We start from the raw sequence: 72089 nt of genomic DNA, 5'->3' as shown, positions 1-72089 counted from the left end.
TGGGATAAGTTCAAGTGGGTTTTCAAAGATCATAACACTAGACGCTACTAAAGAGGCAGGAAAGTTTATTAGTCTGTTTCCCGTTGGAAATGGTACAATTTACTTATTTTTCAAAATAAAAAAGTTTTCATGATTGCATATTTTTCTAAAATTTTTTTAATTAAGTATCGACTTTTATTTTAAGTTCACAAAATTTATCAAAATATAATTATTATTTGTTTAATGACAAAATTATCACGAATTTTGAGTTAGTTCACTGCCATTACCTAAACGAGTGCTGCACTTTTAATTTTTAAGTTTTTTATTCATAGATTTATAATAAAAACTATTAAATGCTTAGGAAATTTTATAATTTTTTTTCGATTTCTAAAAGAATATTTTATTTTAAATATATAATTGTTAAAGATTAAATCAATACTGTCATTCATTTAAACAATTTCAATATTAATTAGTTATCAACAACATCTGGAGTAAACTTTATTTATTTGTTTTTCTATTTAAATTATTTTGACCATTTTTAATTAAAGTTAAGATTTAAGTAGATACTTATGTAAAATGTCTGAAAAATATGAACATACTATTTAAAAAATAAGACAATTCTCTTGCATTTCACTAATAACTATAAAGATTTTGTAAATTTCTTTTAACTGAGTTTCTAATAATAAGCAAATCCTTAGATCCTTAATTTTTTAATTCTTAAAATTGATATAATCTAATTATGGAAAGAAAATTGGTAGAGTATATAAACGTCGATATTTGGTAAACTATTATTTAATGCTATCTATTTGTTCTGGACTTATTATTAATTGCCCAACAGGCTGTCAAAATACAAATGTTTGTATTTTTGAATGAGTGTACTCTACAAAGACAATACTAAATCACACGTAAAATTAATTTAATAAATTTTGTGGCCATTAATAATCTAAAATCTGGTATTCCTTTAGGTGGATATATTTAATTGGGGATATCCGCCCTGCAACCTGCTGAATCCTCAAGTTAGACGCGATCTATATTGCTAATGAATTATCTCTTTGACATCGATTTTACGCCTTTTTCTGTATAAAACTACGCTTCGCATTTTTTAAATCATTTAACTATCAAACAAGCAGTTTTTGTGGATTATGTCAATTACAGTGACCACAAATGAAGACATATTTCAAACTCCCCAGATTTCTTTAAACACTGATTTTTTGATTGTCAAGGTTGGCTTAATAAACATATGTTCCCAATAATATATTTTATTAAAAATATAAAATTCTATATTTACTTAAAGACTAAAAACCGTTAACATTATTTGTAATAACATTTTCATTGTTAAATAAACATAATTATTTTTTACTTAAATTTAGTATGAAGGATCAATTTTACTGGAAAGTGAATGTTTGACAACCAAACTCACTAAAGCAGTCCATTATCTGCAGACCATGGAGGTTAATTACAGAATCTGTTAACCGATCAATTAACTAATCCAATAATTATGTTAACATTCATAATTGAAATGTTAAGTTACCCACATGTCGATTCTGAACCTACTTCATTTTTATTTCAACATATTTTTATTTATTTAAACTATTAATTTCTTTTTATAGATGAACAACATCTCTACAGAAACCGTAATGATCACAATTTCGAGTACTCAAATCAGAGTTTGCAGTCTAAACTCTAAAGTAATACACAAATAACATCTATCTAAGTGCTAATAAATTGATTAACAGCTTAACAGACACTGTATCGATCACTAATAATGCTGCGTGCTGCTTCTGCTTGTCTAAAAACTAGTTATCTAAATATTTTAGGATCTTGATATGTCTTACCCGATGAAAAGGATCTCTCACGCAATTTGTGATCCTTCAAGAAAAAGATTCGGGATCATAGCTCGGTCTTCAAGCCAAATTCCAAAGTCAAGTCATTATTTTTACTATTTCTCAACTTCGTTTAAATATGAAGTTGAGTGCGGTTATTTGATGACATGCTAGATTGAAACAATTAATGAAAAAATCAAAAAATCTTTTGGTGAAGCTGTTAAAATGAAATATTCGGCAAACCACAATCACAAAAGGAATAAACTAATTGATCCCTGGATGGTTTGTAATTTCAAACTAAAAAAAAGTTATTCTTTAAAAAGCATCATTTCTTGGGGAAAAGACGCCAAAATGAAAATGTAATTTAAATTAATTCATGCTATCGACCGCTAATTCTTCAAGTTATAAATTTGCATAAAAGACTAATTTATGCCCTTCGGGCTTTAGGATAATTGGAATTATTAGTTGAAAATAGCTTATTTAGAGAGTTCAGGGTACTTTCTAAAAATCATTATATTTAACATTGTTTTAAAATTCGCGGCGCCATTTTAGATTATTATAATTAACGAGCGTGATTATTATAATTTAGATGGCCGACATGCTGAAAGGTTCGTTTCAACAGAGCAATTCTTCTATCAAGTTTTAAGACTACAATAATCCTTTTAGATACAGCTTGCTTCCTGCCTACAAAGAGAAGCTAGAAAATCCCAAGATTTGTGAAAATAGACTTTCTTCTTTTGAAACCGAAAAGAAACCAAAAATAAAAGTTTCTAATTACGAAGGAAAAGTAATAAGAAAACACCGTAAAGATCTGGATTATTATCAACAACCTAACTTTTCTCCAACACATGTTCTCAGGCCGAGAAAAAATGACACTGAAAAAGAAAATATCGAAAATGAATCACTCGGAAAGTCAAAGACCTTTAGTCGTTCAAACAATTTGTTCTGTTCGACGGATTCTTTTATATATTTCCCCCCATCAATCAATGGAATTGAGGGACACTTTGTTATCGATTATGGTTTAGATTTCGAAAAAGGATTATGAAAAAATGGAAAAATTAAAATTATTGAAATTCTTTAATGCCAAAAAACATTCCAACAACGACAGTGGACATGGGTCATATTTCTTAACTTTGAATGATGATTCTTCGACTAAAAACACTCAAATTCAAGATTCAGCAAACGATTGGTACGCGAGAGTCTATAAATTGGAGAAAGACTGGTTTCAACCCAATATATCAAGGTGTTTTGTTTTCAAAAATTTTAGAACGGATGCAATCAAGTACTTGATAAAAAAGAACGTGGGAGATTTTCTGATTCGGAAATCATCTTCTATTGATGGAGCTTTTGCGCTATCCGTGAGGACTTCTGAGCAGATTGCTCACTACCTGATTGTTCGAAACCCAGATGGATATTTTTCTTTTCAAGTTTTAATGCTTTTTCTTATAAACTTAGGGGCACAATAAATCGTGGCCTACAATTTCAGACCTAGTTAAAAAGTTGAAGATTCTCACGAACATCACCGCGTATTGACAAAATTTAATTAGTCCTGTTAAAGAAAATGATATATTTTTTAATAAATGAATTATTTTACTCTATAGTCAGTCAATTTCAATATCATTGATATGTTACAAGACAAAACATTTTATCTTCACAAAAAAATAATAAAATACTCTCATTTCCATTCAACTTTAAAAGTCCTATTTTTGTCTTTCAAAGTTTGGTCGTAGTTTTTCGCTGCAATCTTGTATATTTTTAAAAAATTTTAGATAATTTATTCCCATTCATTAAAACTAAGAATATAGTAAAATTTTTATTTTTATAAATAGTAATTTAATTTAATAAAATTTTCGAATAAGAAATATGTATAATTTAATTGGTACATAATATATGAAATTCAAATCATCAAAAGGTTCAAATATCATTTTTAATTTAAAGAAAAATCACGAACTGTCAGCGTTAATTGCAATTTGAAAACAGCTTCATTTTGTGTATAAAACTATAAAAATTCTCATTCACAGAATAACTTTATAAAAACCTCTCTCTACACTTGGTATTCATTTTTACCATTGTTTTTATACAAACAACTAAAACTCCCGTCAAATCTTTATTTTCTTATTTTAGCCATTATCCAGGTTTTTATTTTCTAAAATAATTATTAATTCCATTTAATTAGTCGATTCCGGTAATCTCTTCCTTATCACCACTAACCACTCTTATTCCTCTCGTCGTTGTTTTACTCATTCCTGCAATAAGGGAGATCTATGACGACTATGTATTTTTAAGAATTTAATTTGACTAGTTGCGGCATAAAAATGACAAAGAAATTAACTTGAGGAAATGCAAAGTAATCAGAGATAACATACAAAAAGTTGAGAAATGGCAAAACTTGAGAGTCGGGGATATTGTGATGGTGAAGGAAAACGAATCCGTTCCAGTAATCTTTGTCATTTGAAATATAGGCTGACCTTTTACTTTTATCAACCACTGATGATGGATTTTGCTTCATCGAATCGAGCGAACTAGACGGGTTTAGGTTTTGAAATTAAAAATCAGGGAGACTAACTATAAGGCATTTTATGCCGCTGAACAAATAGTTGACAAGATCAGGGAATTAGAAAGCATGAATAATTTCAAATGCAAAGTGGTTTGTGACCTGCCAAACGCTGACCTGGAAAACTTTACAGGAACAGCATTTTTCGATGACCAACAAATTTCTCTTTTTAAACAAAATCTTGTTCTCCGTGGATTTGTTTTGAGAAACACGGAATATATTATTGGACTAGTGATCTACGCTGGATACGACACCAAACTGAGCAGAAATAACGGAAAACTGACGCAAAAACAAACAAACCTTATCAAAATCCTCAATTCACATCTTATCAAGGTTTTTAAGTAAAACCAAATTCTCAGACATTTTTGATAGCCGGAATCTTCATATTTATATTGCTTGTTTCTTATGCAATCTGGGAGAGGTTTTATGGGATTAACTTCCGTATTTATTCACCTGTGAAAAGATATTTTAACCAAAGCCTTGGCTTGGAAATTTTTGTGGATACTCTTTTAAACTTTTTCCCTATCTTGATAATCATAAACGCAATCATCCCCATTTCCCTCTTTATCAGCATTGATCTAATTCATTTTATCAATTCTATGTATATAAACTGGGATGTGGAAATGGTCGGCAATAACTCCAAATCTGCCAGGTCACGTTCGACGGAACTGATTGAGGAACTAGGGCAAATCACTCACATTTTCACTGACAAAACAGGCACTTTAACCAAGGTAAAATACTTTCTGACGCTCAGAATATCATGAAACTAAAAATGATTTCTATTCTTGAGAAAAGTTACGATTTTTCGGTTTGTCAGTTGATAATTATTTTGAAGAATAATAAAAAGCTGAAAGCTGCTTTGAACGTCGAAGACTCAAAGACTGATTTTTTCTTCAGAATGCTTGCAATATGCAATACCGTCTTTATTAAAACAGAGGCAGGTTTTTTCAAAATTAACCTTTTAGATTTAGGGAAAATAAAATTTCAGGCACAAAGTCCTGACGAAAAGGCCCTCGTGGAAGGAGCCTTTGAATACAATTACACAATTACATTTAGAAATTCCAAAAAAATCATTCTCAAGGCTGACAAAAGGCTGATTGAATACGAAATTTTGGCCATCTTGGAGTTTGACAGCGTCAGGAAACGAATGTCAATTATCGTCAAACAAGATTCCCAGTATATTTTACTGTGCAAGGGGGCGGATTCCAGTCTGTTCGGAATTAGTGACAAAAGCGACGTTGATTACTACAAGTTACTCGAACAACAAATAAATGTTTGAGAATTTAGGAGAAGTTTAGAATTACGCCGAGAAAGGACTCCGAACATTATGCTTTGGTTATAAAATAATTTCAAAAAATGAATGGAGCATTTGGGAAAACGAATACAATTCAACTTTAAATAAAATAAACGATCGAGACGGTCTAGTTCAGGCTTATGAAAAAATTGAAAAAAATCTTACTTTGTTGGGAGCATCTGGAATTGAAGATCAACTTCAAAAAAACGTCCCTGAAACAATTAATAAATTTTTTAATGCCAATATTAAATTGTGGATGCTCACAGGGGACAAAATTGGTGCTGAATAGAATTCTAATTTAACAGAAACCGCCATTAATGTCGGATATCTTTGCGGGCTAATTAAAGAGACAGATACCGTTATGCAAGTCACAGAAGATGAAGAAAATGTAGCCAAAATATTTGACGACTTTAAAAAATCGATCCTCGACGAACTGAGTTCTCAAAACATTACAGCAGAGCGTTTTTTGAAGGATAAAGATAAGTATGAAAAAGAATTTGATCATATTGGATTCTGTCTTGTCATTTCAGGACAGACCTTGGTCTTTTTAAAGATTTAGTTTAGGCAATTATAATGAAGGATATGAAACACAAACTGATTGAGCTAACGGATTTATGCAGCAGTGTCATTTGTTGTAGACTCACACCGGGACAAAAGTCCTCGGTCGTAGAACTAATCCGGACATCTAAAAAGGCCGTGACTTTGGCTGTCGGAGATGGTGCTAATGACGTAAGCATGATCAAAGGTTGCTTCTTCCTTAGACTTTAGCCGCGAACGTTGGAGTTGGAATTTACGGATTTGAAGGTCAGCAGGCAGTCCTGAACTCGGATTACTCGATTGCTGAATATTTCTACCTAGGAAGACTTATCTTTTTACACGGAAGACTTTCTTATATAAGATTGGGAAACTTTGCTAATTATTTTATTTACAAAAGTTATTGCTTCGCTTTAATGCAAGGATTTTATACATTTATCTCTGGATACAGTTCACAGGTATTTGTAAATTAAAAATTGCAGAACATTTACAATCAAATATTCATTGCATTGTACAACCTTATTTATACATCCGCTCCTGTTACTGTAATGGCATTTCTTGACAAAGTGAATTTGTTCTTTTTTAATTAATAGGACTTTAAAGCTGATCTAGATTATTTCGGCTTTTACTATGTTGGACAAAAGAACAAAATTTATAATAACAAAACCTTTCTAATTTCAGCAGCCGAAGGGATTCTGACTGCAATAACAATCTTATTTTTGACGCTCTTAACATTTAACAACACCGTCTCAACAGGAGGAATTCCCAATGATGACATTGAACAGATCCGCCAAATAATAATGACAATTATTATAGTAGTCGTAAACAGTCGAGTACCCTGCTATCAAACTTACATTTAAGTGTCTAGTTTCGTTTTTGTCATGGACTGCAGTTCATTTATTTGCTGTCACGATCTCTCTATTCCTTTACTTACTAGTGACCTTCATTTACAGTTATTTCTATATTGATTCGGACTCGGTTGGGACTCTCTACTCTGTTTGGACAAAACCAACCTATTGGTTCATGCTTTTTCTAATATTAAACATTACTCTGTGGCCACCGGTGATTGCAAAGTAAGTTTAATAAGTTTTTATTATTTAGAGGACTTTCTAAAAAAAACAATATTATTTTGAAAAAATCAAAATCAAAAAAATATGAAAGCAAACGGAAATTCCGAGGATATACTTTTTCTAATGATGTATTTTGTTTTGAAATCACTTAATACTAGGTAAGCTATAGATCTCATTCCGGGAAATTTTCAGGTTCGGGAGGAAAAATGTTGAACATATAATCAGATTCCTAATAATTTGATCATTTTAAATTTTTAACGGAATTTCCCTACTCACAAATATACGACTATCTTTCCAATAAACTAGCTTCTTTAAGCATTGATCCATTTACTAAAGATGAAATCTTCGATAACTTTGATTGATGTATTCTCTCCGGAAACGATCTTGCTAAAATAAGTTTCATGATAATTTCCGACTGTACTTATGAATCATTTCTTCATCAAAAATCAAAACTATCGTCTATCCTTGAGAATACGACGAACAGTTTTTACTAAGGACTGGGATTCAAAGAACGTCCACATTAGTGATTGAAAAACAAAAGAAAGTTATGTCTACAATTAGAATTCGTCAGTGACTACACCGCGGATAGCAAAATAATTGAAAAATTGGACTCTTTTACTATACGAATCTTATTTAAGATAAAATTATAAAGTCAAATCGATTTATTCAATAAGCACAAAGTAGATTGTTTGCAGTCAACAAAGCCAGACACGACGACAACACCATTGTCAGCTAGAAAGTCGAGACACTTCTCATACGAACTAATCCTCAACTTATCTCTGACAACCTCAACATTCAAATCTGGTCGATATCTACAAAAATATATTCCAAAAAACTCACGTTTTGCACAAAATACACATTACTTGTACACGAAAACGATCCAAGAACCAGTTAATAATGAACCTTCCCAAACCAGGGAAATTGGAATAAATTTTGAAAAACTGATGATAGTTGACGCTTTCGTAAGCCTTCTGCAACCCCAAAGCAGCAGAAATAAATTCATTTCTCACCTCCCTCTCATCCAACTCTCCAATTACCTCCATTAGCCCTGAATTTTTTTTATTGAAGTGAACCTGCTTGAAATTGTGTGAAAATGCAATTAAGAATATAATAACTCGTAAATTCATCCTTGGCCACAAAGTCCTCCCGTGATTCGGACAAGAGAGACCGCAACTGTGTCAAACACTGTCCAAACTCAGAGGAATCTCCCTATAATTATAATCAACGACAAAACGGCGACAAGAGATATCCTCGAATGGGTGTCGTACACTGAGAGGGCAAAGCGATTTCTTATTCCCTGAACCTGAAGAATAATTGAGGTACAAAACCGTTAAATCTTGTCTAATCGACTTTAACTGATCAGAGACGTAGGCATAGTCTCCCTCCTCCTCCCAAACCTCCTTTATCAACTCAAGTGATTTCTTCAAGACCCTTTCGGGCCTGACTTTAGAAGGGTCAATCTCAGAAGTGATTCGAAAGTAGTCCTTTTCGAGATCCCCACATGTCCCGACAATCAAATCTCGACTAAAGGGGGTCAACTGAATTTCTGACGACTCCGTGGCTTGATTGTTGTAACGCACAAGCCTTTTTTGGTGGGAAAGCGAGGATTCAACGGATTTTGTGGATATTAGACACGTTATATCATGATTTGGCAATGAATCAGATGTTGATTTCATTTTTTCGATTTCTTCTGACACTTTTATCTTGTTTTGACGAGACTTTGTTTTTTTTGGAAATTTAGCGGTTGCCGATGGTTGTTTTGGGGATGATTGGTCTTTTCTTTCCTCAGAAATAGCAGGAATGAACTCCTGAGGGCGCCATACATCTCGATATGACCGATTTGGTCTAAAAAACTTTTTCAATAAATACTTTTTTGCAATTTTTTTGAATTCAACCGGAGAGTCAAGAGTGGAAACGATGCTTAAATTAGGAAGAATTGTGTCTCTCTTTTTCAATTGAAATGGTTTGACAAAATTCGTCATGCCTTGAGTCATATTGGGTCTGAATACAGCAGTTATTAAAAAATCGATTACTCAGGATACTCTATTGAAGGAGAATATTCGTTTTGGGGGGTTTTTTGAATATAATAAAGGGGACTGTTCAGATCAGTCATCTGTACTTCCTCGGAAGTAGAGTTTTCATGATTTGCATTATTTAAATGATTTTGGTTGTTAAATAGCTGTTGATTGTCGTCCATATGTGCGTAGCGTTAAATGCCGTCTTAGGTAAGACGAGATCACAAGACGTTAAAATTAAATTTGATTACTTTAATATTTTTTTATATCAATTAAATTTTATCATAAATCTATCTTAATTCTTTTATTAGAATATAAGAAAAAGTTAGAATATCAGACATGATCACACCGAACCTCATACAGCCCATTACGACTCTGATATCTGACCCATCTTATCACATCTCTTTCGGAGTAGTTCAGCTGTGGCTCCAATATCCTCAAATAGCGGATCTTTATTCCAGAGAAAGCCTGTTCGATTTTGAATGAAACTGAGATATTTGCATTGGCTTGTTTCACTCGGCAAGATTCTTCCATGACTGCTACGCTGACGACCAACTGGTACTCCCTCTGTCCATTCATATTTTTGATATTCCAAAATATGGCGTCCTCCCCACGTTTGTATTTGGCTTTTCCCTTGACGTTTAAAATTGTCACTTTTGAGGTTTTTTTGGATAGAGGAATGCAAACGACTATTTTAGTCGCACTACTATTAGCAGAAAAGTTCGATTTGAGGATAATGGTTAATTCGCTGGTGTTCTTGTCCAGTTCACGGTGAATGGACGTCACTTTGAACGGAAGGTCAATTCCTGTATTAGTCCGATAACTAAAAGTGATATACACTCAATACTTCATTAATTCAAATGTTCCATCGGGAGGAATGAAGTTTATTGAATGCTCACTCTCATATTTGGACAGTTTGACACATTGGTGAAAAGTGGAGTGGTCAATTGGCAGCATTTTTGCATTTAGAGAATTGTTTTGGCTACATATTTGTTTTTTAACAATAGAAAACCGGATAATTTTGTCGTTGATACCAATAGAGCATTCGGGCATTCCACTAAGCGTAGATTTCATTTGAATACTCCCGATTATATGACTAGTCAACACGCTCCCTAAATTTATGAGTGAGCATTCTACCAGTTGATGACATGAGACAGTGCACTTGCTCCTTTACATCGAGGAAGAGTTCATGTTTTGGGTGAATAATGTTATTCTTCCTCCATCCAATTTGACCAGTCACTTGTACTGTAAGTTTGGACTGGACTGCTTTATTCTGCTAATTATTCATATCAAATAACTTTTATTTTTAGATTAGAGCAGTTCAGAATAGACAAAAGTGCAGGTGTGTCGGTCAGTTGTGGGACCCCGTTATCCCCTGCCTCCGACAATATCAAGTTAATTAGGTGTCTTTTTGATTCAAATTTGTTTTCAGTGAGTGTGCCCATGCACTGTTCCAGCATGGATACTATCTTGTGGAGAAATTGGAAAGTCATTGCAACATTGGCGTTCTCACTTGTGAAGGCCATGAACCAAAATCCACATTTTTTGATGTAACAGTAGGATCGACCAGAAATTGAAACAATCGGAGACTTAATTTCGTGTCTTGAATGAATCACATTTACACGAAAAAGGTCCGCATAATTGTTCCTTTGATATAATCTCAATATATTTATTACTTTATGTCATTTCGATACACATGACCGCTTATTATTTCTCCTTTGAAACTGAATATATAAATAGCTTCGAGCATTTATCAACTTATTTTAATATTTAATCTTTTAAGTAGGTAGTTTAATGATTAAAAATTTATTTTTGTGATAATATAATTTATTAAATAATGCAATTTTAATTTCATTTTTATAATTGTATATAAAAAACATATTCTGCAAAAAATTACTAAAAACAGAAATTAAAGTCCTAACCATCAAAAAACTAAACTTCATCTAAAAAGTCAAACAAATAAATTTGAACAATCTATTGGAGTTTTTTAAACATGTCGCCCACTCTGATCCATTTGAAAGAACCATTAAGCTCAGCAATTTTGCTGAAAAAAGAAGTCCCGGCCGACCGAGAACTCGATGGATATCAACGGTAAAAGACGTCATAGAATTGCCATTATCAAGGCTTCTTAAAAAAGCGAATGACAGAGTGAAGTGGAGAAAATTGGCTTATGAGATATTCAGATTAGATAATAAGAAATTTTTTTTGACTATCAGTCAATTTATTTCGAGAGAAAACAAATTAAGTTAAAAATGTACAAAAGGGAAACTCCGGGGGGGCTAAAGCACGCACCCACCTGCGGAAAGTACCGCATGCGTGTTGCCACGGAGAATGGCGATGGATATCCGCTGCAATAGCCACGAAACCTTGCGTGGCTCTTTCGTCCTGTGGGCCAATTTCCTCCCGATGTCGCTGATGAAGGCCGAGGTTAGAGGCCCTGCGACGCCCGATGTCTCCAAAGCGATTGGTACGAATATAAAACGGCGTCCAAGTTCTTGGTATTTTTAATTTTGGCCGTCTCAGCCTTTTCCGCAGCGGACCCGGGGGAAGTCACATCTAGACCCTCCCGTCAACCTCCGACCCCTTGAACGCCCAAGAGACACTTCAATTCTAACTCTGACGAACGAGGAAATCAAGCGCTCAATTCAATCTTTTGGAAAAAGCAGCTGTGGGGGCCTAGACAGACTACGCCCAGGGCATTTAAAAGACCTTATTTCTCAAACGACCGCCGAGGCAGGCAAAACTCTACTCACTGCCATCACCACACTTATAAACCGGTTGCTGAGCGGGAACATCCCGAATTTTGCTTCGAAGCTACTTTTCTCGTCTCATTTACTGGCATTCAGAAAAAAGGACGGCGGTATTCGTCCGATCGCTGTTGGCAACCTGTTCCGCCGGCTTGCCGCTAAAGCTGCCGCACGACACGTCAGTCTACGCCTCAGCGCCGAACTAGCTCCACTTCAACTGGGAGTCGGGATCCCAAACGGCTGTGAAGCTGCCGTACACGCGGCCCGAACTCTCTTTCTTTCAAAGGATGCCCTACTCCATCGTCACGTGGCTGTTAAACTCGATCTGCGGAATGCCGTCAACAGCGTCAGGAGGGACCGAATAATGGAGGTATGCGTCGAGAGGGCTCCGGAGATTTCCCAGCTTGTCTTCCTCTCGTACGGGAAAGACACCTCACTTATCTTTCCGTTCCCGAACAGGAGTCCAACAAGGCGACCCTCTTGGACCATTACTTTTCGCCTTAGCAATCGACGAGGCTGTACGATCAATCCTCTCACCATTCAATTTATGGTACCTGGACGACGCCACCATTGACGGCTCTGTGGAATGCATCACCGAGGACCTATCCCGCCTAATCCCTGCTTTGCGCAACCTTGGCATAGAAGTTAACGTGAATAAATCTGAACTCCTAAACCTCAACTACCCTGAGGCGGATTTTCCGAATGTCAATATGATAATCCAAGACTTCATCACTGGTGCACAAGTAACCCAGCCATCAGAAGCAACCTTTCTTGGATGCCCTCTAAGCCCATCTGGCCTAAAGGCCCATCTGGCGAAGAAGGACATGGAATTCTGTAACCTTACAAGCAGTCTCTTGGAGTTAGACTCGCACATCGCTTTCTTCCTCATGAAAAACAGTATACATATGCCGAAACTTCTGTACACGCTCCGCTACCGCATCCAGACATTCTGTCTTCCTTGGAAAAATCATTGAAATCCTGCACGAAAGCAGTTCTGAACATTTCCTTTAACGAAATCGGTTGGACTCAAGTAAAACTTCCCGTCAGGTTCGGAGGGATCGGTTTTCGCTCGCCTAAAGATCTGGCGCCACATGCACATTTCTCTTCAATTTCCAGAAGCCGTCAACTTGTCCGAGAGGTTCTACTCCCCTTCAAAGAACTCTCTCCGGAGTTGCCGACTACCGACCTCCTGGAATTCTGGACTGACGCTAACCTACCCCTCCCGTCCGACATGTCCGTGCAACGGGAATGGGATGAAATCTGGGCCGCCGACTCGTTTTCGAAGATGAAACCAGAGCTAGACCAACACCGGCTAGCGTGCCTACTCTCGGCCGCACATCCTCACAGCGGTGCATGGCTTGACGCCTACCCATCTACATCAACAGGAACCTTTTTGGATGACGACTGCCGGAGGATCGGGATCTCCCTTCGGCTTTGCCTCGACATATGCAGCATCCACCGATGCCGATGTGGAGCCAAAGTCGACACTAAAGGGCTCCACCCTCTTTCGTGTCGCAGGAGTGCCGGTCGATGTCCCCGCCACGCCTCGCTAAATGACGTCGTGTTTAGAGGCTGCAGGCTTTCCGTCACAACTTGAGCCTGTCGGATTGGACCGTGGTGACGGCAAACGCCCAGATGGAATGACAATCTTTCCTTTTCGGGATGGCAAGTGCCTCGTCTGGGATGCTACGTGCATCGACTCTTTCTCTCCATCGATAATAAAATTAATCAATAAAGATAGTATGCTATTTTCAAAAACGGACTCATATTTACCATTTTTTCATAAAACACAAAATTTTGTACATTTGATAAACAACGGCCTTTTTCCAACAATTAAACACGAAGAAAAATTCAAAGATCAGATTAGTCTTTTTTGAGTAAAACAGCCTCAATAAGTAGTAGTAAGTTTAGTTTTTTAATTAAATAACCATAACATCAACGAAGTAACAACAAGCAGGGTCATATTTCCTAAGTCGTTGACTATCAACGTCATAAAAGAAGCCCTCAAGTGCCAATCTCCCACTGATGTAGTCCTGTTTGAACGAACCATAATTGAGTATATTTTCAATACCAACCAAAGTGTTAATCTGTGGATAATTCAAATGACTATTACCATTCCCAACTGGTCAGTTCTACTTTCATCAGAATGTTTGGATATGTCTAAAGTGAAAAACAAATCAGTTTGCCCACAACAAAAATCAAAATTTTTTTTATTAAAACGTTTCAGAGTCTCGCCACAAACAGAGGAGACTAACTCTGAAAAATCACAACTTTGAGATGTCGTCAAACAGCCCATTGCCTATCTCAGATAATGGTAAACTAACTTTACAATCTGAATGCCCTACGACACATATTCTGTTAATTAGGTTAGATTTATAAAGATATTCGAATGAAAGCAACTCTTGGGGCCTTCCTATAGTAGAGGCGACAACGTGATTTCCAGGGTTTCTGATTTGGTAAGCTTCTCCATTTATAAATTTATCAAGCTTTAGTCGCTTGTCCATACATGACAGAATAACAGATGCCTAGAAGAGTAAAATGACGTGTTGCAAACTAACATATTTCATTACGAAACAAAAATTAATAAATATAACTATTGGATTTTCAAAAAAATTTCAACTAAATTATTTATTTTTAGTTTATGTTTTTGTAATTTGTTGTATTTTGTTACATCAACCTCCTCCCCTCAGAGCCTACGTTCACTGGCTGATAGGCAGATCGGACACGGGCTACATCCTCAACAGACATCGATAACCCGTATTCATGGTATCTAAGATCCTCCGCAATATGTCCAGCACTCAGAGTGCCTCCAGATGATTTTTTAGAAATTTTATAACGACAGGGACGATTTTCACTCTCGCCCGGTGGATTGCCCCAGTTAATTTCCTAGCAAATCGTATTTCTTGAACTTTTTCACTTCGAGTTGTTTAAAACAATTTTGTGAAGTGATCTTTACATTGATAAGTGTAATTGTGTGTAGAATTCCTGGTCTACTTAGGCAATAGTTTTCCTTACAAAATTGGAGAAGCATTCTCTTCGTTATATTACCAACTGACTCCAAGAACTAAACATAATACTAATAAAAAATCAATAAGTACTAGTTTCCCCCTTACATACATCCAACATGGCTTCAGGAGTAATTTCTTTACCTCGACACATCTTACCACATTAACCCAGTTTATAATGAAAGGTTTTTCAACTAGACCTCATCTCAAACCAACTGTATTCTCACTCTATCTTCAAAAGGCCTTTGATTCAGTCTGACTCAAAAAATATTTGGCCTATCCATCGACTCGAACATAAAAGTTTGGCTTTCGAATTTCCTCAGCGGAAGGAGAGGGCGTGTATGCCTGAATGGAATGAATCAATCTCAAGATTGCTTCCAAATGGAGTTCCCCAAGGCTCCTCTCTTTCCCCTGCTCTATTCAATTTATACCTATCCGACATTCCTAATCCTAATGATTGAAGAAAATTGGGAAAACTCTGTTCAAGAGTAAATAGAACAGTTCGAATTCATTTTGAATGAGGGCTACATACACGAGTGCCACATAAACAGTCAAGCAAACTTTGATCAGAAATATCACGTAACCAACTAGCCCAAAACTAGAAAATCGACAAAACACTGAAAGAGAGAAGACTGTGTTTTGTTTAAATTGAATATTTGTCTCACGAGATACAGGTCAATATTAAAAAATTCAAAATTAAAAATATTATTATTAAACGTTATTTTTGTGTTACCATATGGACATCTTGAAGAATATTCTGAGACTTTGGAGTATATAAACTACAGTCCGACCTCGATTTGGAACAGACCTCGGGGCTGGAACACCTCAGTTTTTGGAACAACCTCAGTTTTTGGAACACTTTGTAGGATCTCTGCCCAGAATAAATAATTTCTTTTAAATGAAAACCTCGATTTGGAACAAAATTTCAGTTTCAGGTCCTCTTATCAAAAAAATTGGTAATTTTACTTTTCTCACATTGTTTTAAGGTTTGAAAATTGCGGGTAAATTGAACATTACAAGCTTTAAAGCATCGAATGGTTGGTTAATGAATTTTAAAAAAGGACATGAACTCAAATTCAAAATCCTTAGCGGCGAAAAAAACTCATGTAATCGTGATGGAATTCAATCATTTTTAAAAGTTTTCCATGAAAAAATTAATCAATTTGGAAAAAATAATATCTTTGGCATTGATGAAACTTGTCTTTTTATAAAAAAGACACCAAAAAAATCATTCGTACAAAAAAATAAAAAAGCGTCTGGGTCTAAAATAAATAAGGAAAAAATTTATTTGCTCTTTTGCTGCAGTTATTCAGGCCAAAAATTTGATCCTTTAATAATCGGGAAATTTAAAAATCCCAGATGTTTCAGAAATTTTAACCCTGAGAATTATGGTGCTATGTACTCATCTTCCAAAAATGCCTGGATGACAAGAGATATTTGTATTCAATGGTTATTCTTAGTGAATGAACAAATGAAAATGGAAAAGAGAAAAATTTTAATAATTCTTGATAACGCTTCGTGTCATGAAAATAAATCGCTCTCAAATATCGAATTGCTGTTTTTACCCAAAAATACAACTCCAATTCTTCAACCATTGGATAATGGGATAATCAAAGCTTTTAAAGATAATTATTCGAAGGCGTTAATTGAATTTATTTGTTGTATAGATGAAGAAGATTTTTACTGCGACTTACTTAAAAAAATTAATTTACGCCAATCATTGATAATAGTATCGAAATCGTGGCAAAATGTATTCTCCGAAATAATTACAAATTGTTGGGATAGTACTTTCGGCAATGAAATATTTGTTGTTTCTGATAATCTGACGGATGATGTTATAGAACAAGTTGTAGACGAAGTGGAAAATACGGAAAGCAGCGATAATGAAGAAATTTTTTACAGTGGTATGCAAAATAAACAGACTACGGTCAAAGAAGTAGTAACAAAAGTGAATGAATTGGAAGAATCAGTTCTAGACATAGCTCCAATTTTGTTAAATGATTTTTACTGTTTCAGACAAAATTTGTCCAGTAGTTTGAAGAAAAATTTTGGTTATGGAAAAAGGATCGATGACTATTTTTCAATAAATATTTAAGACTTTTTTGCATTAATTAAATTATTAAATTTATATTGATATTAATTTTTTGACAAAACCTCAGTTTTTGGAAAAACCTCAGTTTTTGGAACACTTAGTGTTCCAATTCAAGGTCGGACTGTATTTGGATTTAAATCGAGATAACCAATTTTCAAAAATATTTTTTGTCATCCAGTCTTTGTACGAAGTATAATATTCAGTGCCAAAAAATTAAAAAATATTTTCAAAATTTAAAAAAAGCAACTCACGCTTTTTAAAAAAATCCAGAAACAAATAAATAAAATTCTGCTATAAGAATATAAAAATAGAACTTTCTATCCAAAAATAAGGTGAAATTCAATGAATAAAAATAAAGATTTCAAAATAAGTGGAATAAACAGATTGAAAGAATAAACTCGCAAATATTACAAAATGATGAAATTTCAGATAATTTATCCATTAAAAGAAACTACATCGCAAAATATTCCTTCCAATCCAATTAAATAAAAATGATTTCAATTTTTACCAGGTTAATTAGGTAACTAACTAAGTTACCAGGTTAAATAAATTTTAAAATTATTGATTACAATTTTTGAAAAGCAGATTACAATAAATAAATAATAATAAATCAAAAATTATACAAATATATTATAAAATTTTCCCCATTGGGGGGTTTATTTCATCGTATTTTATAGCAATCATCGTATTTTATAGGGATGGCGAAAATATTTCCCAAAAGCAAGGTTTTCCCCAAAAAGAGGGTTTCCCCGCTACTTGGTTTTCCCCAAATCGAGGTCGCACTGTAATGCTTCGTCAGTTGATTGGTGCTTTATTACAAAGATGTATATGGTATAACATATAAATTAACAGTCTAAATAGACACCTCAATTCTTGATACAATAAACACCACGTTGATCCAATATTTCAAATCGATCAATTAGACAAACAAACCCGCCAAAGAAAGTTTCATCCCGTCAAAAGCGCTTTATATTTCCACGTGCCTAACATTGAGTACAGCCACATAAAAGAGTTATTCAATCAAATATAAACTAGAGAACTTATAAATCACTACATCACGAATGATTGTCGACAAAGTTGGCATTTAAATTCAGTTAAAAGGCGTTTTCTTACCTAAAACACTGACAAATAAGAAAAATGAAGGACGAGGACATTTTATTGGAATGCAACCCACTGGTCATTTTGGGGGGGCAGTGGAGAACTGTCGGCCAGTCATGATTTTCAAAAACATATCCCGTGGATTTGTACAACACTGTTTGTTCAAATTATCGACTTAATAAACTTCTAACTTTATGTATCCATCGTTTGCAAACAATTGATTGGCTTTTCTTGAAGCTATAGTATTAGTTAGTTAATAGCACTTCCGCGTTGAGCACGTAAATGTCTCATGCCGTACTCTCAACTATCATCCAGGTCAGTCTTTTCTATTGTTTGGACAGTTGTTCTCTGGCCAATTTATACAGCACTGTCATCTTCTTAGCCAGTACTTAACAGTGGGAGAGAATGAGTACTTTAGCAGTCATAAACCCTCAGAAAAAAGCATTATTTCACAAATTTTCTGATTTCACAAAGAATTGATATCCTTTGACAGGTCAGAACCAGATTTGCTGCAGTCCTCTTCATCACAACATGAAATAGCGTCCAATATTGTGATTCACTTTAAAAAATCCATAAGTACTAGTTTCCCCCTTACATACATCCAACATGGCTTCAGGAGTAATTTCTAATTATTGAAAATTCTCTTTTCTGACAATACTATTTGTCGAAGAATTAGTACAATGTCGTTTGATATTGAAGAAAAAGTGGTATCTATAATGAAAAACAATTTATATTCATTGCAAATTGACGAATCAAATGACGTAGCAGGAATTGCACAGTTGCTTATTTATATGCGTACTGAAAAGTCAGAAACTATTATTGAACAATTTCTTTTCTGCAAGGCATTAGTTACTACTACTCGTGAAATTGATATGTACCATTTGATATTTGATTATTTTAATCAACATAATATTTCCTTTAAAAATTGTGTTGGTGTATGCACAGATGGGGCACCATCTATGTCTGGAAGACTTAATGGACTTGTATATTGTTTTATTATATGATTAAATTCAGGTTTCTTTACTAAAAGCACAGAATGATCAAATACTTTCAACACATTGTTTGGTTTCGAAAACTCTTCCGTCTGCTTTAAAATCAGTTATGGATGATGTCATAAAAATGATCAATTATATAAAAACTCGATCTAAAAATTCTAGAACTTTTAATTCTTTATGCGATGAACTGGGAGCAAGTTATAAAAATTTATTGTTACATACCGAAATACGATGGTTATCACGGGGAAGGGCACTGGCCAGAGTGTATGAATTAAGTGACACGATAGCTGAATTTTTCACGAGAGAACAATGCTATCAATTTCATGAATTGATCAGCAATTCGAATTGGAAATTAAAATTAGCATATCTAACGGACATATTTTCGATATTGAATGATGTGAATCTAAGCATGCAAGGAAATAATGAGACAATTTTGAGTTGCACGGACAAGTTAAATGCTTTAAAAATGAATATTACATATTGGAGAAGACTAGTATTAAGTGGGGATTTTAGCATGTTTCCTGAGACTAATGGTTTCGCATTCTAATTTATAAAGCTAATTTAGATTCTGACGGTACCATAATACAGGGGTCGGCAAAAGCAGGCTCGCGAGCCTTTGAAGGCTCTTTAACTCTTACGGTAGGCTCTTTCAATTTTTAACTATTTTTTTAATAAATGATTTCAATTTTTAACTATTTTTTTTGTTTTGTTAATAACAAAAAATCTTTGCACGGTTAACATTAATTTTTTGTGGTACATCGATATATGCTTAGCAATAAAAAAATTAATAAAAAAATCGATAATGCGCGACATTTTCAATCAAAATGGACTGAAACTTTTGCATTCACGTCTAATTCAGAACAACTACCGAAATGTCTCATTTGCCAGGAAACTTTGAATCAAAATAAAAAGTCAAATTTAGAGAGACACTTTAACACAAAACACTCAAATTTCGAAAAAAATATCCAATTGGTGATTCCCGAAAGAGAGCTGTAGAAGAACTTGCAAAGAATAATCAGATTGAGAATTCCGCTTTTAAATATTGGTATCACAATGCCAGGACTGCAAATATTGCCAGTTTTTTGATAAGCCACGAGATCGCAAAAAGGGGAAACCATTTACCGATGGCGAATTTATAAAGGCATGTTTCATTAAAACCTCTGAAGAACTTTTTCACGATTTTTCAAATAAGGCAGAAATCGGGAATAAGATAATGAATATACCTTTATCTGCGAAAATAGTAGCCGACAGGACTTTTAAGATGTCTTCGAATGTATCTGTTCAACAAGTTTCTGACATGAAATTGTCTAATTCAATAGCAATAGCAATAGATGAATCATGTGATATAAATGACATTTCACAAGTATCATTGTTCATGTCATACTTAGGTGTCTCTGTTTGTTCGTTATGTGTCTCGAGGTTTCCTGAGGCAAGAACTTTTGGCATTATTGCCTCTAAAGGGTCAAACCCGTGGTGAAGATCTTGTTGGCGCAGTCGTAGAATATTTTGAAACGAATTATATTCCTCTTAATAAAATCGTTTCAATTTCAACTGACGGTGCTGCATGCTGGGATCGAGAAAGGGATTTATAACTTTAATTAAAAGGAGAATTGATCATGAAGTGATTACTCTACATTGTATTGTCCACCAAGAAGCACTATCTGCGCAAAGTTTCCGAAAGAAATTTTAGAAGTGATGGAATTGGTTATAAAGATTACTAACTTCATTATATCAAGAGTAATATATTATTTATTATATATTTAAGGGACTTAATCATCGGCTATTTAAAGAGTTGTTAAACGAAACTTTTTCTGAATGAAGACTGGATAAGTTAAGACAACCCTTTCTTTGATATTCCCGCAGAAAATCAACATAATTTCAAAAATGTTGCCCTTTTTGGAAATAAAGTACGTGAATGACTAAATATATAATCAAAATTAAAATCGATATTTAATGCTTATCTTGTCGTTCATTATTAGTTTTATTAGTTCTTATTTGCATGTGAGTTATTATAAATTAGATTTTTAGTTAAAATGGAGTGAGTGGGACTTTACAGTCTGTCCCCGACTTTGCAATGAGTCCTCTGGACTAACTCATCACTTCAGAAATTGTAATTTATGTGATGGTGATAACTGTTCTATTAAAAATAAGTAAATATCATGAAAAACTATATTTAAAGGCTTTGTTTTGGGCCCCATTTTTCAGAAGAAACAATGCCCTGCTACACCGAAATGTGCTCTGGTGATGGCAATATTCGTGGAAAGTGGTCAGATTGGGTCCCTACAGGTCAATGCGAGGCCGACCGCATAGCTGAACGTCTGAGTCGGGACTGTGCTTTGGGGACCATAAAAATGACAAAATACTGCACGAACAATAGTTCCATGTCAAATATCACTGTACTTTGCCATGTCTAAAATATTCTTGCAGTGTCCTAATGACAATAAGCACATAAATAAAAAGTTTGTTTGCACAGTCGGAGAATGCAAGAATATACACGTGGAAGATTGGGGGGAGTGGAAGTGTAGACCCCAGTCATGTAATAGTGCTATTTACTACCATCTCAATGCGACTGAAAACATATTCAAGACAAGAAAGTGCACTTTTGGAAACAACACCTCCACAACTTGCAGTAATCACACAGAAACAGTAAAAAGAAAAATGTGCCATGATCTCAATCGTTACCCTCTCTGCATTGACACTCACCTTGTAAGCCAATAGTCCCTAATTCGAAGGGATGGACAGATTGGGGTCCATGGAGTGACTGTTTATCTGGGGACTGTAAAACTCCCACTGCTCGTTTCCGCTATCGAAATTGCATTATCAAAAAAGAGTTGTGCATTGGACGTTCCTACGACGTGTCGTTCTGTTTTGGAGGCAATTCATGTCCTTCCTCACAATTCCCCAAAATAAGCGGGGAGAGGTACGTTGGGATTCAACTCGGTCTCTGGACTGCTCGCAACCAACATGTACACAGACCAGGGGAGACGATTTCACTAAATTGCCATGTTTCTAATATCGTTCTTTATTTCAGAATGAAGGGGACAATGTTATGAATAATGACTATGTCTGGAAAAAGGACGGAGAAGTGATAAAATTTAAAATCGGTCTTTCAGTCGTTGAGGATAATTTACAAAAAAGGGAGGCAGATCACAGTGACGCTGGCATTTATACTTGTCATGTTGGAATGTTGAATAATTTGTAGTTAGTAACTGTCAAATCGTTTGTCACAAAGAAAGAATTATACGACGTCCATGTCGTGACTGTAATTGGGAATTCGACTCCAACGGTAATCGCGGAGAGGAATTCCAATGTCACTTTAGACTGTAATTTGACATACTTCCGGTCTTTATTTCCTCATTCCTACAACATTTGGATTCACGGTGACGCGGTGGCTTTGGTGGGTCAACGAATATTTATTTTTGTAGAATTCTCAAACCAATTCTGACGGGTCTCTAGAACTGTCAAACATTCTGCCAAGTGCTGCTGGGGATTGGTACTGTTATGCAGTGGAGGTCTCCACGTCTCGCAAGTGGCTGATGAGGAAACATACAGTCATCGTAGTGAAGGCTCGAAATGTGTTTATCCGAACCATCACCAAAAGAAACAATGTTTTTGCGATTATTTTTTCCGCCTTTTTTGTTATATTGGCACTGACAACGACATTTGTGATTGGGTTTAAATGTCACTAATTATTTTAGACAACTTAAACTCAACAAGAAAAAGGAAACAGTGATTGTGTCATACACAATGACCAGGAAAGCATTAAAGACACAATTCCAAATGAAAAGTAATTCTCATGGATATACTGGAACCATTCGGAATACTATTTTATAATAAAAATCAATTGTCTTTAAAAATTGAAATTTAAAAAATGTTGTTTTTTAGTTTTTTAAATTTGTTGGAGACTGAAATAAAGGACCAGACCTGTTTTGACTAATTGAAGTCCTGCAGTGGAACTTGTAGATAGGCAAGGAGCCCAGTTCGGACTCGCGTAACTTAGAACAGGAACATGGCGAATGTATTTTTTGAAGACTTGTTTTAGGAGCGGTTTCTAAGTACCAATGATGTAAACACTTCACAGTTTGATCGAAAGTAAGTCAAGGAAAATTGGATGTTTGGATATTGGAAGGTCAGCCATGCGATATGAGGATCATAAAAAGTCTTGGATGTGCTACAAATTCTCGAAATAGCTTGAAGGTAAGTCAGAATAAAAACAATTTACAACTGTTTCCGTAAGCCTGGTTTCCATGAGGAAGTGGGGAAAATATGTTTAGTGACATTTAGTGTGACGGAATAACGATACATATTGTTAACGGAAATGATAAATGTATCGGAATCATTTCCGATGAAGAAATATGTTTACAGCCAGTTCGGAAGCTATAGGTGCAGGCAGATTGATACGACAGTTTTTTACTAACATCTATTTAACAAGTGAAATGAATATGGACAACTTTTATTTATTAAACACCAAGACCACAGTTAAGACCGAACTAATTAGCGTGTGATCCCGACGCACTTCGACGGAGATCCTCCGGAAAGGTTCAATCCTATGCAAAGTGCATCGTCCTGCGACGACGATGTCCCAGGGGGTAGGAGAGCTATTGGTCCTTTTTCGGTGAGCATTAGGTGCCCCCTCGGCGTTTCCAAATCCAGTCGAAATCTCCAAGTGAATTTGGTGGACCACGTAACGCCTTTCTAAGGCCGGATAGGAAGGAGATCCCTTTTTGACATACTGTGTCGTGCCAGATGTACTCGTCACCTCACGGGCAAAGGAACTTCGACGAGATTAACCCCGACTCCAAAGTAGCCTCTTCTGGATTCGAACCCACGACGGCTGAATTCCAGTATCCAGAGCATACTCTTCAGCCAAGAGGGCCCTAAAAAAAGCGTCCTCCGCCTTTGCCAGGAGGCTAGACAGTCTAAAATTAATAAGTTTTTTAAATGTTTTTTCTTTTCTTGCCTGTTAACAAAAATTATTAATTATAATATCTGATAATTGCATATATCGTGGACAAATGCTGTGCAATTAACCAATGTTTACTGTACATTTGTTTGTTTCACAATTTTCATTAGTTGTGTTTTCTAAATTGTCATTTTCATCTTTAAGAAATTCACTAATGTTGTCATCTTTAGAGTAAATAAAGTCCGAGTTAATCGGGATCTCGCTTTGAACAACGAAGGGACGATTATGGTCGGTCAACATGTACATTCAACCTTCCGGTTCTTGTCCGAGGAGCTTTAGCCTCCCAACTTTCTCTAACCTGGCACGCATCCTGAATGCGAAACACCCCCTTTGGCTGTCAACCCAGTCGGCGAAAACGAGAGGAGAACTTTTACCTTCCCAATTGTACTCTTTAACAATTCTGAACGATCCATCGATGAACACAAGAATTCCACTCAGAGTGACTGATAAGCCTTCGTAACCCGATGTAGCTCTATGTTCTTCTTTTCTCGCATCAACTACGGACTGATCAGTCCTCTACGAAACGAGAAGCGGCCACAACCCTATTACGGTAAAGATTAAAAGGGAAGTTGTCACCAGGAAAGTCCCTGTTCCATTGTTGTTGTGACATGCTGACTATTATTTAATTGTCGTTGTGATGCCTAAGTCGAAAAAGTCTATCTCGAAAGCCTCGAGAATTTCACTATTAATTTTCAATTACCTCGGATGGAGCATTATACTCTAATTTATGCGATATTTGTGTAATATGCCATAAAAATGGTTTGTTGAAAAACATAGATTTATGCAAAAAAATATTTCACTTATAAACGAATCTAAAAAGACGATTGAAATGTTTTTTCCCAGTGCTGCTGATGCGAATATTTTTCACTAAATCTAACTAAAACATTTGTTTCAGTAAATATTCCCTTCCTTCTGCGTTAATCAATTTTTAAAAATACTATCGGATTCGAGTTACTTTCTGAATTCAAATTTCGAAATATTGTCAAAATTTTTGCCGAACGACGTGTCGATAAGATAATTAGTTTTCTTAAGTGTGGATGATGTCGCTAAAGAAAAATATGTAAATATTTTTATTGGGAAAATAACGGATTTTCAATCAGCTATCTCATCGATTGTATACCATTAGATTTTTCGCCAAATACATCAATTGTATGTCAGATTGTGGATGATACGATTGGATGTACAAATGTTGCGAGGAAAAATTTTTACTTGTTATTAACCGACCCTGAAAAGTATATGAATTCAGCCGGAAAACACTAAAAATACGCATCCTAATTTATTCCACGTAAAATTTATTGCACATTTAATTCACACTAAATTATCTTGTAGTGGACAACTTAATTGCCTTATGAAAAAACTTGTTTTGAAAAATAATAGTCGATGGCAACTATTTGCTAAAATAGGACTACCTCTAGAACCTATTGTTAATATTTGGAAAAACCATAAATTTCCCGTCACTATGAAAATTTAAAAAAAATATAGAACGTTCTTCCATGATTCGACAATTAAATTATAACTACCAAAAACTACTGACATTGTACAACATATCATTATTGAATTTAAAACCAAATATAATCAATCAAGTTAAGAATTATTAAGGAAAGGCCGAACAGGTCTGGACATGGCATAGGCATCTTCCCCGTCTGCGTAGTATTTGGGCTCCACATTGGTCACACTAAAACCAAGACTGTTGTTATAAAGATTGTAGGCCGGACGATTGGATATGCGGACATGCAATGTCACCTTCTCTGCTCCAAAACACTCGTCCATTGCCTGGCAGGCCAATTCCATCAGTTTCCTGGCAATTCCGTACTTTCGGTATGTCCGCTTTACAGCCTGGGAATGTTTAAATGCACTACCAGGGAGGTGATATGTCCGTGGGGTGCCTGGACAGCCTCCTCTTCCATTTTGGCCAAGACATATCCCACGATTTGATTCCCTGATTCAGCAACGTAGGAAATTTGTGGCCATGAAAGAAGATGGTAGGAGTAGTATTTTAGTTGGTAGTTCTCGGGGAGGCACAAAAGATTACAATGCTGCATTTTTATTAAATCTTCCACCTTTTTTCTATGTGTTTATGACAAGGTTCAAACCTTAGCTCGCCGGATTGCAATCATAACAAAAATAAACCTGCAACGTTTATTTAATTTATTTATATTTTTATCCTTTTAATTTTTTATAACCAAAATACTCCTCGGTCTAACCTCAGAATGTGTCCAAAAAGTCTCCAACAAGAGCTAATAATCTCGCAACTTATTGGCGTACAGTCACACTTATTGTACAGTCTACTCTGCGAGATCCTGGATGGCCAGGACATTCCCGTTATGTTTTTTAAATGATTCATGTAAAACGAGTCGAGCCTCCCAATTCCTCATTTGTTGTTCTCCATGTCCCAGAGTTGTATAAGAGGATTGGTTTGATAAATGTGTCGTATAGCATTATTATTTGTTTTTTGTTATTCCCTTTCCGTTTTAGCAATAGGTTTTTCAGCCTGTTTAATGCCGCGTTTGCCAATTTTTTTCCTCATATGATATCCTCACTGTCTCCTTAGTGTTTCTCTATTATCTTCGACTGGGTTATTTATTCGTCTTATTTCTGTCCATTCTCTTTTTTCCCTGTTCATGTTGAAAAATTATTACCAAATATATCTGGTGTATTTTTTGGTTGTATCTAACCCAGGTAGTTCTACGGCCATTTTGTAGTTGACATATTAACCTATGTTACTTGGAAGTTGAGTGGACTCGTCAAATCGCGAATAATCGGGTCAGGAACTTCGCTGGACTCCTCTCGATTGCAAGTTATGTTGTCCGAATATTTCAAAGTTTCTCCCTTCAACATCTCCATCATCGAGGAACACGGGGACTCGAGCGGTAGGCATGTTTGTTTATTCAAGTTCCCTTGTGGAGTACACCTCGATCAGTGAGGTTCTTCTCAATTACCTGGAAATGACTCAGGATGATAGAAACAAAATTTACAGTTTTCACGGCGACGTTATTAACAGCTATGGGAAAAACATGACAACACTGCTTACGAAATAATAAAACGGAAAGGGTACTGGGCTATTGGAGTGTGCGTTGCTGCTATCAATAGTGTCTGACTTAAACATTGTCATTCCTGTGTCTATCCACTTTAACGTAAAAGCTGTTTTTATTTGGTTACGGTATACCCAGAAATAAACTCGGGGTCTTTCTGAGTGGGAAATCATGCCGATTTTAGAACACATAAGCCAATTGTGTCTAGTTTGAAATCTCATTGTTGATCAGAAGGGGGGCCAACAAAAGTGTGGTGACCCTCCTACGGGAGAGAAAGTGACTGTCCCTGAGATGATCCCCGACTTTATTGTTCCTGATTTGACTGGTTTTCAGGGTTTTTTATTTTTGACTTTTTTTAGCTCAAACCTTATGTTTCGTATAAAACCCCCAAAATTGAAGTTGCAGCTAACACAGCAAAGGATTTGTTTGATCGTTGTTATCTTCCATTTTTAAAGACTAAAAAATAATATTTTTAATTACTAAAATTACATTTCTTGTGATTTATATATTTAATTAAAATAAAATACCGCTTTAGATTCGTTATGAATTCTACGTTGTTGGATTTTGAGATATCTGCGAAAAAGGACGATTTAATAAGCAATTCACGTCCCTCACTATTCTCTGTTGATAGCATTATTCAATGCAAAAGTCTTCCTCTTCTACTCCACTGTAAATTACAAATTCTTTTAATCTATTCAGCAACTGCAAAATCGTTTTCTCTCGACGGCTACATAAGCACAATTACGTAAGAAAAATATTCTGTGTATTTTAGACAATCAAAACAACTGAAGGATAGCTTCATCATAGAAGTCTTCAAATTATTTAAAGAATGTTCCTTAATTTGTTTAAAACTAAAGAAAGTCGAATCTTTTTAGTGTCATTGTCCGAACATTTTGATCAAAGAGGATCAAAGGACCAGTCTGACAAAAATCTGTCAGTTTATCTCAAAATGTACTGCTTTTTAATGGCAAATTTTGTCGAAATGTTTTTTTCCGACTCCAAGGCCACGGTGCAAATAACAGCAAAACAAGTGACAAATAAAAATGTAAATTCCAGACCGGTAAATCCAAAAATATGTTCCAAAAAAGCAACATTTCCGTTTTTTGGGATGAAAACTGCGATCACATTGTCAATTTCTTCTGGAAACTTTTAAATTGTGACATTTCTAAGTTATGGGTCCCTCCAATAGCGGACACTGCTTTAATCAAGTTTGGTCTGTCGAAACTGAATTTAGTTTGATTATTATTATTATTATTATTAGCACTGTCATAGGAACATAATGTAATTTAAACTAATTAAGTTCCCACATGTGCCACATATGAGACTATCTTTTCGGTCATAATTTTCCATGATGTGCGGTTGTATGCTATACTCCTGAGAGTATCTAGGTCGTCTCCATTTTTCAGTTGTCTTTTAACGCGTTGTAGTTCTTTTGAGATTACAATAGGTAATGTATTTCGTGGGCGTCCTCGGGACGCAGATCTTTCGTCCTTTGCGTAATATGATTCCATTGCCCAGTTAGCATAAACATCCTGGTCGAGTCTTAGAATGTGGCCCAATAGGCGCCAACGTGCTTCGGTAATGTCCACACTGACGGGTCTGCTGTTGCAGATATTGTATAGGGTGGAGTTCTTGATTTTCTTTGGCCAGTTGATGCCAATAAGAATTCTTAACTGTCTTCTATGGAATGCATCAAGAGATTTTGATTCAGACTCAGATATTCCCCATGTTCCTCCGTTGTACAAAAGTATGGGTTTAATAAAAGCATTGTATAATTTGGCACGTAAGGCCGTTCCAACCTCGCGGTTTCGTAGCCAAGTTGTCCGCAGTTTGTTAAGTGCAACAGTCGATAGCATCTTTCTCCTCATAATGTCTTCACTATCTCCTTTGACCAACACGGATCGAATAATCAGCATTATAAATGTCTACGCCCCACAAAGTGGAAGACTGAAGAAGAACGTGGATGAACTAGACTCTTTCTATCACATGCTATCAAAGACCTACACGAGTATAAAAACATCCTTCCTTATACTAATTGCCGGTGATTGGAATGCTAAGGCAGGCAAAGGCCGTGGTGAAGAAGTGTTCATGGGCAGACATGGACGGGGGATAAGAAATGCACCAGGTGAAATGCTTGTGAACTTCTGCAGCATATTCAAGCTACTGCTATGCAATACGGTCTTTCCTCATGCGGCACGTCATAAAACCACGTGGACCGGGACTAGAAGAAACAAAAATGGGGAGTACGTCAACATCTATAATCAAATCGATTATATCATCTGTAGACAAGAAGAAAAACATCGATTGCTGGATGCCAGGTCATATGGCGGGGCACTTACACTGAGCGATCACAAAGTCATTGTGGCACGATTGAGACTGAAAAGAATTTTTGGATCGCCTCTTTCAAAAGAAAATGAATCAAACCGAATTAGATACTCAGTGGAAAAACTGATTACATCAGATGTTACCAAGGAAAAATACTCCCAGGCAATCATCGAAAACCTAAAAGTAACAGAAACGGTAAAAGACCCAAACAAAAGCTGGGATATATTAGAAAAACTTATTCACAAAGCCGCAACGGAAACCATTGGAACGACTGCATTCAGAAACCACTCAAACCCATTGAATCCAAATGTTGCCGAAATGGCAACAAAACAAAAAGCCATCCAACTGAAAATTGAAAACACCAACGACAAGGAGGCAAAGGAAAAACTCAAAAGAGAACGTAGGAAAATATCGAGAACAATCAAGAAGGAAAATCTTAAATACGTGAAAGCTTTATTAAACTCTCGAATATCAGAAGTTGAAGACTTAAAGGATGGTGCGCAAATGTACGCAGCCATCAGACTACTACGCCGACGACAACAGAAAACAAAACTGGTTGTGCACGATGAACATGGGAAAACAATTGGAAACCCAATCGAAATGGTAAATACAATCGCCGACCACTTCGAAATACTATTCAATGGCAGGGCCGATGCTCTCGATGAGGGTGAAGAACGTTATCTAAACAACAAAATAACACACCTTGAAGTTTTGAAGGCTATAAAAAAATTAAAAAACAACCGTGCGGCGGGTCCAGACAACATCAACGGTGAATTGATAAAGTACTCCCCAATGGAGATCTCAACTATAATCACAAATCTCCTGAACGAGATGTTCCATGGAAATACCATACCGCCTATTGGGAAAGGAACGCTAATTCCTCTCCAAAAACCCAACAAGCCGCAAGGTCCTCTTAACAACATTCGCCCAATCATACTCTTGAACACAATAAGGAAAATCTTCTCGCTCGTAACACTGGAACGTATTAAGGACCCTGTTAATGAATATCTGTCGGCTAGCCAAAGTGGATTCAGGCCTGGGCGATCAACTGCAGATGTAGTATGGGGACATAGATGGATCTGTGCCATATCTCAGAAATTTAAAATGGCGACCACAATATTGGGCATTGATATGAGCAGGGCATTTGATACAATCCGCAGAGACAAGCTAATGGAGATCCTCAAAACTATTCTTGACAATGACTCGATCAGAATGGTTCGAGCACTACTTATAGACACCGAGTTAACGGTGAAGATCGGACCCGTACAATCAAGATCTTTCAAAACAAGCATTGGAACGCCCCAAGGTGATTCAATATCACCTGTACTATTCATTGTCTATCTTGAAGCGGCACTAAGAGATCTGAGAAAACTAGTGAAGTCTACTTCAATAACTGAAGTGATATATGCCGACGATGTAGACTTTTTGTCTCATGATAAGTCGACTCTCGAAGAACTGCTGAACATTGCTCCTCAGGCACTGGAAAAATGGTTCTTAAAAGTGAACATAGAAAAAACCGAATATGTAACAATCAACCGGGAGGCAAATAGAACAGACGAAAAATGGCGAAACTCGAAAAAAGTTGGAACTCTTTTAGTTTGATTGGAAATTGTTTATTCCAAATATTTGTGTCTACAAATAATGAAATGTCATCAATACGTGAAATTAGAGACCGCGTTGTCGACTCGATTGGAATTTTGTCAGATTCCCACAACTATCTTGGTTGTCTTATCGGAGAATCTGTCGAATATGTTGTCCAAAAGGAAGATTGGAATTCTTCCCATCAACATTCTAGGGTTGTTCAGTTTAGTCTCACTTCAGGGAGATTGGAAGACTTAATTTGGTTGATCCTTTACAGGAATCGGCCCGGACTCGCAATGTGAGTATTTTTCTGACCGTTTTGGGAGAGAAATCCCCGATCAGATGGCAACTAATCTGCATTTGTTGGATTCCTACCTCAGTTTTAATGTTTGGATAGTATATATGACAGCATCCCGTCCTAAGGAGTGCCATAGTCGGAATATACGGGCAAATAGTAATCAAACACCTCAACGGGGATAATCTCAGTCAAAACCAGAAAAAAACACGGAATAGTCTGCTGGATTCACTGTTGGAGCACATTCATGATATCAACGCATTTGTCAGAGTTAAAGTCCTTTAAACATGGACTCTGATCGTGTCGAACCTGGCTATGCCTTTATCAATGTTGGGTTCTGTCATGGAGTTGCTCATTGGCTGGCTTCACGACAAATCTACGTTGGTCAGGAAGCGAGGAGCTCAGCTTCTGATTGCTTTTCTAAGAAATAACCCCTTTGCTATCAACGTAGCTGTTTCGTCCATTTTAGGCTTCTTATGACGAAGTGGCAGCACGGAGGGACTCTGAGATTCTCAAATTGAAAAATATGAAACAAGAGGATTCCCACGTGGATAATTCTGATATCCCCGACCCCCAAATGTCCGTAGATGGACAAACAAGGTCCACAGTATTCGAGCAGGAGGAACTGGTGAGTGAAGAGGTGGGAAAACAGATGATCTTAGTGCAATACCTCTCGGTTGTTCCGAGTTAATATTTCCAGGATTGTGCTTCTTACATTCAGCACGTTCAAGCAGCTATTCCACTCGTCGGACTCCTGTTGAGTGGCAGTTCGGCCTCCGATGTGGCAGAGGCAGTTGATTTCTACGTGACGGGAATGGAGTTTGGGATGGATTGTTGTTCGGGTGGACTTGTGGATATCCTCACGCTGGTTCTCTCCACGGACAGTTCAATTAGAAAAATTGCTTTTGAAGCTTTCCGTAAAATATATTTTTTGCGTTCAAATTGCGTGTATGCATTTGTTGTGATTCAACTACTCCCAATTTGTCGTGTATGCAATGGATATTTTGGTGGAATTTAGTCAACTTGTCAAGCTGAATTATCATTTTAGCGGGTTTGAGAAATTGGTTGGCTGTTTTTTTGAGTTTTGAGGTGAATGAGTTGTACTCATCGGGAAACATATCCCTCAACACTTTTAAACACATTCTGAAAAAGTTTGTGGAAATTTTTAACTACGACGAATCTTCTTATTTAGTCATTTTGTTCAGAGAAGTCGCAAGGTGTTTCTTTCTGATATTTCAGTTCGAATCCCGAGTTAATTCTTAATAATATCGACATTATAACGTCGGCAGTGCTTTCGATTGACCGAATCAGGCGAGACATATTTTTTGCCACAAACACAATGGCAGCACTCTCTAATCTCTGTCTCGTCAAAAATGAAGTAAATCAAATATTTCATAATCCAAAGCATCTTTCTTTTTGACTGTCAAAGTCACATTTGGCTTGCGAAGAGGTGTTTTCAATATTTTGTCAAAGTTGTGCTTTTTTTAATGGATTAGCATTCAGAGATAAAAGAATGTCCAGATGGAGTGGATTTTGTTCGGAGGTGATAGGAATGGTCATTAAAGTGTTTGAAAGATATGACGAAATGCTTTAGACAAATGCGTGACCTAATAAAGGACAAAAACAAAGTTCAATTACATTTTTAATTCAATTGAGTAGAAAAAGAAAGATATGTCAAAGTTTGATTTGTCAGAAGTAAACATTGCCGATTGGGATGGTGAAATAATCCGCCGAATATGCGACACTGAGATTGTAACTGGTTTGTTTCAAGGCTCTACCTACATTCGTAGGGAATGGACTACTGACCGAAGTCGCGCCTCTCTTGTTGGAGATCTGCCACGGCTCGAAAATCAAAGACCGTTCTCTAATTATAACTGCAGCCACCACTCTTGGGAAGTTCGCATATTTGAAGTTTTTTGTGTTTTTAGTTACGTTAGTTCACAGCTGTGTGAATCAAACATTCAACTGTTGGTTTCTCTAATGGATAGATCTCCCTTTCCTTCTCTCCGTCAAACCTCACGGTTTTGCAATCAACTTAAACGTAATAAACTGCGTGCATACAATCTGGACAGTTTATGACCTTGTTATGTGATGCAACTTTTTAATCATTTTTAAGCAAAACTATGATGACTGATATCAGCGTTTATGCTGCATACACGACATATTCATTCCATTGGTCTTCGGAAGATCTTAAATACATTAAAACAGTTGGCTATGGAGACGCTGTATACCTGGAAATTCTACAAAATAGCAAAACTTATAAATAGCCTAAAGAAACTACTTGACGACGACTGTCTGAGACTAATAAGTCTATTGCTTTCTGAAATTGACCTATCCGTGAAAATTCGAACGAAACATTCAATAAAATTCAGCACCAATGTAGGCACTCCTACTCTATAGAGATGATGTAGCCTTTGTATCTACTGACAAGGAAGTATTTCACCAAATTTTACTCAAAGCCCAAATAATATTGAATAATTGGGATCTCGAATAAATATTTTGAAAACTGACTATGCCGTGTATGCAGCTATACACAAATCAAACAGACTAAGTCATAAAATGATGAATGCCGAAGCCACAAAAAAATCTGGTCACTATTGGGTGATGCTAGGATATACTCTTTGTAATTCTAGACCAATAGTTTTTTGTTTCTGGTTTATTATCTGCATGTTCACATTTGCAACCATTTTGAAAACAATTCCGATGTCATCCAGACTGCAGCATTGGAGCAGTAAATAACAGATAATTCATTCAGATTAATATTCTTAAAAACATCGGGGTTTTCGAGACTTGCCAATTAAAATTGCTTCTAGCTTTTCTTCTGTCAAACTGCATGATTGCATTATAGTAAGAAGTCCTTTCGACTTTTTTAATCGATTGTTATGATTAACTTTTTCTGATAGTGTTTTATCAAAAGCGGAACAATAGAATAGTCTTGTTCTGTCGCAGTTAAATATAGCCTTTAGTCAATATCTCTCAATTATAAAAGTCACACATTTCATCTAGTCAAAAACAACATCAATGTCAACATTTTTTTATGTCTGATACAGTGCTGAGCAAAATTCATACTTCTTGCTGAGGAATTTTTGTTTCGGGTTAAATGTTTGGTTCAATTTATCCAGTCTCTACAAAAGCGTTTTGGGCTATTTTTTATTGTGAATCAAAGAAATGGCTATTTAGAGTGGCTCCTTTCCACGCCTTTACAATTAATACTTCGCCTCTTTTCAAGACAATTTTTTATCCCATTTAACACACTTACATTTTCAAACTATACCTAAATGCAAAAAATAGCAAAAAATTTATGTCTTTGTTTGGCATACATAAAAAATCCAAAATGCCTATTTCAATATCACAATAACTATATTCGAAAATTTCAAAGGCCTTTTATCAATCAATACCTCAAAGAATTTAGTTTGCCACATTATTAGCTCATTCAGCACTGAAAATATTCTCTTGCCTCGGCAGGCATCATCGCAAAGTCATGAAGAAAGGAGAGCGAGTATAACTTGTATTAAATGCCACGAGGTGTTGTGCAGCATGCGTCGTGTGATTCGCCTTTTGTGGTGGCGCAAAAATCCAGTTATTGGATTGAAAAAAGAATCATTCGCTCATCCCCCCGCGACTATCGTCAGTCCGGGGCGGCCTTCTCTGTGGACCTCACTCTCCCGTTTTGCCTTTCTCACTATCTGTGGGGATGTGGAACCTAATCCCGGCCCAAAGAGGCATATATCAATTCTCCAACTGAACATCAACGGAGTTACTGGAAAATCAACAGAACTAAACTCTTTTTGATCAAGCATGATATCGACATATGTGTACTCCAAGAAACAAAACTCAATCCTTCTTCGAGGTCTCCACGTTTCCCCAACTACCACATGGAACGCCTGGACAGACCCTCAGGCCGTGGAGGGGGTCTCATAACACTTATTAAGAAGGGAATCACTTACCAGGAGAGCTCCCCTTCGCTCAGCTCTAAAGGAAGCAAAAACACGAGTCTGGAATTTTCTGCAATTACTATCCCCACCTCACTTGGAAACATAGTGATTTGCAATATGTATATCCCATTAACAGGATCGTGCCCGAAACATTTTATCACAGATCTACGCCCGTTTGATAATCACGATAATCTAATTATTTGTGGGGACTTGAATGCAAAACACCCGCATTGGTTAAAGTCACAAACCGCTGACTCCCGAGGAAAGTCTATTCTCGAGCAATTGGACAACCTTGTAATCCTGAACAACCCCTCACTGCACACAAGAACTCCATACAACACCAAGGACAAGCCTACCTCCCCCGATCTGACCCTCTGTTCCTCCAACCTCGCACCTCTGGTCAAATGGGGCGTTACCTACGATCTACGGAGCGATCACAATCCGCTAATTATAAAAGTCCAAGTCAAATTGCCCATTAGAAAGGGGCTCCACAACCTGAAATACGACTAAAAGCACGCAGATTGGGTCAATTTTGCCTATTCCACTGACAAAGCACTGGTTAACTTTGATGTACATGATTTCGACTCGATCGACAACGCCCTCAAGCACTTCTACCGAACAATTTTGATTGGAAGAAAATCATTCTTAAGAATGAGGAAAATTTACCCAAAACCAGTAAGAAAATTTCCGTCGGGGATTCTACCTCTAATCGAGGAACGGAACTCATTGAAAGGTCGCTCTCATCTTACAAAAGATAACCGGCATCGGATCAGACTACTGAATAAACTCATAAAACAATCTGCAAAAGACAAACGATACGGGAAGGCCGAAAAGTTCGCCAGAGGATTAATTGCGGAGGTCCCACTAACAAAAGTATGGGCTTCCCTAAGAAGATTCACAAACCCTGAGAGATTTGAATCGCGTGAGGATAATGCGGTTCCCTTCACCAACAAACTGATAAAGTTCTACGCTGGGATCAGCAACATCCCCCACAGGAAATACGATGGACCATGCCTGAAGTCGTTGAAACCTCGAAGATGTCGGGACATGATTATCCTCACTCAAGAGGAGGTGTCTCAGACCATCAGAAATTTAAGAAACACTGGCTCTTGTGGACCTGACGGAATTCCTACTATTCTGGTGAAAAACCTTGGACCGGTGGCAATATCAGCTCTTTGTCAAATTTACAACTTTTCAATAAACAACAACGCAATACCCACACTATGGAAAATGGCACACATTCGCCCTATTCTGAAACCAGGGAGACCAAAAGACAACCCGGCGTCCTACAGGCCAATATCTCTCCTCTGCGTCTTTTCCAAAGTTCTGGAAAAACTTATACTCAACCACATCAAACAATATCTCCCGGATTTGGACTTTCAACATGGATTTAAATGTGGTAAATCAACCACCTCGCACCTTGTCACTTTGACGAACTTCATCTCAGATGGACTATCTACCAAACCGTATAACCAAAAAACGGTTATGTGCTCAGTGGATATCCATAAGGCTTTTGACTCCGTTCCCAGAAAAATACTGACCAGGAAAATATACCTTAGTGGAATTCACCCAAGACTGAAAATGTGGCTAGCTAACTTCCTCAGCGGCCGAAGAGGCAGAATCCAACAAAACAATACAAGATCGATGTCTCGATACTTTCCAAACGGGGTCCCTCAAGGCTCCCCCCTTTCACCAGCCCTGTTCAACTTATTCTTATCGGATCTACCGCTACCAAACGACAAAGACTCAATCATTTTATCATACGCTGACGATATCGTAATTGCTACCCGGAGCCGTGAGGTGAACACGGCGAGTACAAAACTGCAGAACCACCTTAACAATCTCGAAAGTTGGCTCTCGCTAAACCGACTATCAACGAGTCCGGAAAAATCGGTCATTACGCTTATGACCTCAGCAAGGAAGCTTGGGAAAACGGTGGTGAACCTGTACCTAAATAACATGGAAATCCCGTTTCAAAAATCTCAGAAAATCCTCGGGGTGACTTACGACAGTCATATGTGTTTCTCTCAACAAGTCGATAATATTACTACGAGGTGCATGAAGAAACTGAACATCTTGAAAGTGTTTCTTCGTAAATGCAGACAGTGTATCAGCTTCCCCCCACGACAAGCCTTATACCGGCAATTCTTCGAACCCTCCCTTAGCTATGCTTGTGAGGCGTGGGGAGGGTTTATCAGTGGAACGAACCGCACTAAAATCGAGAAAACTTAAGATCGCTTCCGAAAAGCACTGCAGGGACCGAACAAACATCTACTCATCGCCCCATTTAATGAAATCTTGAGAAGAAACCTCGGGGCTACAGGGCCTAAAACACCACCACCGCGCCCTCACAGAAATTGTGCCGGGACAAGGGAGGAGCACCGGGCAAAGCTGAGGACCCTCCTCAGAGAAGCCGGGATAACCTGATTAATTAGTTTTGTGTTTTGGACGGTGATCTTGGTTCTAATAATAATAATAAATGCCGCCACCACACCTCCATCAACTGCAAATTCTTTAAAACGTGATGTGCGGTCACAGCAAATCATATGAATAAGGAATTTTGACATTCCTAGTTTCCATTCTGAAATTGGTGTTGTCGAATAGCTTACACAGCGTAACGACGTCTCCCTTATCCAACGAACCTTGCCCTCGTCCTCAGCCTAAGAATATCACAGAACGACAACCTCATATGACTAAAGTACCCGGTAACTATATACAGTCTCTTCTTCAATAGGTAGCTTAGGAATGTTAATATTAATATACATCATATTCGGTTTGAATTATATGGTAGATCTCGTCAAAGTTAATCGCTATATTAGAAGAGGACAATCTATCAATAATGACACGACACATGTCGATTTGATACTGAAATGTGAAATAAAATTGTATTTTTGTGTTAAGGATTCCTTGTCATTTCCTGTTAATTTTTACATTTTTGACGGTGTCGGAATCGTTTTTGAGCCTTGTCCATAGTCTCCTTCCAGACTCTAAGACTCGGTTGACACTTGTCTCGTAGAGTTCCTCAATGGTGTAGAGTAGGTGGAGATTTAGTCTCCGAGTGCTGGAGTACTCCTGAAAGGGTTGGATTATTTTTTAAGGAAAGTCCTTTTTCTATGAAAGTGAGGACAATAATGGGACAATCCACTTAGTTGTGGATTGCCTATTGGCTCCTTGCTACTTAATTCGTTCTAGCTTCTAGCCGATTGTCAAAAATAAGATTATAGTCAGTAAGTTTACACACTTAATGACAAGTTTATAGATTTGTAAAAACTTGTAAAATCAATCTTAATACTTTAACAAAGTAACTTCAGCGGGCAATCAAATGTAAGTTTGGCAACAAGCATCTTTTTATTTTTGATAAAATGTCCAAATTAGAAATCAAGTAGCTCAGCCCGTAGTTGTTAGCATCAAGATGTACAATATATTGGCAAATTTAATACCTCTCAATAATTTATGTCACCGTCCAGACCGGCCGGGGCGCCAGATCGGTCAGGTCAATTATCTAAATACAAAACAAATATTTTTCCTACAAAACATTTCATTGCAAAAAAATATTGATAATAAAAAAATAAAATCTTATTTATAAAAAAGTTGAAAAGATTAGCATTAATCAATGGTTTTAGTTGAATTAACTCGAGACACCCTCGAAAAAATTAGGGAGTATTTGGAATCAGGCCACCTTGATGATTCCTTGAGTTCGGAAGAAAAGGCACGAATACGGAGATATGCCAAAAAATTTAGTTTCAAGGAGAACAACACCTACATTTTTAAAAATGGCTCAAAGTTGCGTTTTTTTTGTATCGAAGACACTGAAATTAAGTTAAAATTCATTGAAGTAGTGTATTTGTTTATTTAAATTAGGCTCAACACAATCTTAATCACTTTGGACGTGATAAATTGTACAGTTTATTGACACTCACCATTTGTGGTGCCAGACGTAGTACTGATGTGGCATCTGTGGTATCTCAATGTGTTTATTGTCAGGTAAATTACCAATTTTATTAATTCTAGTCGAAACGATTGCTTGCGACTAAACCAGCAATAACGCCTATTATTGCTTCTTCCCCAAGATCTTATCATACATTGTAGATCTTATCGATTTAAGACGCTATTCGACCCGAAATGAAAATTATTCCTGGGTAATTTAGTAATCTAAATAACAGATTCTTGTTTTATTGGATTCCTTTTCAAAATTTGCTATGGTAAAATGTGCTTTTACCAAATCAGCTAAGGAGATCCGCGGAATCCTAGATGATATGTTTTGTATTATGAAGAGGATGAAAAAGATCAAAGTATACATATTAGCAGAGTAAAAAAACTTTAACTGCAAATATTCATGGGGTTCGTTCTGTGTTTTTTATCGTGTCATATTTACTTAATTGTGAAATAATTGTGAAATAATTGTGCCATTGTTACAAATTCGACGCGGCCGAAGGCCGCATAGGGAAAAATATTCACATTGAATCATCCGGCCGTAGGCCGGATTGTATTTTAGAGTTTTAATGATGAAAATAGAAATTTACAACATTTTTAAAAATTAAAAATGGATTTTTCTAATAAACTTTATTGTTGAGAATTGTTTGGCTAACCTTGGTTAAAGCGTTTTTAAATAAAATGCAAAATCAATACGGTAATTATCTGGAAATGACTGGATGTTGGTTTTTATGAATTCAGTAACTTCAATATTTTGGCAAAAATAATATTAAAATCAACAAAAGAATGAACAGAAAAAGAAAATAACTTTCGAAGGTAGTTTTTATTAAAAATTTTATACATAACCGATCTGGCGCCCCGACCTATCTGGACGGTGACAATTTATATTTCACAATAAGCACTGAACTACAAATTATCAAAAACCAACAAAACATAACTTTTATTAATAAGACTATTAATGACCTAACAAGAGAAAAAGTTTATACTTCATCAAGCGACTGCTGCGTCTATGGAGCACACCAACGACTATAGTTAGAGGACTCCTCTCACTTGGAAAAGTTTATTTGCCGACGTTTATTTCTACTAACAATTTGGTAAATAATAACAATTATTTATTGTGAGAAATATCATCAAAATATACTTCCAACTTTCTGATTAATTTATAAATAACCGAATATAGGTTGTAAAATGTGATCTTGACAGGTAAATAATGAAAGCTCTGTTTCAGTCACTAATAAATCTAATATAACCAAATAAACAAAACTCTGGCTTTTGCTAGTAAAGTCCACGTACACTGATTTATTGGCAAAGTCATCTTTTTTACCCCGGGCTCTTGGCTGGTGTGGGAGTCTTGGATTTCTTTATTGGAGTGGTGCTAACCGACTTCATTTTGAATGAAGAACCAACTAATCAAATCAACAAAAATTACATTTCTCGGTGTATTAAAATTGATTTTGAGGCTGAATTTGACCGAGAAGAATTAAAAACGGTTCTCAGTACCAAAGACATTTACCTGGGGAGTAGTTGTAAGCCTAAATGTAGTATTTATGTCAGTAACAGTCAGGATTGATGTGACCGCACACGTCACACTAAGCCAATTTATAGCCGGAAGTTCCTCTGAATAGTTGATTCTCTCGAGGAGTGAACAGAAAGCATTTTGGTACGATCAATCTTAGTAGTCATGTCACTGCTTAATAAGATATAATCTTACGGTATTTGACTCCTTAATGTTTACTTGATTAGTTGTGTATTCATTTTTAGGTCATTAAATCTAATTATTCGAGTTATTGAAACTTTTCAGATATGATTTTGAGGATCTTTATCAAAACTGACCTTATCAGTCCCCAACGATTTTTTTAATATTATTAAATTTGTCGACATATTAGGCGATTCCAAGAACATTCCAATATGATAATATCATTGAATTAACTATCCTATTAAACAATAAATTTTATTTATTTTGGTTAATTTGTTTATTTAATATTATTTAATAAAAGTGATTAATTCATGTCTTGGTGGAATTAGAGTATTGGAATGTTTGATGCAATCACTCCTAAACTATACGACATATGCATAAAATATATAAAAGATAATTACAAATCACTTTCAAAAGATCTATTTTTACACCTCAACCCAAAAACCTATTCACTCATCATGCATAAAATCCACCTTCTTTACAGATCCTACGAAAGAACTGCCCCACCTTCACTACAACAAATCTTCCCCAATTTCCCCAACATGGAAGCCCGCCATTTAACATCTCTCTCATTATTATCCCAGCCAGTCACGTCTCTCCAACTCATCCTCACCTGTATGAACTGTCCTCTTCTCTCTGCTATTAAATTGAAACAAATTTTGTTCACAAACGAACTGTCAAATGTCCCCATTTTGTCGACCAGTGTCACATCACTTACTCTTCTCTCAGTCCCAGATTGGGTCCCCACCGTGGACCTCATTTTGGCTATGTTCAGCAAAGTTAGACATCTGGTTCTTATGGGACAATTGGAATCGAGGGACGTCTTTTTTCTCCAGGAACTCCCCGATCTAGAAATTGTGGATTTCCACGACATTTTTCTTGATTTGACGAATATTGTGAAGCTAGGAAAAGTCAGGTACTGAAAATGTAATATTTCTGGCACTTTGGACTAACCACAAGTCGTTTTGAAGAACAAATCAAGCTTGACTGTTCTGCTATTTTCAGAATACTACCAAAGTTGGAATCCCTCGACATTTCTGGTTATTCGATTGATCAAAATGTGCTCACAAAGTACAAATTTGTCCATAAAAGTAGAGAATTGAGGGCAAAACCTTTAAAGTTTGTGAATCTCTTTTTGTGTGAGAATATCCCGGACTATTCCCTGCTGTGTGCTGACAAGATTGGGGGGACAAGGAGGGTGGAGAATGTTGTGGCGGCACTGTTTTATTTGGAGGACAAACCCAATCTTCTCATCAATGCCCTCGAAATGTTCAAATCGACATTCCATATTTTAAGTCCCGCCGACAATTCTGCAGTAATCGGGGTTTGGTTGATTTGTTGATGACCTAGTTTGTGCTTAGATTGTTAAAAAACCAGGATTTATTTGTTCTTCCTTTGCTGTTTTGTTTGGTTCTTATTTATAGGAGGGTCCTCAATACGTGTGCGTCGACCCAGCTACTGCCAGAGGAAGTGAAATGGTGTGTTGTGTATTAGCATGGTAGGGCTATATTCTCCACGATTGTGCCAGTGGCAGAATGCAATATCAAAAACAAGCACTTTATGGCCATATTTTGTCATATTCTGCTTAAAATTGAGCCCTGGCGGACTGGGGTATGTGCTAGGAGTGATTGTTGTAGATGCCGGGAATATGTGGGATGTTGAGTGTGATCATGTCGTCCATGATGCACATTGATCCACTCTCACTAACATTCGATTGTCTATGTCATGTTATGAACGTCTCCGTTTGTGACTGCACTTTTCTGCTTAAAGAATTGATGGGCACTTCTGGTTGTATTGAGGTAGTCGGCCAATATTATTCACAGTTGGCTCTCGGGAATATAATGAATGCCCTTAACAATATTGAAAACCCGCCTTCTTATTCGGTAGAGCCGTGGTGGGGGTTTCTGTGGAATATATCGGGTTTTCTTGTCGAGTGAGTGGACAGATGAGTGTGAAGGAAATGTCCTGGCTATTGTCGAGGGGAGTGGACTGGAGCTTGCCATTCAATGTCTAGAAAAGTCACGTGGGCCAGTCATTCGTGGTGTTGTGGGGACATTGGGGAATATATCCGAAGTGCCCTCAGTGCGACGTAGAATAGGCATGTCAGGCATAGTGGCTGCTCTCTAGTACTTGATTGGCATATTTGTAGTGAATACTTGAATACAATGGAGTCCTGTTTTGAAACCAAGTACAATGCATGTGGAGTTTTGTGCAATTTGATGAGTGACAAGGATATCCAGAACTATGTTCTCCCCCCTCCGGTCGATGGACAGTCTTCGATTGAGAGGATTCTGAGTTATGTGGGTGGGCTTGTCATGTCGTGGCCTGTCAATACAGTCAGACACATTAATTACAGGTTTGTACTTGTTTATTTATGAGGTCGCTTGTTCCGATTATAAGACTTCTCAATCCTCAGTTTGATTATAGAATATGTTTATGGGCGTTGTGGGCCTGTGCTAATTTGTCTACTTACCATGGTTTTCTATTCTTTGTTTACGGAAGTGAGGAAATATGTGCCCATGCTTATTACGGGGGGTGCATTCAGACGGATGGAGTTGCTTCTTTCCACGGAGAATGATAATACAGCTGTTTATAATCGTCTGTTTATTCACTGTAAGAATAACCTCAAGGCACTCACTGGTTTTTAATTTTTAGATCTATATGGACACTCAGTGATTCTTTTAATAATAACATTTTTATTTTATGTAGTCTGTTAACTTATTTGGGTATACATTTGGTCGGTTTGGTTAATATTCTTTATTAATAGGTGAATCTTGAGATGTAGAGCCCGAAACATCCTATTTGGATTCATTAGTGGGAAATTATTGTAAAGTTTTTCGTGTTTTAACGGCAATCACAAAATATTCTTCAATTTATAAAGTTTGATTCGAATACAAAGACTAAATAAACTGAACATCACCGCACTTTTCCTTTTTTAAACTAAATCTTTTTACAGAGCGACTAAATGCAGCAGAATCGGTAAAGAGCACTTTATAAGGATTTACAACAAGAAACAGATAGGCAAAACCACACTTTCCTGTGATGAGTTATGTGATACTTAGGGCAAGTCCTACCACTTAAAAAAATTTAGCTCTACAAAATCACAAAAACTAGCATTTATGATTACAAAAATTAGAATCTAAATTGTCAATCCCGCATCCAATCTTTACGTAAATCTTTCGACCAACACCGCTTGACCTGCTTTGAGACGGCATGTCGCCCTCACAGCGGAGCCTGCCTAAATGCCACTCCACTGCCGAGTATTAGGAACCTTCTGGACAGTGAGTCCGTACGGACTGGAATTTGTTTACGTCTCGGTCTTCGCCTATGCGAGCCACATGTCTGCCGCTGTGGCGCAAAAATCTGTCGCTTTGGACTGCACGCTTTATCGTGTAGACGCAGTGCTGGCCGTATCCCGCAGCTCTTAACGACCTTATCAGGAGAGCCCTGGAAGTCGCCGGAATCCTTTTCCTGCTTGAACCCACTGGGATCGATCGGAGAGACAAAAAAAGGCCTGACGGGATCACTGTGTTTCCCTTCAACAGGGGGAAGCCACGTGCGTGGACTTTTTCTCGCTTCAGAATCTGCTGATGTCCGCATCCGCCCCTGGATCTATTGCCACAACCGCGGAATGCAAAAAGATGCGGAAGTACTCCTCACTTACGGAGAAGTTCCAATTCCTTCCATTCGCAGTTAAGACTTCCGGTTCCTTGTGCGTACAAATAGATCCAACTTTATCCCAGTGAATACAATTGTCACGTAAGAAGCCAGAAAACATTAAAAATATCATTCGCTGTTGTTCTTGCAGTTAATTCCAAACAAAATAAAAACTCGTCATGAATAGAGTCCTTAACAAAACGAACAAATGAAACCAACTGATTTATAGATTTTATATCGGCAGATTCATTCAATTGTATACTAATTCTGCATGGGCTGCAGTTTATTTTCATAACAAGTTGTTCCAAAACATTACAAGACATGTCTCGTATTCGATTCGTAATCGTGTCTTTAAATAAAGATAAATTTTTAAACGACATCTTTATCGAGCAATATTCTTACCATTGTCAATGCGGCGGGTTTTATTAAATTTTCTTCAGAAGAAAGAGCAACTTTGTTTTTGGCAATAATTAAGGACATCTAAAATAAATGCTTCAATTATTAATACCTCGTATGAAGCTAGCAGATATGGTTTATCTATTGGTCTAAATCCAAAATTGCTAAGTTTTTCAGATTTATAATATTTAGTTCTCTTTGTAATAAAACTTTCGACAGCAAAAACATTTTGTGGGTGATTTGTTTCCTTATGTCTTTTTAATTCTAACGGCTTCAAAGAGTTGTTTCCCATTATGACGTCGCATATCATGCACTGCGCTTTGTCGAAGTTTTCAGATCCAGTATATTTGGTAAATACATATTAGACATAAGAATCAATCCATTTGCGATTAATCATTACAATCAAATAACAAAAAACACGTTGAATAAAATTACTTAAATATTCAAATGAATAAATAATTTTTTAGTCATAAAAACCAATTGACCTAAACATATTTTTGAAAAAATACAACTTTTGTAAAAAAATTAAAAATTTTAGTATAATTAATGAAAAGTTTCATGTTTTAATCATAATCTAAAAGTTATAAAATATTATCAAAAAAGCAATAAGTTATTTCTTATTTCTATGATATTTGATATCTAAAATTGACTTCTTTGTATCCAGAAAGTATATTAAAAACACTTATAAGGCATTTTCTCCTTCGATAGTTTGAATGCTTGTTTTACTGTTATTGTTGTCGACTGTAATAAGCAAAGGTAATGTTTCAATGATTTTTAATTTGTTTTTAGAATTAATTTTTTTGGTAAATGGGACGCTTGTTGACGACCCAGAATGTCTAAATTTGACTGGTAAGAATTTTTTAAAGATTTCTAGAATTAAATCAGGCATTTATGGTTGATCGATATAATGCATATAGATTGAATTGCGAAGATATAGAATATGACATTTGGTACCAGGGTTTGAGATTTGGAAAATATAGTATAGCCTTGCCACAAGGAATTTTTACTAAGACAATTAATTTGAATACTGTTGAATTTTATAGAAATAAATCTGGACAAAACTTGACCGAAACTATAGAAGTATTAATTTTTTGTACTCCATAGCAAAAAGATGAGAGATGACGATAGTTATAATCTTATTCATGTAAATACAAGTTATAACTTAAGTCATAATCACTACTTCTTCAGGTATTGGATGAAATCTGAAGAGCAACAGATATTTTTTGGTAATTTGTTAACAATTGAAAATAGATTTCGACAATATTTTCATAAGTATTAAAACTATTTACTATTACAACAATTTCTTCCATTTCTTTATAAAAACAAAATCAGATAATTTCACCTCTGGTCATATTTGCATGGATGAATATAATCTTTGTACAAATTTTGAAAACAGTTGCAAAGTAAATTCATTTTTAGAATTTGCTTCGATACAGGAATGGAATTCAAACGTAAACACTACAAATTTAACTCTGACATTTGATTTATCATATGGGCATAAAGAAATATATAAGATTGAAAGCTATGTGGAAAGAAACGGAGAATATTGGTTTGAAAGTGACGAAATTGACTTGCATCGTTTATTTATTTATTAAAATTATAGAAATCTACCTATATGGAAGAATGGCTACTTTTTTTATGGTCTTAATCTACATTCTAATAAGGAGTAATCGAATATACTTTAATATAATTAGTTTGTGTGTACTGGATGAGACGGAAAAAATTGCATTTTAATCGGTCAATTAGAACAGCCTGTTCTAGAAGTTTAATTAATTTTTAATTATTTAAATATAATCTCACGGGTTTCTAGTTTGCAACTTTCATAAAAATACGATTATTTTGTTTATTTTGAATTTGTTTGACAGCTGTTTTTATTGTAGTTAGTTAATTATCAACTTATTTTTTTATGTGATATAATTATTTGGGAAGTAGTATTTTGAATCTATTTTAGGAATACGCAAAGCAACTGGCTACATTTTACCTTGAAAAATTTTAATTTTATATAGAACATTTCTTAATATTCTAATCATTGATCATCTTTCAGAGAATTAACGTAATTCCCTGCTAAGTCCAAATGAATGCACCAATTTCATCAGGATACTTATAAATGGGATAAACCCACAATCAAAGTCGACAAGGCTTCTAACAAAATTAACATGTGCTAATTTCTGCTCACCCAGCAAATGGGATACCGACAGACGAAAGAGAGCAAGCACATCGAGACATCCAGAATACACCAACAGTTCACATCCCTTCGTCAGCTGACTCACAGCCAATGGGAAATACTATAATCATTTCTTCTATAAAACACCAATTTGAATGAATAGAGCACTTATCTTCGGGAAAATCGGCATCCGTCAATTTGTTACTTTCCTGGGACTTCACGTCATAGGTCTGCAGTCCCTGGAGGACAATCAACAAAATCTTTCCAACTGAAGACGTCTAATGAAGTGAGGAACCCCCAAAACACTAGAAATTGCCACATTGTGACAACTTCTTTCAATATTGCACCCAACGACAGGGCGGAAGTCTAATTTCGCTGTATTAGGGTAAAATACTTGCAGACGTGGATTGGAGTTGCAAATATCCAACACAACATTTCCCGTCAAAATTATATTCTCAAAGAGACTGGCATCCAATTTATAGTCTAGTACAATTACAAAGACAGAAACTATACCAAAACAACTTTAATTTTATAATTCGCAAGTTCAATTATATATAATTGGTAACCTCAATTTTTAACCTCAAAACTTATTGACCACGTATAAAATTAGAGAAAAATGAGTTAAGTACGTTTGATTATTTTCTGAAATGGATGGAAGATGAGCTGATAAATCTTTTTTCACTCCTGCCTTTAAAATTGAACATGCATTTTCAATAGGATTGAGCATAGGAGAATATGGCGCCAATCGAAGAATTCAATCCATTGTGAACTCTTTTTACGAAAGATTTCTTTTAGTCGTGAATGGCATGGGGCATTGTCAATTATAACTACGGTCCCAGATTTGTTTATTTCATAAGCCTTGCGAAGACAGTTCCTGGCAAACTCTTTTGCCCCTTCAGACTTAAAGGTACAAATTTCCTTTCTTTTTTCTAAAGCCTGAGATATAATTTGTACTCGGCATCAAAAAATTTTATTATTATTAACCCCCAAGCTTGCGTAGCTTAGCAAACCCGGCACAAACAGCCGTATGGCCATATGGATAGCAATTCATAAACCCTGCTTTCATGCTACTGTAAAATGCATGCGAAAGGAATGAACTAAGGAATAACCACCTCGAATAAATACCAAGGAATTGCTCAAAAAGTGATATAATGAGATTAAGAGAGACTACGTTAAAAGTCCCATCTTCACAGTGAAAACCAGAAAAATATATAAAGTTTCTCGACTGTACAACACAGTAATCCATTAAAACAATGAAGGTTGATGGGGGACTTGAAAATTAATGAATAATTGGACAGAGCTAAACACACATTCCAGAAACTAGTATTTTGTAAGCTCTCGTTCCACCCAATGTTGTACATCAAGGCAGCCTAATCATAATTGTTAGTTAGTTAATGCACGTTCGCGTTGCCAGTAAACAAAGTTTATGGTTTCGCTTGTGCCATGTTTTTAACTATTCTTGTCGTTAGCCCCTTCCATCCCTTCCGTCGTCTTGCCCTCTTTCCGATTTCGTTTAGATCGTTTGCATCCATCAATCGGCCTCCGATCATACCATATTCCTTCGTAAGTATTCCCGGAAGACAGTCTCTTGGACGTCCTCTATATTTAGAGTATTCAGTATGGCCGAAAAATTCTTCCATGGCCATATTGCAAGATGTTTCTTTCTTCATTCGTAAAATATGTCCAAACAGGCGCCAGCGGGTTTCAGGTATATTTAGACTTATAGGCCCACAGTTAGCTAACCTGTATAATTTATCATTTGATATTTTCTTCGGCCACGAATAGCCGAGGAGTTTTCTCAGTTGACCCCTGTGGAAAGAGTCAAGTTGCTCTATGTTTTTCTTTGATGTTCCCCAAGTACCTGCGTTGTAAATGAGGACAGGTCGGACAAATGCATCATATAATCGTAGGCGCATCTTAGTCGAAATTTGGTTTTTTCTCATCCAGATAGATTGAAGTTTTTTAAGTGCAATTGTTGATAATATTTTTCGTCTGGTAATATCTTCGGAATCGCCAAGAAGAGATCCGAGTTTTCGGACGTTTCGCCACTTCTCATCTATGAGAGTTGGCATACGTTCGATGATGGTTATTTCGGTTTTCTCTTCATTGACTTTGAGTGACCATTTATCGAAAATTGTTCCTGCTTTCTCCATAATAATTTTTATTAATTTCCGATCCTCCGCAATAAAATCAAGATCATCCGCGTATATGAGTTCCACAACTTGGTTGTCCATACATCCAATTTCTACTCTTAGGTCTTTCAGAGCTGCCTCCAGATAGACGATAAATAATATAGGCGATAGTGTGTCCTTGTAGGAAATAGTCTAGACTCCTTAGGGCCAATTCTGACAAGAAATATCGGCCGTGGATCTTCCAGGCCTGAAGCCACTCTGACTGCAAGAGAGATAACGATCAACTGATCTTGATATTCGGCTTCGAACAATAGTCGATAGAGTTTTCCTTAGAGAGGTGACTAGTACAACCGGTCTCAAGCTTCCACAGGGTCCCCGTCGTTTTCCCGGTTTCTGGACGGGTATTATTATTCCTGTCCCAATTGGAAGTGGGCAGTGTTGGGCAAACGCCTTGTTCAGTATCTGTGCGAAAGAGCTCGCTAGACTGTTAGGAGCGTATTTGAGTAGTTCACCTGGGACTCCATCATATTCTGCAGCTCTGTTATTGTTCATACGGTGAAATGCTTCCAGGACCTCCGAGGTTGTTATTTCGTTCAATAAGCCTCGCGGATGACCAATGAATGTGGGTGTATAAGTGTCATCTGTTTGGAGTTGTCTCTTGAAGTGGTCGGCGATTCGTGATGCTTTATCTTCATCGTCCAATATCATGTGTTCTGATTCATCCCATATCGATATTTTGATATTTCGTGAACCTCGATTAAGTAATCGGGTGGCCATGAATATCTGCTTCCCAGGTGGGAGTCTTTCAATTTCAGTAACTTTATCGTCTAAGTATTTCATCCATAGTAGGCGTCCCCTGTTTCTAATTTCATGAAGGAGCCTGTTCCGTTTATTCTTTAGCTCTTTTTTGGTTTCCATACCACAGTTTTCGATTCTCAGGCGGATGTCTCTTTGTTGTTCTGACATCTCTCTCAGTTTTGAGTCATGGTATGTGTAATTGTTTGAGCGGTTACTCCTGTATCCGACAGTATCCTCCGCGGCCTGTTAAATTTTCTCGAGTACTTCTTTTAGGAGAACGTCTGGTCTCTTTTCTGTATTTAGTTGTGTTATGAGTTGTTCGATATTATCTTGATATTTCCTCCGTTTCGTAGTATTGTTAATCAATTCCTCCGTAGCGAGCCTTCTTTGTTTTGTATTGGCTGTATAGTTAATGGCTATGTTGCCAAATATTTTTTGCATACGTATCCGAGCTACTGTTATTCTGTGGTCGCTATTTGTAGCGGCGCCTCCGTAAGAGCGTGAGTCTATAAGAGAGTCCTTGTGTGTATTCTGACATAGTATATAATCTATTTGATTATATATTGTGATCTCCTTCCCGCTTTGGTCTTTCCTATGGCCAGTCTACGTCGTCTTATGCCTGGCAGGATGTTGAAAGGCCGTATTGCAGAGATAGAAACCAAATGCCAGGCAAAACCCAACAAGGGACTCCCCGGAAGAATTTCGATAGCCTCTTCTATAGTTACCAATGCATATTTCATCGTTTTTCCTAATGCCTGCTTTGGCATTCCAGTCTCCCGTCAGAAATAAGACTGTTGTCTTGCTTAATACGTTGCATAATTCTGAAAGGCTTGCGTAGAATTTGTCCAACTCATCAGAAGCAGCCAACAGTCTCCCCGTATGGGTGCATACACGTTGATGATGAATAAAGTTTTACTTCCTTTCGATTTCAATTTGATTTGAAGAATCGCGATGCGGTCGTTAACACTCCAGACTTTGAGTTCCCTCTTTTCCAGCGAGACTCGAACAGCGAATCCCAATCCGTAGTGTCGGCACTCAGAGGGGAGAAATATAAGGCGGTATTTTCCATAAGCTTCATCATGCCCTTCCGCGACCTTCGTCTCTGGAGACAGCACACATCGACCCCGTAACGGTCTAGGTCGTCGCATAAGGTATTCCGTTTTGACTTCGCTGATAGTCCTCTGACATTAAAAGAAGCAATAGTAAAAGGCCTCGATCGAATAGAACATGTTTGAGACATATCAAAGAGCTGGATGGCAAAATGCAAAATACTCCAAATCATAATTGTCCGACTATTAAATTATAAATAAAGTATAAACAAATTTATTCGATCTTTTGAAAAATGATACCAACAAAAAACATCGTAGAATTCACCAACCGGAAATTAGAATTTCTTCGTTTTTACTCGAATCCCTCTCTTTGTCCAAATATGTCTTGAGAAAGTCGAAGCAGACTGGAAAATCCGAGTCGTTAAACTCATAGAAGATGTTCCACCCAATTTTGCCATACTTTCTTGGAAAAAAGACAGGACAAACACCAACGGATTGAACGCTGAGTGCGTGCATTTCCTCAGTGCACTGTCCGAGATCTTGACATATGTGACATGGTTTGCGCGATACCTATGGGCCGCGCGATACCTGACGTGACCTTGAAATGTGCAATTATGACATTGATGGGATTAAATTATAAATCTTTTAATTAGACCGCGACTCATTCTTATCATTTAATAATTTACTAAATTAGCTAAAGACTCTCTCATTTTGACAAAAAATTATATTTTTAGGAATTTATTATCAGAAATTAATTTTTTTTGGTGGAAAACCTAAATTTCTTGAGTTATTTCTAGCGTGCAAGTATATTTTGCAGCAATGTCCTCGTAGAAGGTTATGTAAAGAATAGTTTGGAATATCAAATTTTAAAAGATGCTTTACAGGATAAATTTCCTGAAATCTTACAAAGCAAAAAAAATATAGACTAGTTAAGAAAATTGAAAATTTTACTGTAATTAATGAAAGGTATCATACAAATTGTAAATGTATAGATTGTATCTTAAATGTGCGAATTCAGATCACAAGCTAGTATTTGCCTAGACAATGAACCCGAAATGGAGATCGTTGCTAATAGTTTGCATGACTTCTCGCATGGAGGAGTTAACAAAATTGAATATGAATGTCGACAACGATATTCACAGTTAAAAACGAGATTATTCGAAAAGTCATTCGAAACTGTGTGAAATTTGTAAATTTGCGCGACCCTTAAAAGTTTTAACTTTTTAAATCCTAGATTGGAGATAAAATAACTATGTCTTTGCATCTTGCCAAATGAAAGATTTCAGATAGATCTTATAGATCTGAAAAGTTTTTCTACTATAAATAAAAATTTTAAATGGATTTTAACGGTCATTGACGTATATAGCAGGTTAGTTTTTTTAACAATTTTTATAGATTGCATTTGCGAGGCTGCTCTACACTAAGTCCTCAAATGAAGTTTGTGAAAACCTTAGATCATTTTTTCTTAAATGGTCCGTGTCAATTTCTTCAGTCCGATAATGGGACTGAATTCAAGAATCGTGAAATGACCAATCTATGTGAGGAATTCAATATCAAACGAATTCACGGAAGGCCAAACAATCCCCGCTCACAATGGATTGTCGAACGCTTCAACCAGTCAATTACAAGAAAAAATGGCAAAAATGATCGACAATGATAATAAAAAGTGCTGGAAAAATTAGAAAATGCAGTGTACAGTTATAACATTTCTGTCCACTCATCTTCTAATGAGAGCCCTTTTGAAAGATACCGGGGAATAAGTGGAATAAATACAATATTTTATGGTTGTAATTATAAAATTATTCCTTAGATAATTCAAGTAATGATTTGTTGAGTCCTGATCAAGTCGATGATGCAAACAATTGTCCGAGTCCAATTGAAAATTCATGTAATTTGAATTTCTATATGTAGATCAGCGGTTCTCAAAATGCGCCCCCCGGGGCCGCATTGGGCCCCAGGATTTTTTTTGCGGCCCCTCTAAGTAACTAACTTTTTAATTTTTTAATAATGTTTAAATTTAATTATTCATTCTTAAGGTAAAACATACCATAATTGGTGATTCATTAATCAATTTGAAGCACGTTTTGGGGTACATTTATATAAATTTAATTTTTAGAATTTTAAAGAATCCTTCCTTTAATGAAAATATTCGCAAAATCCAAATCATTCAGCGTGGAAATTAAGGATGCGCCTGCAAAGTTTCAACTAGAACTCATTAATTTACAACATGGCGGCATTGTTCAAAAATGCGTCCATTGTTAATTTTACGAATTAATTCCTAAGACAAATTCAAAAATATAACACACAATGCATATATGAATCTACATATTTATGCGAATCAATATTTAGTAAAATGGAAAATATAAAAATAATATAAAATATTTTTTGTGCGGCCCGCGAAGCTAATCTTAATTATTGATTTGGCCCTTGAGCTAAAAGGTTGAGAACCCCTGATGTAGATGACTGTAATTATTCGTTTACAAGTCCGAAAAGATTTCAGTTCGAAATCAACCCCATTGATCCTAATTCTAATTATTACAAGCGATGAACAGAAAAATGAATGTCACAATAGTAAGTATGAATTTAGTGTTGGTGATAAGGTATGCCATAAAAATTAATGTTTAGGTTCGAGTTAAAAAAACTTTGGAACAAATCCTTCGTTGCGACTGGATAAGTTTGAATCTCCATATTATCCATCTGCAGAAATTATCAGTATTTTATCGAACAATCGCGTTGAGGTAGTTTAAAATTTAAATTTAATAGATAAAAAATTCGATGAGCAAAATTTCGATTGTGCCAATGTCCAGACTTAAAAAATAATTAACAAGTTATTATTCTTTGAAGTTTAATATTAATACAATATTGACATTAAGTTAAGCTTCAAGGTCACGTCAGGTAACCGGTTGCCCATACGTATCCAGCCGCCCATGTCACAACATATGTTCCGTGCAAATTCAGAACGTCACGACCTGAAAAGTAGTTCCCATCACACAGTCATCGACCTTTGCAGAATCCCGAACGGGAACAGTTCGGTGGGCTTGGTCGTAATCCAAAGTCTAAACTCGGGGTGTGGTTTGATGATTTTTTCCAAATTTTCTTCCAGTGTTTTAAGCCAGTCCACCAACAAATGGCAGTTCTGGAACATTAGCCAATGACCCCGCTGGACTGCTACTTCCAAGTGCTGATCTATGGCTGTGGAGACAATCCCATACATGTTCCTGGCCCTGACTCATGAAAAGGAATTTCCTCGTTATTCGAAATTTCAGCCAGTAAATTGAAAAAAGTGTTACCGCCGATTTCTATAGACGCACAATGTCTTCCCAGTTGATGTCCTTGAGCCATTCAAATGGTTTTGGGGTCATACTCTTTTTCCCTGTCATTTGCACCAACAATCTACTTTAAGGAAAAAGTCGATTTCCTCTTGCTTTATTTCTCCGACATTTTCCAAGATTCTGACCGCAATTTAAAACGAAAAAAGAAGTTTGTGTTTTTCGAAAATGACTGTGATTAAACAAAAAGGGTGTACAAGTGCACCTGTGAGGCAATTGATTATGTTTTCAACCCTCTTCTTGAATTTGGAGTCGGGCAAACTTTTTTTCAGTGAGAATTGGAACACGTCGAGGAAGACAGACAGTGAGTACTGGTGCATTGAATTGACCAGCGATAGTTCTGCGAGCACGAAAAAGAGAATGGCCCCTCTTCTCGCTACGGGTCTGTATCCATCACCCAATTTCTCGATGTCGCGAAAAGTTATGGCCCCGTTTTTCAGTTTGGATAATACTTCTCTCTGTCGACGTCGTCAATTCCCGTAAAAGCGACTCCTCCAAATCTTTGAGCAAATTTTTATTCTCACTAAACCTTAAGGCCCTGGAATGATTGCCTTGTTTACTGAATCAGTCTCTCACGCTTTTCCTTTAACTCGCGCCGCTCAAACTTGACTAACACACTGAGCAGTTTGTCCTTAAGTCCCTTTGATAAAACGACACGAAATACTTGCTTGGAGAGTGACTGTGTAGTTCAGTGATTGTCAAGCTTCTTTATTCAGGGGCCGCAAATAATTTTTAACAATTATTTATTAACTAAATAATCAAAATTAGGTTTAATTTTACTAGTTGAAGTACGTAACAAATTACTTAGATGACTATCAGTCAATCTGCTGCGAAACTTTGTTTTAATTCGAACAAGTTTACTAAATGTCGCTTCGCAGATATATGTTGATCCAAACATAGCTAAATTTTTCTTTTCATTATTGACTAGATTCGGAATTCGGTTCTCTGGAATTCTCGAATAAAAGTCAATTATTGAAATGTTGCTGAACAAACTTTTCAGTTCAACATCATTTTGAAAATCAATCAATTCCAGTTAGTAAATGTCTGAAACCACTTTTCATAATTAATGGAAATGCAAATAATCTCATTGAATTTGCACCTTCTTTAAAGCTTTGTCAGCTTAAATTAAATCTTGCATCAAATTGCGAATTTGTATCTTCAATTATCACTTTAAATAATCTTCTTTTATTTGTTTTAGTTTTTTCGTCTGAGAAACACCAGTAAATATGCCATAAATAATAGAGTGGGAACGGTAGTGCCGTTTGATTGTAAACGTTTTTAAAGTTAAAATAATAGAATTGCATATTAGGCAAAGAGCCTTTCCATTTACCTCAATAATGAAATATTTTTCTTCCCAGATATGTTGAAAAATCCTATTTTCCTCGGAAATTTTTCGAAAACGTACACTGTAGTTGATCACAATCATTTTGCCGAAAATACTGGACCGTACTTTGGATTGGGGAGTTTGGAGTTGATGTATAAGCGAAAGTTGGGGTCATAGTCGATTTCCTTGTCACCCAAGATAATAAATTCCCTCCCCATGTTGCCTGAGAATGACCATTAACACAGACCGATGATTTTCTTCTCGACTACGTTAGCGAATGATTAAATCAATGAACTCATCAACGTCTTTAAACAAGACCGGGAAACCATATTTAATCGCTAGGTCGAGTTGTTTCATAAATCATGGTCGTTGAATGTGCAGATCTGCATTATTGCTCGAAGATACCTTCAGGTTGTTCTTTTCTTCTTTTTGATCCAGTTGAGTGCTTGTTGCTGGGGATCAATGCGCATATCTGCTCGACATTGTAGTCAGCATTCCATTTTGAATCGAAAGTTCGTTGAGAGGCAGGTTTTCAGACGTCCACCTACTTTTCGACTCGTTTGAGACTACCGACTGATTTCCACGTCGTTTATTAACAATTCAGACTCTGAACGGCTGACTTAGAAATGTCTCGTCTGATCACGTCCTCCAACCACATTTGATACAGTATTTGGTAATCTACAATTTTAGTCAATGTATAAATCTCGACGTATAAACAATAGACTTAAATTATTTGTTCATTATTTTTTAATTTAATTTAATTTTAATGGGATTGTTTAATTTTAAATGGGATTGTCTATTGTTGATGCGGCTGCAATCAAGTCTGATGAGCAAATAATGCAGGAATATAACCGTTTTTCGTCTTTAAACAGGCTCTTCGGCGAGAATATAGAAGAGTGTGTAATTTGGTGCGCAGAGAGGCGGTTGATCTCTAACACAATGAAATGCGTCCGCTGTAAAGTAAGACCTATATTCTCACAAATAGAGACGCTGTCGTTTATCTAAGTCAAGAAGAAACGTGGACAACGCAATTTGGTTATGTATTCCATGCAATACTTCTCGAAGTATAAGAACGAACAGCTGGTTTTGCAGTAAGTGATCCTTAAACTAATTTTAGGAAGTCATTTACCGTTAGCGAAAATTTTGATGCTTACGTATATGTGGGCATTAAATTACCGGGGAAATCTCATCTCGTACGAACTAGAAATTTCGCAAAATACGATTACAGATTGGACGAACTTTTGCAGAGAACTTATTACGGTGTCTCTTGCAAATGCTCCTATTAAACTTGGGGGACTCGTAATTAATGAAGATATATTACGTAATTCATTTAATTTTAATTTTTAGAAGAGTCGATAGTGGAAATCGAAGAGTTCCATCGAGGTCATTGGCGACCAGGCCATTGGGTATTGGGTGGAATAGATAGGGAAACTAGAAAGTGCTTTTTTGAAGAAGTTGCAGGTTCTTTTTTCCATTTATCCTTTAGACAGAACAGCGGAAACACTTAATGAAGTCATTGTTCGACGCGTACTTCCCGGCACCCATATCATTACTGATGGTTGGGCAGCCTATAATGGGATTGCGCAGATTGGAGGAGGGTTTTATTCACATTCTGTGATAAATCAGTCCGAGCATTTTGTTGACCCTTTGGACCGCTCTATCCATACTCAAAATATTAAGAACACATGGATGCGAGTGAAGAGAAAGCTAAAAAGACAATTTGGTAAAACTCGTAAATTTATTTTAGGAACATCGCGATCGTTATTTGAGTCTTATTTGGACGAATTCACGTGGCGGACCTCTTTAGTTGATAAAGAGAAGATATTCCAAGAATTTCTGCTCCTAATAGTTAGCAAATACGATTTTTCGGCTTAATTTTTATTCTTAAAAAATATGAAAATCCAATAGACAATCCCATTAAAATTAAATTAAAAAATAATGAAAAAATAATTTAAGTCTGTTCTTTATACGTCGAGATTCATACATTGACTAAAATTGTAGATTACCCAGTATTTCGTGTCTTTACTCGTGGCTGAATGCTCCCAAATAGCTCAGAAATGACGTCGAGAGCAAACAATCGCCCAACAGCTTTACTCATGAGATTCTGAGCTGCAGCAGGTCTTCGTGCCATCTTCCTACGTCCAAGAAATTAACAAAACCGTGTTTTTGAAGAGTTGTTCGAAAATTTGATACTCTAAAGCAGGTGTTCTCAACCGGGGGCGAATCGCCCCCCTAGGGGCGAAAATTTTGTACAGGGGGGCGATAACTTTTTACAGGGGGGCGATAATATATTTAATAAAATATTCGAATTTTAATATAATACAAGTATTTATACATGTTAATTTTAATAATGTTTCAGATTTATTAATATTTTTTCTATAGTGTTTATCCTTAAATTTTATATTTAGAATAGCACGCTGTTTTTACATTCTTGTTTGGTATCTAACATGTCTTCTCGCTCAAATAAGAAAAGTCGTCATTATCAAAACGAATATTTAAAATATGGGTTTATTCAAAGTACTGAAGATACAAAACAGCCTTATTGTCTTATTTGTCAATGTTCTTTCTCAAATGAGGCGATGAAGCCATCACGATTACAGGATCATCTAAAACGCAAGCACCCGGATAAAATGTCAAAGCCGATTGAATATTTTCAAAATTTAGAATACAATTTTGAAAATAAGAAAACGATCAAATCGTTATTCACAAAGCCAGTACATGATGGATGATTGATCCGTTTTCATTTGTGCCAGAAGATATGAACGAAACAATCCAAGCAGAGATAATTGAATTGAAATATAATGAAGAATATATTCACAGATTTCAACAGGATTGTATCTCTAAATTTTGGCAATCAAAAGATCTACAAATGAAATTTCCAAATTTATGGAAGGAAATGAGTAATGTACTATTGACATTCCCTACCACTTATTTAGTTGAAAGTGGATTTAGTTTTGTCAATCATAATACACAATGTGAAAGAAATAGACTGGAAGTGTGTTATAGAGGCGATATACGCCTAAAGTTGAGCAGAATTAAACCCGACATAGAATATTTAGCGAGTAAACATCAATATCAAGGGTCTCACTAATAATTTTTAATAAAAATTCAATTTTTTACATTTGATTTATTATTTTATATTTTGATTTTTGAGTTATATACAAAAAACAACCAATTAAGGGACAATGACCAAAAATTTTTAAATTGTATGTGGACAAGGGGGCGATAAAATTTCAAAGGGGGGTGATAAAATATCTAAGGGGGCGATGAACAAAAAAAGGTTGAGAATGCCTGCTCTAAAGAATCTTTGGCACATCGTATATAAAAACACTACAAGAAACAAATCTATAACGCTAAAAATTTTGCAATAGATTTAGCCTTACCAACATTAAATAATCAATTTTTAAATTATTTAAGTACATGAACAAAAACTAATTTAAAGACGTGCGTTTCGTTTCTGGTTGTGCAAATAGTAAAATTGCAAATAGCAAAATTAATGTTAATTTCAAACAAGAAAAAGAAAATCCGAAAGTGTCGATAATTGTACGTGTGTCAAACACCTCTTTTGATTCAATTGAGGTAGCCAATATCGTCTGTAATTCGAAAACTGCCCTCAAGGCGAGAATCTCCCGTCGCTTTGATGGCTCATACGAACTTGTCTTTAATTCGGAACTGGATTTCGAGTCTTTTAAAAACGATTGGGAAATGAAGCCTCCTTTTTGGTGACAATGGGCACACAATAGAGCACCGAACACCCAGGGATTCGAACTTAATGATGAGGAATCTACCTTTTTGGGTTGATAACGAGGATCTACACAGGCTTTTGTCGAAAGTGCTATCTCCAGGGTTCAAACTGGAGAGATTTAGTAAAAATGCGAAATATCTGCCACTTGGCAAGCTTACTATCCAGGACAGAAACGAAGCACAGTCGTTGATCACCCTAGGTCTCAAAATTGTCTTCAACCAAATCCGTTTTACCTGGTACAAAAATCCTGAGAGGCAATGCTATCGGTGTTACAAATTTGGACACATCTCGTTATACTGTAAGGAGACAGTGCGCTGTTTGTTGTGTGGTGATGCACACGATCGCACCCAATGTACGATCGGAACACACGTCAAACTCCCGTGCATCAACTGCGGATCACATGGACACCGGGCGAACTGGTTGGGCTGTCCGGTGGCAAAACAATCGACAAAGAAGAAACTGGAAGTGACTCCTACTAAGGGAAATCGTGTAAATGCAATACAAATGTCTGGCATACAAATGTCTTGGTCGAAGAAGTTACTTAATCCGAAATGCGATATTGGTGTTCAAACTGACGTTATCGTCAAGAACTGGATCGAATCCGGAAGTCAGACCTGCTTCATTAACACGGGAATCCAAACGGACCCATGCCCAGAAACAAAACCCGCCGCCCCGAAGGCGAGAGCAGTGAAGAAAACCGCAGTAGCAAAATCTGGAGTTCAGCTGCCAAGCCCCGAAGCCCGGCTGGAGGACGATGGGACGCCTCCAGAGCCGGCTGAAACCGGTGGCAAACGGAAAGGAGGCAGACCCCCTTTACCGAAAAAGGTGGCGCTCCCACGGGAGGTCAGCCACCCATGTCGGAAGGATTCCTCGCTCTGACAATTCTAAATGCCCGCTCGCTTGCGAGACGGGCATCGGAGCTGAGGCTCCTGCTGACCACAGCGAAGTCTCACATATTGATTATCAATGAGACTAAGCTGAAGGAAGGTACGAGGGTGGAATTCGAAGGCTATAAGTCTATTAATATACCATGGAAAATAAACTCAGTGGCGGGAACAGGAACCTCAGTCTACTACAGGGCGAACCTTAAGGTAAGAAACATCAGAATTGTGGAGGAGTCACTCTGTGAACTTATTGTGCTCGAGTTGCACACGACTGCTGGCTGGCTAACTGTCGGGGGAATGTACTCAAAGTCGCTAAGGCGCTATTCAAACGTTATTGGGACGTTCTTTGAGGAAAATTGCCTGTCAATCCTAGCAGGAGATCTTAATGCCAAAAATGTGAGTTATGAATGTGAAACTACGAATATGGATGGAACTGTCCTTGAGGACTTGGCCAGTAGCTTGGGTTTTTCGGTCTCTACATCGGAAGAACTGAATCATTATGCAGACAGAGGCAGGGCTGATCGTCTCTTTCTATGCTCGGCATCAATTAGTCCTTTATGTTACATACCGAGGTTGGAAGCGGACATTGGCTCTGACCACGTGCCGCAAACGATGTCGATAAAGATGACTATGAATGTTACGGAGGACTTGTTCATTGGTTACAACCTCGTGAACATGAACTGGAGTTTATTCGAATCATATATGCGGGATTCTCTTCGAAATGTCGTGTCCCAGCCTCTGAGAAGCAGAGATGATATTGACAATCTCGATGATCACCTTAGATCGTCAATCATAAAATTCCTGGATGTTTATGCATTAAAAAATGTATGGAAACCCAAAGGAACGCAAAAGCGGATGAATTCGAAACTTGTCACTCTGATCAGAACGAAAGGTACCCTGGAAAATCGCAGAAGAAGATGTCGGATCGTATCCCGGAAGTACTCAGGAACCAACTCAGTCAGGTTCAAGAGGTCGAATCTACCGTTCCACGAGGGACTTATGACCGAATTGTGAAGAAGCTTGGCTCTTTGCAATTATCGGAGGGACCATTATGTGGGGCGATAACACAGGAAGAGGTTGAAAGGGCAATTGCTGGGTTGAAGAACAAGGCGCCTGGCTTCGACTACATCCCTCCGAAGTTGTTAAAGAAGGCCCCTGAAATCTTGATACGAGCACTGACTATGTTGTTTCACGCCAGCTGGACGTTCGGACACCTTCCATCGGCGTGGAAGCATACGATTGTTCGAATGATTCCAAAATCTGGTAAATCGACACTGCTAGCAAAGAACTACCGGCCAATTAGCCTCATTTGTGCTTTCTCTAAGACAATTATTATTATTTCTCTAAGACAATGGAAAAGATTGTCTTTAACAGACTCTCTGATCATATAGAATCACAAAATTTTCTTTTACCCGAACAATGGGGATTTCGTGAAGGAAGATCCACAGGGGACTGCCTTAGGGAGTTAGAGCACCAATTATCCCGTGCTGACAGAAATGAAGCATGGCTAACTGTGGTGTGTCTAGATTTGGCCAAAGCCTTTGATAGCGTGTGGCACCTGGGCCTACTCTCCAGAATCCATGACATCGGAGCCGGGGTAAAGACCTATCGATGGCTGGAGAGCTTCTTGTCAGGAAGACAATCATTTGTCCGCTGTGGAAACCGCCTATCGGGGTGTGTGGAACTTAGAAGGGGAGTCCCGCAGGGATCTATCTTGAGTCCACTTCTGTTCAACCTCTTCTTGGCGGACATTCCTCTGCCGTCGACACGTACTGGCAAGCTCGTTATCTATGCTGACGATATCCTGGTCATGGATACCTCGAAAAGGATATCGCAGTCTTGGAGACGACTGAAATCATACATTGCAACGCTAAAGATGTGGACTATAGAGAAGGGATTGACCCTAGCACCGGAGAAGAGCACCATTTCATGGTTGCGGAGAGGGAGTCGCTATGCGGTTAACCAGGTTCCATCTGGATCCGGAAACGTACATCTACGTATACAAAACGTGTGTGCAGCCAGTCCTCACATATGGCTACGAGGGCTGGTACGGTACGGAGGAGAGTGACTACCTGATCGAACAGTTGGAAAAGACAAGACGTTTCGCTATGAAATTGGCTTACAACTTCACGGAAGGTTAAAAGACTCACAAGAATCCTCTGTGCCCACGATCCGGATGGTCTTGGAGAATTGTCGTCAAACATGACTAGTATTGGGGATACGCATGGAAAGAGACACTTCGGTGCCTTGTTTTTATCTCCCCGCTGATGATTTCTTCCTTGTTTTTCTTTTTCTTTTTTGCTCAATAAACACTATTCTATTTTATAAAAACTAATTTAAATTAATACATTGATAGTTAAATTTTATATAGAAATATTTATGACAATCAAACGATTAAATTTTGACATCATTAGGTCAAAAAATAGTTCCCCACGCGATCGCGTTGCCCATCTCACATATTACGATTTAAGGCATATTGTCGCTGACTTAACCAATGAAAGGCTTCAAGTCGATTTAATTGATATTAAAAGATTTAAAGTGTATTACTTATTATTATAAATTTGAGAATCAAAATGATCATTTTTCTTGGTTAATGTCTGTAGAAGACATATATTCAAAATATGCATTTATTATAAACTTACTGAACAAAAGTAGAAAAGAAGTAGCCAACACATTAGAAAAATTTTTTATGTATCAGGGGCTTTGTAAATACTTAAAAAAACCAAATCCTAAAAAAAGGTCTCGAGCACAAGCCTAATTTGCTGTACATCAAAGAGAGAAAATCATTTATAAAAGGCTATTGTTCCATATATAAGAATCACTGACTTTCTCACGATCACTGGCGTTTTCGTCTATGCCGGTCCTGTGATGATTGCATTTAGCGACTGAATTTGAAGGCACGGGATTCTGGTTTATCGACTAATATTATATGTTTGGATGTGTCGGAGGCTTTTGAAAGTATCTGTCACTTAGTCTTTCTGAAAAATTCAAGAAAATGTGACACTGATGCAAAACCCTTCGATGGCTAGCGAGTTTTTTGAGTAGAAGGACTTCTGTTGTCAACTATCTTGGACGAGATTCAAAAGCCATTACGCAGAGAAGGCTAGTACCCCAGTGCTTAGTCCTCTTCTCTTTACTGTTTAACGTGTTTTCTTATAATTTGGTCATACTCGATGAGTGACAGGTTGTAAATTTTTCTGAAGAGAAAAGAATTTAGTCTATCAACGACAATAACTTAAATAGGCCATTAAACCACAGATAAGAATGTTGGGTCACTAGTTTGAAGGTTTTGGCACAAATAAACCGCAGATTCATTCTTAATGTCAAAAAACAAGACATAATACTGCACTCTCTTTTAAAAACAAATAAAAATACAACCAAATGATGAATCAAGTTTGTGAATTTTCCTGAAGTGTCTTGTATGTGTAGTTCGTATGGAAAGTTGGTGGGCTAGTCGTAGACGCATGAAACTTAAATGGGACTTTCGAGTTTTCGAGGATCGAATCTTTGCTGCATAATTTATCAGAATTAAGAAAAAACAACTAGCTGTGTATAACTCTAGGAAAGAATTCCATAATGTTTGCTTTGAACTAAACAAGAGAAGATTTTACAAAATGAGTATCATTAATCATCTCCTTGATTGGAAGCCATCTGGGTGTGATAAAAAATATAATTTTTTTGTTAAAAGGTTGGAATCTCTTCATAAATTTTTATGTGTCGAAATTTAAAGATTAATCAATAAAGACGGGATTTTAAAAAGCTGGTTTTATACTAGGATAACATACCTAATCCCTGAAAAAATGACTTGAAACCCCAAAAGATTTGCGCCCTATAACATGGATGGAGATAGTTTATAAGATAGTTACCAAGCGTGTTAATGGCTAACTGTTTGAGTTCGTAAATCCACTCGGCTTAATTCCTAACAATCAACTTGGTACGAGTAGACACTGTTAGAGCAAACCTTTGTTAACGAATGCCTAAATAAAGAGTGTGAAAATGAGCTATATTTTGCTTGGATTAAAATCAAAAAAGCATATGATTTTGTTGACTATAATTCTTTATTTCATGTGATTAATTGTTCTGTAGTACCTGTTTGGATTGCAAACTTTGTGAAAAGTATTGTAAGAATGTGGACTGTTAATCTCCATATTGACGGAAAATAAATTGGTGATGTAAAGCTTGGCCAAGAAATTCTCATGACAATTTATTTTTTTCCAAATTATTTGTTATGGTAATAATTTATACAATTTACAGAGAAACAAACAATAAATTTACTTTTTTCAAAAATAGTGAAAATTCTCTTGTCTTCAAAATAGTGTGTCTCCTTCGGGCTTAATAAGGGAATGATCCTCAAACGAAAGGAATTAAAGAAATATGGCACACAAAAATTAATCGAGGGCACGTGGACAAAGGGAATGAGGTGTCTCGTTGTGGAGGATGTTGTTGTCAGGGAGGATTCGATCAATCAAGTCGTCCAAGTAACAGTTTTTAAGGACCTGAGGAATAATGGACTGATCGTTGAAGACGCAATTACAATCTTGGACAGAGAACAGGGCGGGGCTGCCAATTTACTGGCAAATAATGTCAAATTACATTCGTATTGCCTCACCAGTCATTTGATAGAGTACTCACGTGTAGTGGAGTCTATAAGGCAATCAGGAAGGAGCCAGAGTTTGAGTGGATGGCCTCCAAATTATTTGAATTTGTGCAGAACAGCTGTGTGGGGCTGACCTTAATTGGTTAATAGTGATCAAGGGCAATGGAGACTGCAAAAATGGTAAAACGAAGTTTTTGTTTTAGTTAATTTTCCAATTGATTTGTTTGGTGATGTTCCAATTTTTTATTTATTTTTAATGGAAATATGGATATGTATTTTTTATTTCTTGCTTTAATTTGTTTAGTTAGTTACTTTTTCCTTTCATGGAATTTCAGCATATTTGTAATATTGAACGAACAACATTAATATGTTTTGTATGTATTTATCGTGATCAATGTATGCTTGAAAGTGTGAATCTTAATAATAAAATGGTATGGTGTGTTGTCTGTCTGTCTGTCTGTCTGTCTGTTGTCTGTCTGTCTGTGCACACCCACATTCAAATTGTTACAAACCAGATCAAATTGTCAAAACCTTCCCTTTTGTAGTTATTCGATAATGAGGCACAATAAAAGGTTGATATCCTCTAAGAACCTTCCTGTCAAAAAATTTTAATAAGAAAGAATATCCTCGATGATGAGGTCCCCCAAAACCTTCAAGTCAATTTTCTGCGTTTTTGTTAAAATGAACAACAAGAAAGTCCTCGACTCACATGATGTGGTCCCCCAAAACCTTCAAGCCAAAAAATTAAAAAAAATTATTTTCTGCGTTTTTGTTAAAATGAACAACAAGAAAGTCCTCGACTCACATGATGTGGTCCCCCAAAACCTTCAAGCCAAAAAATTAAAAAAAATTATTTTCTGCGTTTTTGTTAAAATGAACAACAAGAAAGTCCTCGACTCACATGATGTGGTCCCCCAAAACCTTCAAGCCAAAAATTAAAAAAATTATTTTCTGCGTTTTTGTTAAAATGAACAACAAGAAAGTCCTCGACTCACATGATGTGGTCCCCCAAAACCTTCAAGCCAAAAATTAAAAAAAATTATTTTCTGCGTTTTTGTTAAAATGAACAACAAGAAAGTCCTCGACTCACATGATGTGGTCCCCCAAAACCTTCAAGCCAAAAAATTAAAAAAAATTATTTTCTGCGTTTTTGTTAAAATGAACAACAAGAAAGTCCTCGACTCACATGATGTGGTCCCCCAAAACCTTCAAGCCAAAAAATTAAAAAAAATTATTTTCTGCGTTTTTGTAAAAATGAACAACAAGAAAGTCCTCGACTCACATGATGTGGTCCCCCAAAACCTTCAAGCCAAAAAATTAAAAAAAATTATTTTCTGCGTTTTGTTAAATGAACAACAAGAAAGTCCTCGACTCACATGATGTGGTCCCCCAAAACCTTCAAGCCAAAAATTAAAAAAAATTATTTTCTGCGTTTTTGTTAAAATGAACAACAAGAAAGTCCTCGACTCACATGATGTGGTCCCCCAAAACCTTCAAGCCAAAAAATTAAAAAAAATATTTTCTGCGTTTTTGTTAAAATGACCAACAAGAAAGTCCTCGACTCACATGATGTGGTCCCCCAAAACCTTCAAGCAAAAAATTAAAAAAATTATTTTCTGCGTTTTTTAAAATGAACAACAAGAAAGTCCTCGACTCACATGATGTGGTCCCCCAAAACCTTCAAGCCAAAAAATTAAAAAAATTATTTTCTGCGTTTTTGTTAAAATGAACAAACAAGAAAGTCCTCGACTCACATGATGTGGTCCCCCAAAACCTTCAAGCTAAAAAATTAAAAAAATTATTTTCTGCGTTTTGTTAAAATGAACAACAAGAAAGTCCTCGACTCACATGATGTGGTCCCCCAAAACCTTCAAGCCAAAAAATTAAAAAAATTATTTTCTGCGTTTTTGTTAAAATGAACAACAAGAAAGTCCTCGACTCACATGAAGTGGTCCCCCAAAACCTTCAAGCTAAAAAATAAAAAAAATTATTTTCTGCGTTTTTGTTAAAATGAACAGCAAGAAAGTCCTCGACTCACATGATGTGGTCCCCCAAAACCTTCAAGGTAAAAAATTAAAAAAATTATTTCTGCTTTGTTAAAATGAACAACAAGAAAGTCCTCGACTCACATGATGTGGTCCCCCAAAACCTTCAAGGTAAAAAATTAAAAAAAAAATTTTCTGCGTTTTTGTTAAAATGAACAACAAGAAAGTCCTCGACTCACATGATGTGGTCCTCCAAAACTTCAAGCCAAAAAATTAAAAAAATTATTTTCTGCGTTTTTGTAAAATAAACAACAAGAAAGTCCTCGACTCACATGATGTGGTCCCCCAAAACCTTCAAGCCAAAAAATTAAAAAAAATTATTTTCTGCGTTTTTGTTAAAATGAACAACAAGAAAGTCCTCGACTCACATGATGTGGTCCCCCAAAACCTTCAAGCCAAAAAATTAAAAAAAATTATTTGCTGCGTTTTTGTAAAAATGAACAACAAGAAAGTCCTCGACTCACATGATGTGGTCCCCCAAAACCTTCAAGCCAAAAAATTAAAAAAAATTATTTTCTGCGTTTTTGTTAAAATGAACAACAAGAAAGTCCTCGACTCACATGATGTGGTCCCCCAAAACCTTCAAGCCAAAAAATAAAAAAAATTATTTTCTGCGTTTTTGTTAAAATAAACAACAAGAAAGTCCTCGACTCACATGATGTGGTCCCCCAAAACCTTCAAGCCAAAAAATTAAAAAAATTATTTTCTGCGTTTTTGTTAAAATGAACAACAAGAAAGTCCTCGACTCACATGATGTGGTCCTCAAAACCTTCAAGCAAAAAATTAAAAAAAATTATTTGCGTTTTTTGTTAAAATGAACAACAAGAAAGTCCTCGACTCACATGATGTGGTCCCTCAAAACCTTCAAGCCAAAAAATTAAAAAAAATTATTTTCTGCGTTTTGTTAAATGAACAACAAGAAAGTCCTCGACTCACATGATGTGGTCCCCCAAAACCTTCAAGCCAAAAATTAAAAAAAAATATTTTCTGCGTTTTTGTAAAAATGAACAACAAGAAAGTCCTCGACTCACATGATGTGGTCCCCCAAAACCTTCAAGCCAAAAAATAAAAAAAATTATTTTCTGCGTTTTTGTTAAAATGAACAACAAGAAAGTCCTCGACTCACATGATGTGGTCCCCCAAAACTTTCAAGCTAAAAAATTAAAAAAATTATTTCTGTTTTTGTTAAAATGAACAACAAGAAAGTCTTCGACTCACATGATGTGGTCCCCCAAAACCTTCAAGCCAAAAAATTAAAAAAAATTATTTTCTGCGTTTTGTTAAAATGAACAACAAGAAAGTCCTCGACTCACATGATGTGGTCCCCCAAAACCTTCAAGCTAAAAAATTAAAAAAATTATTTTCTGCGTTTTTGTTAAAATGAACAACAAGAAAGTCCTCGACTCACATGATGTGGTCCCCCAAACCTTCAAGCCAAAAAATTAAAAAAAATTATTTTCTGCGTTTTTGTTAAAATGAACAACAAGAAAGTCCTCGACTCACATGATGTGGTCCCCCAAAACCTTCAAGCTAAAAAATTAAAAAAATTATTTTCTGCGTTTTTGTTAAAATGAACAACAAGAAAGTCCTCGACTCACATGATGTGGTCCCCCAAAACCTTCAAGCAAAAAATTAAAAAAAATATTTTTTCTGCGTTTTGTTAAAATGAACAACAAGAAAGTCCTCGACTCACATGATGTGGTCCCCCAAAACCTTCAAGCCCAAAAATTAAAAAAAAATATTTTCTGCGTTTTTGTTAAAATGAACGACAAGAAAGTCCTCGACTCACATGATGAGGTCCTACACAACCTTCAAGCCTCGTGAGGCCATTAATTAGCTTAGCTATCTTTTTTTGATGACATAAATTCTTTTTTGTTAAATTTCGTTAAAAAAATAAAATAAAAGCTCTAATTGTTATCGACCATGAATAGACTGTGCAATTATCAGATTTTGAAAACCACTAAAAAGGAAAAAGCAAAAATTATTAGAGATTTACATAATTGATTCTTTTTAACTGCCGAAACTGACAAATTCGATTATGCTACTGTTTAGATTTCTTAAAAGATAGAGGCAAATAAAATTTAAATTAGTCATGTAAATTTCAATTTGCCTATATTTAAATCTCCTGATTTAACAGGCTTTAATTTTTTTCCTTATAATACTACAAAGATGAAGCTGATTATCATTTTCTTTACCGAAACAGACAAGTTCGATTATGCTAAAGTTTCAATTCCTTTAAACATAGAGGCAATTAAGTATAATGGCTTTGATTGGATAATACACTTTACATAAATTTCACTAAATAAATTTACGTAGAAAATTTAATATAAATTACTGATTCGCGTTTACAAAATCATAAGAATGTCCTATAAAGAGAGATCTGAGAATGTTAACAAACAAGAGAATATGAACCATATAAAAAAAAAGAGAAACGAGGGAAGATGTGCTTAAATGGTGAGGGAACTTAGACAACAGCTGAATAAGGTCAGGACTGCTGTTAGACTCAACTACGGGTAATAGAATTATGCATTCTAGGTTAATTGTTTGGGATGAATGTACGATGGCTCATAAAGGCGCATTCAAGCAGTTGACCGAACATATAGAGATATCAAGAATTGTAGCGACCATTTGTTTGGGGGAGCATTAGTTGTATTGGCAGGTGATTTTAGACAGACGCTGCCAATTATTCAAAGAGGACGCGCCTGCGGATGAATTGAATGCCTGCCTCAAATCGTCATATTTGTGGACACACGTGAAAAAGGTAAGCTTAGATGTAAATGTACATGCACATTTACAAGGCGTTAATAGCATATTCCCACAAATCCTTCTAGATATTGGAAATGGGGCAATCACTTCAGAAATGCACGACCAGAAAATTAGGCTACCGGAATAATTATGTATTTTCGTAGAAACAGCAGAAGAATTATTGAATGCCGTCTATTCCGAACTATCTGAACACTACGTGAATTTCGACTGGCTGCGTGAACGAGCTATATTAGCTCCACTTAATGATGAGGTACTTAATATAAATTTAGATTTATTAATGAAAATCCCTGGCAGAGAAAGAATATATAAATCGGTCGACGTTATTATGGACCATGAAAGGGCCTGCGATAGATTAAGAGACTACAATTTCCGCTGAAGATAAGTTTTGCTATGACAATAAACAAGGCCCAGGGACAGTCTTTAAAGGTAGTAGGCTTATTTTTAGAGAACGAGTGCTTTTCACATGGCCAGCTGTATGTGGGGTGCTCAAGGGTAGGTAGAAGAGAAATTTATTTATATTTGCCAAGGATGGACGGACTGCAAACATCGTTTATCCACAGGCCTTAGAATAAGGTTATATCAAAGCAGGTCGCATTTATATATCTACATAAATTTATAGTTATTTAAGGAAACTGCGAGCGTAGCGAGCAGGGCCTCCGCAGGAGCTAGCTCGCAGTGAGCGAAGCGAACTGCTGAGCTAGTATAAAATATTTTTTAATCTTTGAAGAGAATGTTATGTATTTTGTGAGAGTATTGTTTTAAAGTCATGTAAAATGTAAATAAAAAAATATCAAATATACATATTATATTATTTCACAAACTTCTAGTTTATAAATAGATTATTGTGTAATACATCGAAAAATCTTATTATTGTGTGATATAATTGTTATATAATGACAATATCATTTCAACAGATAGTACCGTTTGTTTGGCTAATTCTAAAGAGGAAAAAGGTTGTTAGGAAATCAATTCTCTTTCAATTCCTAATAAAACATTTTATTTAATAACTTCATAATAAATGAGTAACAAAAAGTCCGTAAAACACTATTCAAATTCGAAAGAAAAGTTATTTGTAATAAAAATATTTCGAAAGAATTACGTCTATATTTCAGCTTATAACACAAACTAGTTCTCTTTCATAGTGAGGTATCTGAATAAAAAAGTGAACTTCTAAATGACCTCTTTCTGTGCAACACGGCCTTCACGCACTCAGTTTGCAAAGGATGACGTGGCACTGAATAAAAAACTTATAGAAGAGATCGTGAATATATATACTGAATTCCCTCGAATCCCCGCTTCTCAAACCATGCTTGTTTTAAGCCAAAATTTAAAATTTCCTATGGATGATTATCGAATCTGCCTGTTTCTCAGATCCGTTCTTCAGGTATTATGGAAAATTATTTTTTTCCAATTGTAAATTAAATAATTAACATTTTAAGCACGGCTCTCAACTAGAGACATGAAGATGTATAAGGAAGGAAACATTGGGCAAACGCGGCAATGGAGACATTAAAGAAAGATTTCTAAGGGACAAAGGACTCGGAATTGACTTCAGATGCAGTCTTTACAAAGTGTTTGTGAAATTGATATTACTGTGGAAATTCCTCCAACAAACAATTGAAACTGGACGACTAAGAAGCTTACTTGAAATGTAGTGGCCACAAAGAATGTCAACCACTGGTATCTACAACAAGTTGGTTGTATCAGGGGGAATGTAGTAAATGCCCAATAAAAGCTGTTTAAACGTGTACTAAAAACGAACCCGGACGCATCCGCTAACAAAACGATTGAAGATTACTTTGACGGATGCATAAACCCTTCCGCGGACGACCTAGATCGACACTTCCGACTTAAAAAAGACCTAAATCGGGTAAGAAAAGATCTAAAGACGGGAAAAAACTAATCACTAATATTGTCTTTTTGACTATTGCACATGTTTGTGAATTCACATAAGAACTGAAAATGTTATGCTTTCTGGTCTTCTTGGGTGTGGGGGGAAGTCGTGTGCAAGGAGTTCCCCTCCAGACGAGAAAGTGGGACTTTGAGAAATGAGGACGTGGAGTGGCTGGGTATTATAGTCCTCATCCAGACAGGTCTTTTTGACAAACTCTTTTGCACCATCACTTAAGAGAGTCTCGTTGTATTTCATAATGAATAAGCCCATGCACTGAAATAGCTCCAATTACATGGTTATTTTGACCTTTGAAGATGCTGCAATAGACAATACTCGTGATAAC

General features: G+C 36.4%; 4 protein-coding genes across 4 annotated transcripts; all 4 read right to left on the bottom strand.

Moving 5' to 3' along the window:
• Positions 1-8432: 8432 nt before the first annotated feature.
• On the bottom strand, positions 8433-9451 carry LOC118761333. The gene is made up of 2 exons (XM_036499159.1): positions 9288-9451; positions 8433-9255 (listed from the first exon to the last, which is right to left on the bottom strand). The coding sequence occupies exons 1-2, from the start codon at positions 9449-9451 to the stop codon at positions 8433-8435; spliced, it is 987 nt and encodes a 328-aa protein (XP_036355052.1).
• A 151-nt stretch (positions 9452-9602) lies between these two features.
• LOC115229275 (AP-2 complex subunit mu-like) lies at positions 9603-10811 on the bottom strand. Its single transcript, XM_029799655.1, has 2 exons — positions 10783-10811; positions 9603-10092 (listed from the first exon to the last, which is right to left on the bottom strand). Exons 1-2 carry the CDS (start codon positions 10809-10811, stop codon positions 9603-9605), a joined length of 519 nt encoding a protein of 172 aa, XP_029655515.1.
• Positions 10812-28496: 17685 nt separating this feature from the next.
• On the bottom strand, positions 28497-29057 carry LOC115229274. Its single transcript, XM_029799654.1, has one exon. It carries the CDS (start codon positions 29055-29057, stop codon positions 28497-28499), a length of 561 nt encoding a protein of 186 aa, XP_029655514.1.
• A 19550-nt stretch (positions 29058-48607) lies between these two features.
• On the bottom strand, positions 48608-49417 carry LOC115229273. Its single transcript, XM_029799652.1, has one exon. The coding sequence runs from the start codon at positions 49415-49417 to the stop codon at positions 48608-48610; it is 810 nt and encodes a 269-aa protein (XP_029655512.1).
• Positions 49418-72089: the final 22672 nt, after the last annotated feature.

This window comes from Octopus sinensis, unplaced genomic scaffold, assembly GCF_006345805.1.
Source record: "Octopus sinensis unplaced genomic scaffold, ASM634580v1 Contig12302, whole genome shotgun sequence".
NCBI classification, from domain to species: Eukaryota; Metazoa; Mollusca; class Cephalopoda; order Octopoda; family Octopodidae; genus Octopus; species Octopus sinensis.
Note: the sequence above shows the minus strand (reverse complement) of the source record. Positions and strands in the feature narration are given on the sequence as shown.

Coding starts and splice junctions, on each gene's coding strand:
- LOC118761333 (XM_036499159.1), bottom strand. CDS start 9,451: ATGGACGACAATCAACAGCTATTTAACAACCAAAATCATTTAAATAAT. Junction 9,256..9,287: donor CCTTCAATAGAGTATCCTGA/GTAATCGATTTT, acceptor TGCTGTATTCAG/ACCCAATATGACTCAAGGCA.
- LOC115229275 (XM_029799655.1), bottom strand. CDS start 10,811: ATGTGGATTTTGGTTCATGGCCTTCACAA. Junction 10,093..10,782: donor TTGGTTCATGGCCTTCACAA/GTGAGAACGCCA, acceptor TATCACTTTTAG/TTATCGGACTAATACAGGAA.
- LOC115229274 (XM_029799654.1), bottom strand. CDS start 29,057: ATGCTATCGACTGTTGCACTTAACAAACTGCGGACAACTTGGCTACGA.
- LOC115229273 (XM_029799652.1), bottom strand. CDS start 49,417: ATGGACAACCAAGTTGTGGAACTCATATACGCGGATGATCTTGATTTT.